We start from the raw sequence: 72,089 nt of genomic DNA, 5'->3' as shown, positions 1-72,089 counted from the left end.
TATTTTGTTAAAAAAATTATATTTTTTTGTGAAAATAAATTCACGCGTTCTTATGGAGCACAACATTCAATCAACAGAACAGCAGGAGCAGAACCAGCACTGCAGATGCTGTCACCATCAGTCATTAAGATGATACCACTTCAATGTCATCTACTAAAGCCGATGCTCCAGGATATAGAGGCTTTCAGTCAGGCCATCTAAAATAAAAAAACAATATTTTACAGAGGTAAAGTAAAAAAAATCTCTAATAAAGGGAAAGTTTAGTAGAGACAAACATAAAATTGCCAACATGCCATTCACCACACATAATGGCAAGGAAAGGCTGAGGCCTTGGCCTGTATTTATAAGTGGTAACTCTGCAACAGTCAGTGAGGCATCTTCTTCTGCCTCTCATGATGATGCAATACCTTTTAATTCTCAGTCTAGAAGAGTTGTAAAGAAAATGAAAACCACTAAGGCAGTAGAACAAACTGTGTGTTCAGAAATAGAAATGTCAGAAATCCCTGAGGAGAGTCTAAGTGTGTCCGCGAGTGCTATGTATAAGCCTGACCTTTCTAAAGTTGTAGATAAGCCTACTTCCCCAATTTCTGCATCCTCTGCCAATGTGGGGATGAGCAGCAGAAGTCATTAAGTTACTCACCTAAACACTACTATGGTAGAAGTGCAACAGGATAATGAGAATATTAGTGTAGCTGATGCAGGTGCTAATGAGTATATTAATTAGAAGGATGTTGATGAGGATATTCTTTACGTAAGTGAGGCCCCAGTGGAATCAGTTGTTGCACATGATTATAAGAAGGCCATTGTCATGCCTTGAAATATTACAAAAAAATCCACATCTTATGTGTGGAATTATTATTACCCAAATCCAGACAACAATTGTCTTGCCATCAGTAGTGTTTGTAAAGCCACAGTAAATAGAAGTAGGGACTTTAACCATCTAGGAACCTCCTCCCTGTTACATCATTTGCAGTGAATGCATGAAAGGTTTTGGCAAAAACAGAAACATTTGCTAAAAATGTAACAATAAGCAGTCCAGTGTTAGCTAACTCCCTTCTCTCTGCTTGATCCAAGTATCTGTAATCTCCACCACCAACACCTTCATCATCAATATCCTCAGTCATGATCAGAAGTAGTCCTGCATCCAGTTTGATAAGGCTAAGTGAGTCCTCCCCAATCCAGGATTTATCAAAAGAATCCTTGAACACTAGGCCTGCTGCTGCTGGGGGAGAATCTTCATTCCAGAAGTGTACCAAGAAGACTACTACTAGTAGTAGTTTAAAAAAACAATTGACTATAAAACAATTGTTTGCTAGAGGAAGCAAATATGACGGCTATCACCTAGTCACACAACAGACCACTGACGCCATGCTAGTATTAAATGGTAAAATAATAGAAAATGAGGATGATAGTGTAACTAAAGAGGATGTTGATGATGAGGATGTTGTTTGTGTAAATCAGCCACAAGTGGCAGCAGTTCTTGCTCATGATAAAAATAAAGTCATTGTCATGCCTGGGGATAAGACCAGAAAAGCCACATCTTGGGTCTGTAATTATTTTAACCCAAATACTTACAACATTAGTGAAGGCATCTGTACCATTTGTGAAGCCAAAGTTAGTAGAGGTAGGGGTGTTAACCTTTTAGGCACCTCCTCGCTGTTAAATTATTTGCAATGATTTAATGCAATTTATTTAACAGAACTATAATCATTTGTAAATTAATAACAAGCAGTCCAGTATCAGCAACCAGCAGTTTTGACCAGCATATGCAATCTCCATTGCCAATACCCTCATCATCATCCTCCTCCTAAATGATTGCAGGCAGTCCTTCCAAAAAATAGTTTTGTGGGGGCCCAAACAAACCAAGGACTTCATCCACAAAAGTGTAAGTCCTTGTCGCTGAAGTGCTTGGTTTATTAAACTGTACATATCTTTTTAATATCCAACAAATCCAAAGGACAATTCCATCTTGCACCTTTTATTTGCATTTTGCACTATTTGAGGCATTGCTGACTGACATTTTTATAGTTGATTAACCTGCAATTCTGTCAGCCACTGTTGTGTGGTAATGTTTCATAGATGTCCTATATTTTTTAAACTGTTGTGCGTTTGTGCTGCTGCACTGTCGCTTACTTTAGCCAGTCAGCTCGCTGCAGCCTTTGGCCTTTATTTGTAAAAAGTAGTGAAAACATTGTGAGCTATGAGGTGGTTACAATTGAACGGAAGTGATTGGAATTTAATGTTATTAAGGGTAATAAAACTGTATGATGAAAAACAGGACCACATTATGTGAGTTTAGCTGTTGTTATCATTTTGTGAACAAAATACAGATGCAAAACCAAAAGCAAAACCAAAACACGTGAGGGTGGTTTTGCAAAACCAAAACATGAAAGATAATCCAGATCCAAAACCAAAACACAGGTATAGGTGCACATCTCTAGTTCGTGTACTTAGTACAATCATAGTACCTCTGAAAGAGTAATATCTCTACCTTTGACTACATTTTTCCAGGTCATGAAAAATGCATGCCTGACCAGGTTCTATTTAGAGATGTGCAGTTTGGTTTCTACTGAAACCAAACACACCCAAATTTAGGGGTTACAAGCTATACCAAGTCGGGTCTCACGTTTTCCCACAATGTTCAGATCTCAAAATGAGGCAAAACATTATCTTCCAGGTTTCGGATTGCATATTTAGGTTCCTCCCTTGTAATCGGGCACCATTTCACACTGGAGACTGGATGGAGAGGGTATAGGGTCTAGGCTGCAGCACTGAATAAACACAAAAAGTGGACAGAAAAGCCTATACAGGGGCACTTACTCCAGCGTATATGGGCACTTATGTGATATATATATATATATATATATAATAACTACAAACACACGGCGGCAATTACCTTGACAAAGGGACACTGTGGTCCAAAAAATGTTGGTGCCTATTATGAATTTTTGAATACACATTTTGTTATGGAAATACATGAGTGCCGCCGTGTGTTTGTAGTTATTTTTAGATTGGATTGATGTGGAAGGCACCGGAGTCATTGGATTTTTACTGTGTGAGTGCCGATCCAGGATATATATAAGAAAAGAAGAAGCCGGCACTCTCCTGCTCCTTGAAACCGTGCACCGGTGCCCTCCTGAATTACCAGCCCTCTGGAGGGATGGAAAACACCAAATATATGTAGCAAATGAGGTGGCACTCTGGCGACTTAAAGAAGTACAATAGACCCCATAAGGTAAGGTCTTACCTTATGGTGGGGTCTATTGTACTTCTTTCTGATGCCAGAGTGCCGCCTCGTTTGCTACATCTATATATATATATATATATATATATTAGGGATGTTCACTGACTCCCGTGTTTTGGTTTTGGATCTGGCTCTCCCCTGGTTTTGGATCTGGATTGGTTTTGCTAAAACCTCACCTCTGTGTAAGTTTTTCGGGTTTTGGTTTTGGATTTGGATTTTTTCTTAAAAAATAAAAAAACAGCTAAAATCACATAAAATGGGCCTTTTTTTGTTCTTACAGTATTAATACCCTCAATAACATTTATTTCCACTCATTTCCAGTCAATTTTGACCACCTCACAGCTCACAATATTGATTTTTTCAACTAGTTAAAGACCAAAAGGTTGCATCCAGTTTGCTGGCTCAAAACTGATTGATATTATTATTAATAGAGTTGAGGACTGTGGAATTGAAAGTTGATAGTTTGTGCAGCCCCTGGCTGTAAAATTGACAACAAATTAATTAAAAAACAATTCATTGGTGCAACCCTTAGCTGTATAATTTATAATAAATAAATTAAAAAACAATTCATTGGTGCAGCCCTGGGCTAAATAATAATAATATAAATAAATTCATTGGTGCAACCCCTGGCTGTAAAATTGATAATAAATTAATTTAAAAGCAAATCATTGGTTCCTAAACCAACTATGACATTAATTTAAAATGTCAGGCAGCAATTCCCCAACCAACACATAATGGAAAGGAAAAAGGTGCAAGATGGAATAATCCTTGGGCCCTCCCATCAACCCTTATGTTGTATACAAAACAGGATATTCACAGTTTAACAAACCAATCATTTCAGCGACAAGGACTGCCAATTGTGGCTGAAATTATTTTTTTGTTTGGACCCCCATAAAACAAGTCGCCAATGTGCATTGGACATGGAAATGAAAAGGATCCCATACACAAACTGGCTTTACATTACAAGTTGTCATCGTCCTTGTCATCCCCATCAGTGTGTACATCCTCTTATTCACACAATATTAATTAGTCCCTGCTGGATTCCACCATAGGCGCCTCTGTAATGTTTTGATGTAATTGTTGGTAGAGGTCTTCCTCATGGAATTTGTAATTCATTTTAATGAACATCATCTCTTCCACTTTTTTAGGAAGTAACCTCCTACGCTGATCACTGACAAAGTTGCCAGCTGCACTGAAAACTCTTTTGGAGTACACACTGAATGGGCAACTTAAGTAATGCAAAGCCAGTTTGTATATGGGACTCCAAATTGCCACTTTTTCCTACCAGTACTGAAAGGGACTGTCTGATGTGCCTATTAGGATTTATTTCTGAAAATAGTCCTCCACCACTCTGTGAATGTAGACCATATCACACATAGTCACAGTAGAAGAGATGTCACTAGTAGGCAGTTCTCTCAGGCCCGACCAGATGATATTTTTTGGTGAACGATCTGCACGACCAGCCAAAATATAGTGATCTGATTTCAAGAGATTGATGACCCTTGGATCCTGGCGAAGCGATTGAAGGGTTTGATCTACAATTTCAACATACTTAGTGGAATCCCTTCATTTCAGCTCCTCCTTTAGTTTCTCCAGCTGCTTTTGCAAAAGTCTGATGAGCGGGATGACTTGACTCATGCTGGCAGTGTCTGAACTAACTTCACATGTGGAAAGTTCAAAGGATTTGAGAACCTTGCACAACACGGAAGAAATTATCCACTGTGCTTGAGTAAGGTGCATTCTCCCTCCACGGCCTATGTTATAGGCCATTGTATAGCCCTGGATGGCCTTTTTATGTTCCTCCATCTGCTGAAGCATATAGAGGGTAGAATTCCACCGAGTTACTACCTCTTGCTTCAGCTGATGGCAGGGCAAATTTAACAGTACCTGCTGGTCATGGAAATCTTCGACAAGTGGTTGCCGAATGTCTAAAATGTCTGGATATTTTGCGGGCGACCGAGAGCATCACTTGCATGCCCCTGTAATTTTTTTAATAATGTTGCACCTCCAAATTAATTGTGTGAGCAAAACATGGGACGTGTTGGATTTCATCCACATGTAATGCTTTCACAATATTGGTGGCATTTTCCGAAATCACAAATCCCGAGGAGAGTCCAAGTGGGGTTAAGCCATTTAGCAATGATTTCCCTGAGTTTTTCTAAGAGGTTCTCAGCAGTATGCCTCTTGGTGAAAACAGTTATACAAAGAGTAGCCTGCCTCTGTATCAGCTGTCTTTTGGTAGATGTTGCTGCTGCTGTTGCTGTTGTAGGCAATACACCTATCCAGTGGGCTGTCACAGTCATGAAATCCTTAGTTTGCCCTGTCCCACTTGTCCACATATCAGTTGTCAAATGGACAGTGGGTACAACAGCATTTCTGAGAACATTAATAAGGTTTGGAATTGCTGTTCTAGTGAAGTGGAATCTAGAAGGGCTCTGGTAGCGAGGACACAGGACCTCAATTAACTGTTGAAAACCCTCTGTGGTAATGGCGAATACTGGATACACATCTAATACCAGCATAACTGTTATGGTGTCAGTATTCCGCTGTGCAACTGGATGATTGCTGTCATACTTGTTTGCCCTTGCAAACAATTGTTTGACAGTTAATTGTTTTTTGGAGGATAAACTACAAATATTCTTCCTCCTGGCCCCCTTCTGGGATGAAGATGCACACACAGCAAAAGCAGCAGCAACAGGCATAGTCATCAAAGATCCTACTAAGGAATCATGGATAGGAGAGGAGCTAATCATGCTTCGAATAACAACATTGGATGCAGCAGGACTTCTCCCGATGACGAATGAGGATGTTGATGATGCAGGTGTTGGTGGTGGAGATCGAAGGCACTTGGATTCCACAGAGAGGGAGCAGGTAGGTGTCACTGGATTTGTTACATTTTGAGTTTTGGATCTTGGTGATATACACTTTGATATTTGATGAATTTGCTCCAAGTGACATAACAAGGAGGAGGTTCCTAGGTGGTTTAGGTTCCTCCCTCTACTCACTCTTGCTTTGCAATGGTTACATATGGCTTGACAACTGTTGTCCGGATTTGGATGGAAATAATTCCACACGTAAGAAGTGGATTTTTTTGTTTTTTGCCCCGGCATGACAACAATGGGCTTTGGCTTTTTCAATCCATGGGCAACAGCTGTTGCCTTACTTACACAAAGGACATCCTCAGCATCAACATCCTCATCACCAACATCTTCATCATCAACATCCTCATCATCAGTGCATTAAACTAACAAAATATCCTCCTCCTCCATGTGCAATTCCACAGAAGCATCCTCACTAACTACATCTGCAAGATGTTGACTGCCCTTACCCACATTTACAGAAGGCACACAAATGTTGGAACTTGGAGGATCCTCCAGTACACTAGTATTTAGGTATGGCTCACACATGGCAATGGCAGAGACACTTGCACTCTCCTCGGGGATTTGTGTTTTCTATTTCTCAGGGAACACAACTGGTTTTTCCGGAGCTGTTTTACTCTTCTTAACAACTTTAATTTTTTTAAAGGTACCACCAAAACTACTACTACAAGCAGAGGGCTATCAGAACCAGCAGTCAACGTAAAGGCCAATGCCTTATCCTTCCCTTGCCACTTCGTTAGTGAGTGGCATATTGCCAATTTTTGTTTATCTAAAGGCAAATTGCCACTCAATTTTTTTTCTTCACTACAGTAAAAGTAGCTTTACCATATCCTTGGCGTGAATTGAGCTCTGCGGCATGAGCCTTCATAGAGGAAAAGGAAGTTGACGGCCTTGCATTATCATAATGACTGCTGGTGGCAGCTACAACATGTGGTTCTTGGACTTGCTCTCCTGTCATGTGACAGCCCTCCCTATATTATGCGCTCTTGAAGCAGTGTCAAAAGAATCAATACTGTAGCCAAGGTGCGGTTACAAAATTCACACATGTGTAGTCGTGCGCACATCGAATAAAAATATACAGAAAACACTAATTGTTTTGTTTTTTTTGGGGTCCACAAGTTGGGCCCAGAGCACAGATTGATGACAAGTTGTGTTTTGCAGTACTAGGTTGCAAATTGCAAATTGTGTTGATGGCTGTTTCTTGTTCTTGTGCAGCTAGCACAAGAACAGCACGCACACAGAAAAATAAATTAGACAAAAAAAAACTACTTGTTTTATTTTTTTTTCGGGTCCAGAACTTGGGCCCAGAGCACAGATTGATGATGACTGGAGTTGAGCAGCACTAGGTTGTACTTGCGTTGCTGGCTGTTTCTTGTTCTTTTGCGGCTAAGAATAACATGCACACACAGAATAAAATGAAATAAAAAAGACACTATTTGTTTTATTTTTTTCCTGGCTCCAGAGCTTGGGCCCAGAGCACAGATTGATGATGACTGGAGTTGGGCAGCACTAGTTTGCATTGCTGTATCTTGTGCAGCTAAGGCTAACATGCACACACACACAGAAAAAAAATAGACAAAATACACAATTTTTGGGGGGGGTCCAGAACTTTGGCCCAGAGAACAGATTGATGACGACTGGAGTCAGGAAGCACTACGTTACAACTTGCATTGCTGACTGTATCTTGTTCTTGTGCGGCTAAGCCTAACACACACACACATAGAAAAAAATGAAACAAAAAAAGAAACTATTTTTTTTTTTTTCAGGTCCAGAACTTGGGCCCAGAGCACAGATTGATGATGACTGGAGTCGGGCAGTGCTAGGTTGCTTTGCTGTATCTTGTGCGGTAAAGCCTAACACGCACACAAACAGAGAAAAAAATAGATTAAAGACACTATTTTTGGTGAGGGAGGTTCAGGTCCAGTACTTGGGCCCAGAGCACAGATTGATGACGACTAGAGTCAGGGAGCACTAGGTTGCTACTTGCATTGCTGCTGTATCTTGTTCTTGTGCAGCTAAGCCCAACATAAACACATACATAGAAAAAAATTAGAAAAAAAATACTCTATTTGTTTTATTTCTTTTTTGGGTGCAGAACTTTGGACCAGAGGACATATTGATGATGACTGGAGTTGGGCAGCACTATGTTGCTACTTGAAATGCTGCTGTATCTTGTTCTTGTGCAGCTAAGCCTAACACAAACAAGTACATAGAAAAAAATTAGACAAAAAATACTCTATTAGTTTTTTTTTCTTTTTCGGGTCCAGAACTTGGGCCCAAAGCACAGATTGATCATGACTAGAATCGGGCAGCACTAGATTGTGTTGCTGTATATTGTGCGGCTAAGCCTAACATTCACGCACACAGAGAAAAAAAAATAGAAAAGACACAATTTCTTTTTTCGAGTCCAAACTTGGGCCCAGAGCACAGATTGATGACAACTGGAATTGGGCAGCACCAGGTTGCAACTTGTGATGCTGGCTGTATCTTTTTTTTGTGTGGCTAAGCCTAAAACACACACACACACACACACACAGAAAAAAAGAGACAAAAGAAAACTATTTGTTTTATTTTTTTTCAGGTCCAGAACTTGGGCCAAGAGCACAGAATGATGATGACTTGAGTCTGGCAGCACTAGGTTGCATTGCTGTGTCTTGTGCGGCTGAGCCTAACAAGCACCCACACACAGAAAATAAAATAGACAAAAGACACTATTTGTTTGGGGGTCCAGGACTTGGACCCAGAGCACAGATGGATGATGACTGGAGTCGGGCAGCATTAGGTTGCAAATTGTATTCCTGGCTGTAACTTGTTCTTGTGCAGTTAAAACTAACACACACACACAGAAAAATAATAGACAAAATACACTTATTTTGGGAGGGTCCAGAACTTGCGCACAGAGAACAGATTGATGGCAACTGGAGTCAGGCAGCACTAGGATGCTTTACTGTATCTTGTTTGGTTAAGCCTAACATGCACACACACACAAGATACTGTAAAGATACAAGATACACTGAAAAAAAATGGACAAAAAAATACTATATTTGTTTTATTTTTTTTTCAGGTGCAGAACTTGGGTCCAGAGCACAGACTGATGACAACTGGAGTTGGGAAGCACTAGGTTGCAACTTGCGATGCTGGCTGTATCTTGTTCTTATGCAACTAAGCCTAACAGGCACACACACACACAGAAAAAAAAAATGACAAAAAAATACACTATTTGTTTTATTTTTGGGGGGGTCCAGAACTTTGGCCCAGAGCACAGATTGATGATGAATGGAGTTGGGCAGCACAAGGTTGCATTGCTGTATCTTGTGCAGCTAAGGCTAGCATGCACACACACAGAGAAAAAAAATAGACATATACACAATTTTAAAAAATTTTCGGGTCCAGAACTTGGGCCCAGAGCACTGATTGATGAATACTGGAGTTGGGCAGCAATAGGTTGCAACTTGTGTTGCTGTCTATATCTTGTTCTTGTGTGGCTAAGCCTAACACACCTACACACAGAGAAAAAAAGAGACAACAAAAACTATTTGTTTTATTTTTTTTCAGGTCCAGAACTTGGGCCCAGAGCACAGAATGATGATTACTGGAGTCAGGCAGCACTAGGTTGTGTTGCTGTATCTTGAGCTGCTAAGGCTAACACGCACCCACACAGAAAAAAAAATAGACAAAAGACAATTTTTGGGGGGTCCAGAACTTGCGCCCAGAGCACAGAATGATGATTACTGGAGTCAGGCAGCACTAGGTTGCTTTGCTGTATCTTGTGCGGTTAAGCCTAACACGCACACAGAGAAAAAAATAGATTAAAGACACTATTTTTGGTGGGGGGGGGTCAGGTCCAGCACTTGGGCCCAGAGCACAGATTGATGATGACTGGAGTCGGGGAGCACTAGGTTGCTACTTGCATTGCTGTGTATCTTGTTCTTGTGCAGCTAAGCCCAACACAAACATATACATAGAAAAAAATTAGACAAAAAATACTCTATTTGTTTTATTTCTTTTTCGGGTGCAGAACTTGGGACCAGAGCACATATTGATGATGACTGGAGTTGGGCAGCACTATGTTGCTACTTGCACTGCTGCTGTATCTTGTTCTTGTGCAGCTAAACCTAACACAAACACATACATAGAAAAAAATTGTCAAAAAATACTCTATTTGTTTTTATTTCTTTTTTGGGTCCAGAACTTGGGCCCAGAGCACAGATTGATCATGACTGGAATCGGGCAGCACTAGGTTGTGTTGCTGTATATTGTGCGGCTAAGCCTAACATAAAATAATAGACAAAAGAAACTATTATTTGGAGGGGTTTCAGTCCAGAACTTGGGCCCAGAGCACATATTGATGATGACTGGAGTCTGGCAGCACTTGTTTGCAATTTGCGTTGCTGGCTGTATCTTTTGCGGCTAAGCCTAACACGCACAAACATACAGAAATAAATGAAACAAAAAACTAAACTATTTGTTTTATTTTTTTTCAGGTCCAGAACTTGTGTACAGAGTACAGATTGATGATGACTGGAGTCGGGCAGCATTAGGTTGCAACTTGTGTTGCTGAATATTTCTTGTGCGGCTAAGCCTACCACGCTCACACACACAGGAAAAAACTAAACAAAAAGAGACACTATTTTTTTGGGGGGTCCAGAACTTGGGCCCAAAGCACAGATTGATGACGACTGGGGTCGGGCAGCACTAGGTTGCAATTTGCGATGCTGCTATATCTTGTCCGGTTAAGCCTAACACGCACACACATAGTTAATTAATAGACAAAAGACACTGTTTTTGGGGGGTAGGTTTCAGATCCAGAACCTGGGCCAAGAGCACAGATTGATGATGACTTGAGTCAGGCAGCACTAGGTTGCAACCTGCGTTGTTGCTTTATCTTGTGCGGCTAAGCATAACACGCACACACAGAAAAAAAATTCACAAAAAAAGACACTATGTGTTTTATTTTATTTTGGGTCCAAAACTTGGGCCCAGACACATATTGATGACAACTGGAGTCAGGCAGCACTCGGTTGCATTGCTGTATATTGTGCGCCTAAACCTAACACACACACACATTCAGAAAAATCTAAACAAAAAGAGACTATTTTTGGGGGGGTCCAGAACTTGGGCCCAAAGCACAGATTGATGATGACTGGAGTTGGGCAGCACTAGGTTGTAATTTGTGTTGCTGCTGTATCTTGTGTGGCTAAGCCTAACATGCACACACATAGATAATTAATAGACAAAAGTCACAATTTTTTGGGGGGGGAGGGGTCGGGTCCAAAACTTGGGCCAAGAGCACAGACTGATGATGACTGGAGTCGGTCAGCACTAAGTTGCAACTTGCGTTGCTGCTTTATCTTGTGCGGCTAAGCCTAACACAGATTGATGGCAACTGGAGTCAGGCAGCACTAGGTTGCTTTACTGTATCTTGTGTGGTTAAGCCTAATACGCACACACACACACACACAGCTGCTCTTATCTATCCTACACCGTTTTACACTTCACCTTTCCTTATTGGAGTGATGCCCTGGGGTGGATCAGCTGGGCTGGTTTGGGGGTGTCCTGCGCTCTGGATTTCAACCCCAGTGTGTTAGGGACCTACCCTCAGAGGTTATCTGAGCACGTTGGCTAGGCCCATAACCATGGCCATGATTATGCTAAAACCTCCTTTATTATTTGCAAAATTCTATTGCAAAGTGTATTATTATATATAATGGGTAGTGTTGGAGTTGCGCATCTGTAAATCTTTTTTATTAAGGGTGTGCAGTCTAGGGCTCCCTTTCCATGTATCTTGTGTGGCTAAGCCTAACGCACTCACACACAGAAAAAAAATTAGACAAAAAAAGACACTATTTGTTTTATTTTTTTTCAGTCCAGAACTTGGCTCCAGAGAAAATATTGATGACAACTGGATTCGGGCAGCAATATGATGTGTTGCTGTATTTTGTGTGGCTAAGCCTAACATGCACACCCACACACACAGAAAAAAATAGACAAAGGACACAATTTTTTTTTTTGAGGGGGGGGGTCCAGAACTTGGGCCCATAGCACAGAATAATGATGACTGGAGTCGGGCAGCACGAGGTTGCAACTTGCATTGCTGGCTGTATCTTGTTCTTGTGCAGCTAAGCCTAACACGCACACACATACAGAAAAAAATTAAACAAAAAAAATACACTATTTGTTTTATTTGTTCTTGGTTCCAAAACTTGGGCCCAGAGCACATATTGATGACGACTTGAGTCGGGCAGCACTAGGTTGCATTTCTGTATCTTGTGAAGCTAAGCCTAACACACACACACACACAGAAAATAGATAAAAGACACTATTTTTTGGGGGGGGGGTTTCGGGTCCAGAACTTGGGCCCAGAGCACAGATTGTTGACAAATGGAGTCGGGCAGCAGTAGGTTGCAACTTGCGATGCTGCTGTATCTTGTGTGGCTAAGCCTAACATGCACACACAGAAAAAAAATTAGACAAACAAAAACTCTATTTGATTTATTTTTTGGGGGGGTCCAGAACTTGGGCCCAGAGCACAGATTGATGACAACTGGAGTTGGGCAGCACTATGTTGCTTTGCTGTATCTTGTGCAGCTAAACCTAACACGCACACACACAGAAAAATAAATAGACAATATACACTATTTTTTTTTCAGGTCCAGGAATTGGGCCCAGAGCACAGATTGATGACCACTGGAGTGGGGCAGCACTAGGTTGCAAATTGTGTTGCTGGCTGTATCTTGTTCTTGTGCGGCTAATTCTAACACGCACTCACACAGAAAAAAATAGACAAATAAAGAAATTGTTTGTTTTATTTTTTTTTCAGGTCCAGAGCTTGGGCCTAGAGCACAGATTGATGATGACTGGAATTGGGCAGCACTAAGTTGCGTTGCTGTATCTTGTGCAACTAAACATAACAATCACACACACAGAAAAAAAATAGACAAAAGACACTATTTTTGGGGGGGTCCAGAACTTGGGCCTAGAGCACAGACTGATGATGACTTTAGTCGGGCAGTACTAGGTTGCAACTTGCGTTGCTGCTGTATCTTGTGTGGCTAAACCTAACATGCACAAACACAAAGAATTTTAATTGACAATAGACACTATTTTATTGGGGGGGTTTCGGGTCCAGAACTTGGGCCCAGAGCACAGCTTGATGGTGACAGGAGTCAGGGAGCAGTAGATTGCAACTTACGTTGCTGCTGTATCTTGTGCAGCTAAGACTAACATGCACACACAGAAAAAAATAAAACAAAAAAAACACTATTTGTTTTTTTTTTGGGGGGTACAGAACGTTGGCCCAGGGCACAGATTGATGATGACTGGAGTTGGGTAGCGCTAGGTTGCGTTGCTGTATCTTGTGTGGCTAACACTAACACGCACACAAAGACAGAAAAAAAAATAGACAAAAGCCACTATTTCTTGTGGGGTTTTTTTTGGGCCCAGAGCACAGATTATTGACGACTGGAGTCGGGCAGCAATAGTTTGCAACTTGCATTGCTGGCTGTATCTTGTGTGGCTAAGCCTAGCACACACTCACACACACAGAATAAAATTAGACAAAAAAAAATACTATTTATTTTATATTTTGGGAGTCCAGAACTTGGGCCCAGAGCACAAACTGATGATGACTTGAGTCGGGTAGCACAAGGTTGCATTGCTATATCTTGTGCGGCTAAGTTTAACACACACAGAAAAAAATAGACAAAATACACTTTGTTTTTTTGGGGGGAGTTCAAAACTTGGGCCCAGAGCACAGATTGATGATGACTGGTGTCGGGCAGCACTAAGTTGCAACTTGCATTGCTGGCTGTATCTTGTGTGGCTAAACCTAACACGCACACACACAGAAAATAAATAGACAAAAGAAACTATTTGGGGGGGGGTTTGGGTCCAGAACTTGGGCCTAGAGTGCAGATTGATGACGACTGGAGTCAGTCAGCACTAGGTTGCAACTTAAGTCCCTGCTGTTTTTTGTGCGGCTAAGCCTAACACGCACACACACAGAAAAAAAATTAGACAAAAAAAGACACTATTTGTTTTATTTTTTTAAGGTCCAGAACTTGGGTCTAGAGCACAGATTGATAACATATGGAGTCAGGCAGCACTAGGATGTATTGCTGTATCTTGTGCGGCTAAGCCTAACACGCACACACACAAAAGAAAAATAGACAAAAGAAACTGTTTTTGGGAGGGGAGTTTCAGGTCCAGAAATTTGGCCCAGAGCACAGATTGACGATGGTCGGGCAGTAATATGTAGCAACTTGTGTTGCTGCTGTATCTTGTGCGGCTAAGCCTAACACGCAGACACACACAGAAAAACAGACAAAAGACACAATTTTTTTTTGTTTTGTTTTTTCGGCTCCAGAACTTGGGCCCAGAGCACAGATTAATGATGACTGTAGTTGGGAAGCACTGGGTTGCATCTTGCAATGCTGGCTGTATCTTGTTATTTTGCAGCTAAGCCTGACACGCACACACACACACACAAAAAATTGAAAAAAAAATACACTATTTGTTATATTTTTTTTCGGGTCCAGAACTTTGGCCCAGAGCACAGAATGATGACAAATGGAGTCGCGCAGCACTAGATTGCAACTTGCATTGCTGGCTGTATCTTGTTCTTGTGCTGCTAAGCCTAATGCGAACATTCACATAAAAAACAAAAATAGACAAAAGACAGTTTTTCTTTTGTTTTTGTTTTTTTTTGTGTACAGAACTTGGGCCCAGAGAACATATTAATGACAACTGGAGTCTGGCAGCACCAGGTTGCAACTTGCACTGCTGGCTGTATCTTGTGCGGCTTAGCCTAACATGCACACACAAAGAAAAAAAATTAGACAATAGACAGTATTTGTTTTAATTGGGGGGGTCCAAAACTTGGGCCCAGAGCACAGATTAATGTAAACTGAAGTCGGGCAGCACAAAGTTGCAACTTGCATTGCTACTGTATCTTGTGCGTCTTAGCCTAACACGCACACACACACAGAAAATAAATAGACAAAATACACTATTTGGGGGGGAGGGGTTCAGGTCCAGAACTTAGGCCCAGTGCATAGATTGATTATGACTGGAGTCGGGTAGCACTAGGCTGCAACTTGCATTGCTGCTGTATCTTGTTCGGCTAAGCCTAATATGCACACATACAGAAAATGAATAGGGGGGGTTCGGGTCCAGAACTTAGGTCCAGAGCACAGATTGATGATAACTGGAGTTGGGCAGCACTAGGTTGCAACTTGCATTGCTGCTGTATCTTGTGCGGCTAAGCCTAACACATAGACACACAATAAATAGACAAAAGACACTGGGCCTCATTCAGACCCGGTCACAAGCACTGAGAGCTCGCAACAGGGTCGATGTTTGCCCACTGGGCATGGGCATGTCAAAGCCAGCTCCAACGTGATCCGGCTAGTGACTGTTGCTCCGTTGCTCCGTGTCTCGCACTAAAGGGGGTGAGCTGTCGATGTTGATTGACAGCTTGCCCCATTTGGAAGGTGGTCCGGGGGGGTGGCCGGCCAAACGAAGGCATTTCCGATGGAACACTTGCCATTTGGGGGCGGCCTAACTGACATCACCAGTGATGTCAGTGGGGAGCTTCCTGCTCGATCAGAGCAGGAAGCTCCTTAGGGCTTGAGAGTGCCGAGACCCAACCTGAGGGTCTCGTCACAAGCCCCGATGGTCGCGATGGTCCTGACCTTTACGACCATCACCCTGGTCAGTCGCTAAGCTGTGGGTGGTAACCCACATCTTAGCTAGCAACCAGGAGGCTGCACTTCAAGATGCAAGCGGCCGCCCTCATTCAGAGCGACACGCGTGCATCTAACGACCGGGTATGAATGAGACCAACTATTTTTGGAGGGCATTTTTCTGGTTCAGAAATTGGGCCCAGAGCACAGATTGATAACAACTGGAGTTGGGCAGCACTAGGTTGCAACTTGCGTTGCTGGCTGTATCTTGTTCTCATGCGGCTAAGGCTAACACACACACACAGAAAAAAAAACTAGACAAAAGAAACACTATTTTTTTTTTTTCGGATCTGGAACTTGGGCCCAGAGCACAGATTGATGATGACTGGAGTCGGGCAGCACTAGCTTGCAGTGCTGTATCTTGTGTGGCTAAGCCTAACACACGCATACACAGAAAATAAATAGACAAAATATATATTTTTTTGGGGGGTCCAGAAAGTGAGCCCAAAGCAAAGATTGATGACGACTGAAGTCGGGAAGCACTAGGATGCAATTTGCATTGCTGACTGTATCTTGTGTGGCTAAGCCTAACACACACACACATGCAGAAAACAATTAAACAAAAAAATACACTATTTGTTTTCGTTTACTTTATTCTGGTTCAGAAATTGGGCCCAGAGCACATATTGATGATGACTGGAGTTGGGCAGCACTAGGTTGCATCTTATGTTGCTGCTGTATCTTGTGTGGCTAAGCCTAACACACACACACACAGAAAAAAATTAGACAAAAAAATACACAATTTGTTTTATTTTTTTTTGGGTCCATAACTTGGGCCCAGAGCACAGATTAATGATGACTGGAGTCGGGCAGCACTAGGTTGCATCTTATGTTGCTGCTGTATCTTGTGTGGCTAAGCCTAACACACACACACATGCAGAAAAAAATGAAACAAAAAAATACACTATTTGTTTTTGTTTACTTGGGTCCAAAACTTGGGCCCAGAGCACAGATTGATGACGACTGGAGTCGGGCAGCACTAGGTTGCAACTTGTGTTGCTGCTGTATCTTGTGCAGCTAAGCCTTTCACGCACAAAAACACAGCAAATAAATAGACAAAAGACACTATTTTTGGGGGGTTTCGGGTCCAGAACTTGGGCCCAGAGCACAGATTCATGATGACTGTAGACGGGCAACACTAGTTTGCTTTGCTGTATATTGTGCAGCTAAGCCTAACATGCACACACACACACACACACACAGAAAAAAAATAGACAAAAGACTCTATTTTTTTTTAAATTATTTTCAGATCCAGAACTTAGGTAGGGAGGGGGTCATTCAGGCCCACTTGCGAGCGCAGGACTCTTGCAAGCAGGTCGATGTTGCCCCACTGCGCATGCGCACGATGCAGGGAGCTCCGTCGTGTGCATGCACGAGACCCGGATAGCGACGGGTTCTCTGTCGCTCCGGGTCTCGCACCAAAGGGGGAGTGCTGTCGATGTTGATTGACAGCACGCCCCCTTTGGTGGGCGTGCTGGGGGCGTGTCTTCCAGACGGAGGCGTTCCCATGGGAACGCCTACCGTCTCAAGCCGGCCCCACTGACATCAGTAATGATGTCAGTGGGAGTGATTTTGGCTCTGATAGAGCCAAAATCACTCCTGGGCTTGCGTCAGCGAGACCCTACCCCAGGGTCTCGTCACAAGCCCGATAGTCGCGATGGTCTTGATCATCGCAACCATCTTTTTGGCCGCTCGAATATGCTGTGGGTTGGCACCCACAGCTATGTGAGCGGCCAGGAGGCCGCTCCATTTTCAGGGAGGAGGGCACTGATTCAGAGCGAGCGCTCTGGTCAGAGCGTTCAGCTCTGAATCAGGCCCAGAGCACAGATTGATGATGACTGGAGTTGGGCAGCACTACGTTGCAACTTGCGTTGCTGCTGTATCTTGTGCGGCTAAGCCTAACAAACAAACACACACAGAAAATAAGTAGACAAAAGACGCTATTTTTGGGGGGGCTTTTTCTGGTCCAGAACTTGGGCCCAGAGTGCAGATTGATGACGACTGGAGTCGGGCAACACTAGGTTGCAACTTTTGTTGCTTCTGTATCTTTTGCAGCTAAGCCTTTCACGCACAAAAACACAGCAAATAAATAGACAAAAGACACTATTTTTGGGGGGGTTTCGGGTCCAGAACTTTGGCTCAGAGCACAGATTGATGACGACTGTAGACGGGCAGAATTAGGTTGCGTTGCTGTATATTGTGCGGCTAAGCCGAATATGCACACACAGAAATAGATTAGACAAAGGACACTATTTTTGTTTTTTTGTTTTTTAGATCCAGAAAGGTACAGAGCACAGATTGATGATGACTGGAGTCGGGCAGCACTAAGTTGCAAATTGCGTTGCTGCTGTATCTTGTGCGGCTAAGCCTAACAAACAGACACACACAGAAAATAAATAGACTAAAGACACTATTTTTTGCGGGGCTTTTTCTAGTCTAGAACTTGGGCCCAGAGCATATATTGATGATGACTAGAGTCGGGCAGCACTAGGTTTCCACTTATGTTGCTGCTGCATCTTGTGTGGCTAAGCCTAACGCACACACACAGACAAAAAAAATAGACAAAAAAAGATACTACTTGTTTCATTTTTTTTTCGGGTCCAGAACTTGGTTCCAGAGCACAGATTGATGGTGACTGTAGTTGGGCAGTACTAGGTTGCTACTTGCATTGCTGGCTGTATCTTGTTCTTTTGCAGCTAAGCCTAACACAAACACACACAGAAAAAAATTAGACAAAAAAAGACACTATGTTTTATTTTTTTTTCTGGTCCAGAATGCGGTCCCAGAGCACAGATTAATGACGAATGGAGTCGGGCAGTACTTGGTTGCAACTTGTGTTGCTGCAGTATCTTGTTTGGCTAAGCCTAATACGCACACACACATAAAATAAATAGACAAATGACACTATTTTTTGTGGGGGTTCGGGTCCAGAACTTGGGCCAAGAGCACAGATTGATGATGACTGGAGTTGGGCAGCACTAGATTACAATTTACGTTGCTGCTGTATCTTGTTCAGCTAAAACTAACAAGCACACACACACACAGAAAAAAATTAAACATAAAAAGACACTACTTGTTTTATTTTTTTGGGGGGTCAAGAACTTGGACCCAGAGCATAGGATGATTATGACTGGAGTCGGGCAGCACTAGGTTGCAACTTGCATTGCTGGCTGTATCTTGTGTGGCTAAGCCTAGCACACACTCACACTATTTGTTTTTTGATTTTTTGGGTCCAGAATTTGGGCGCAAAGCAGAGATTGAAGACTGCTGCTGTATCTTGTGCGGCTAAGCCTAACATTGCACACACACACAGAAAATAAATAGACAAAAATAACTATTTTTTTGTTTTTTTTAGGGGGGGTCCAGAACTTTGGCCCATAGCACAGATGGACGATGACTGGAGTTGAGCAGCACTAGGTTGCAACTTGAGTTGCTGCTGTATCTTTTGTGGCTAAGCCTTTCACGCTCAGAAACAGCAAATAAATAGACAAAATACACTATTTTTGGGAGGGGTTCGAGTCCAGAACTTGGGCCAAGAGCACAGATTGATAATGACTGGAGTTGGGCACACTAGTTTACAACTTAAGTATGCTGTATCTTGTTTGGCCAAACCAAACATGCACACACACATAGAAAAAAAATTAAACATAAAAAGACACTACTTGTTTTATTTTTTGGGGGGTCAAGAACTTGGGCCCAGAGCATAGGATGATGATGACTAGAGTCGGGCAGCAATAGGTTGCATTGTTGCATCTTGTGCAGCTAAGCCTAACATGCACACATACACAGAAAAAAAATAGACAAAAGACAATTTTTTGGGGAGGCTTTTTTCTGGTACAGAACTTGGGCCCAGACCACATATTGATGATGACTGGAGTCGGGCAGCACTAGTTTGCAACTTATGTTTCTGCTGCAACTTGTGCAGCTAAGCCTAACAAACAGAGACACACAGAAAATAAATAGACAAAAGACACTATTTTTTGCAGGGCTTTTTCTAGTCCAGAACTTGGGCCCAGAGCATATATTGATGATGACTAGAGTCGTGCAGCACTAGGTTGGCACTTATGTTGCTGCTGCATCTTGTGCGGCTAAGCCTAACACGCACACACACAGAAAAAAAAATAGACAAAAAAGACACTACTTGTTTCATTTTTTTTTCGGGTCCAGAACTTGGGCCCAGAGCACAGATTGATGATGACTTGAGTCGGGCAGCACTAGGTTACGTTGCTGTATCTTGTGCGGCTAAGCCTAACGCACACACACAGAAAAAAATATACAAAATACACTATTTTTGGGGGGGTTTATTCGAGTCCAGAACTTGGACACAGAGTACAGATTGATGACGTCTGGAGTCGGGCAGCACTACATTGCAACTTGCATTGCTGGCTGTATCTTGTTCTTGTGCAGCTAAGCCTAACACAAAAAAACACAGAAAAAAATTAGACAAAAAAGACACTATTTGTTATATCTTTTTCTTGGGTCCAGAACTTGGGCCCAGAGCAGAGATTGATGATGACTGGAGTCGAGCAGCACTAGGTTGCGTTGCTGTTTCTTGTGTGGCTAAGCCTAACACGCACACACACACACAAAAAACACAGACAAAAGACACTATTTTTGTTGAGGGGGAATTTCAGGTCCAGAACTTGGGCCCAGAACACATATTAATGATGACTGGAGTTGAGCAGCACTAGATTGTAACTTGCGTTGCTGCTTTATCTTGTGAGGCTAAGGCTAACAGCACACACAGAAAATAAATAGAAAAAAGACACTAATTTTTTTTTTTTTGTGCAGAACTTGGGCCCAGAGCACAGATTGATGACGACTGGATTCGGGCAACACTAGGTTGCATTGCTGTATATTGTTCAGCTAAGCATAATACGAACACACACACACACTCACACAGCCTAAAATGCACACACAGAAAAAAATTAGACAAAAAAAGACACTATTTGTTTTATTTTTTTTTCTGGTCCAGAATGCGGTCCCAGAGCACAGATTAATGACGAATGGAGTCGGGCAGTACTTGGTTGCAACTTGTGTTGCTGCAGTATCTTGTTCGGCTAAGCCTAATACGCACACACACATAAAATAAATAGACAAAAGACACTATTTTTTGTGGGGGTTCAGGTCCAGAACTTGGGCCAAGAGCACAGATTGATGATGACTGGAGTTGGGCAGCACTAGATTACAATTTACGTTGCTGCTGTATCTTGTTCAGCTAAAACTAACACACACACACACACAGAAAAAAATTAAACATAAAAAGACACTACTTGTTTTATTTTTTGGGGGGGTCAAGAACTTGGACCCAGAGCATAGGATGATTATGACTGGAGTCGGGCAGCACTAGGTTGCAACTTGCATTGCTGGCTGTATCTTGTGTGGCTAAGCCTAGCAAACACTCACACACACAGAATAAAGTTAGACAAAAAAATACTATTTATTTTATTTTTTGGGAGTCCAGAACTTGGGCCCAGAGCACAAACTGATGATGACTTAAGTCGGGCAGCACAAGGTTGCATTGCTTTATCTTGTGCGGCTAAGTCTAGCATACACAGAAAAAAAAATAGACAAAAGACACTTTGTTTTTTTGGGGGGAGTCCAAAACTTGGGCCCAGAGCACAGATTGATGATGACTGAAATCGTGCAGAACTAGGTTGCAACTTGCATTGCTGCTGTATCTTTTGCGGCTAAGCCTAACATGCACACACACACACACAAAAAAAAAATTGACAAAAGACACTATTTTTTGGAGGGTGGAGTTTAGGTCCAGAGCTTGGGTCCAGAGCACAGATTGATGGTGACTGGAGTTGGGCAGCACTAGGTTGCAACTTGTGTTGCTGGCTGTATCTTGTGCGGCTAAGCCTTACACGCACACATATACAGAAAAAAATTAAACAAATAATACACACTATTTTTTTGGGGGGGGTCCAAAACGACTGGATTCGGGCAGCACTAGGTTGCAACTTGCATTGCTGCTGAACCTTGTGCTTCTATGCCGAACACGTACACACACAGAGAAAATAAATTGACACAAGATACTATTTTTTGGAGGAGGGGGGGATTCTGGTCCAGAACTTGGGCACAGATCACAGATTGATGATGTCTACAGTTTGGCAGCACTAGTTTGCAACTTACGTTGCTGGTTGTATCTTGTTCTTGTGCGGCTAAGCCTAACATGCACACACAAATAGAAAAAATATAGACAAAAGACACTATTTGTTTTTTGATTTTTTGGGTCCAGAACTTGGGCGCAAAGCAGAGATTGAAGACTGCTGCTGTATCTTGTGCAGCTAAGCCTAACATTGCACACACACACACAGAAAATAAATAGACAAAAATAACTATTTTTTTGTTTTTTTTAGGGGGGGTCCAGAACTTTGGCCCATAGCACAGATGGACGATGACTGGAGTTGGGCAGCACTAGGTTGCAACTTGAGTTGCTGCTGTATCTTTTGCGGCTAAGCCTTTCATGCACAAAAACAGCAAATAAATAGACAAAATACACTATTTTTGGGAGGGGTTCGGGTCCAGAACTTGGGCCAAGAGCACAGATTGATAATGACTGGAGTTGGGCACACTAGTTTACAACTTAAGTATGCTGTATCTTGTTCGGCTAAACCTAACATGCACACACACATAGAAAAAAAATTAAACATAAAAAGACACTACTTGTTTTATTTTTTGGGGGGTCAAGAACTTGGGCCCAGAGCATAGGATGATGATGACTAGAGTCGGGCAGCAATAGGTTGCATTGTTGCATCTTGTGCAGCTAAGCCTAACATGCACACATGCACAGAAAAAAAATAGACAAAAGACAATTTTTTGGGGAGGCTTTTTTCTGGTACAGAACTTGGCCCCAGACCACATATTGATGATGACTGGAGTCGGGCAGCACTAGTTTGCAACTTATGTTGCTGCTGCAACTTGTGCGGCTAAGCCTAACAAACAGAGACACACAGAAAATAAATAGACAAAAGACTCTATTTTTTGCAGGGCTTTTTCTAGTCCAGAACTTGGGCCCAGAGCATATATTGATGATGACTAGAGTCGGGCAGCACTAGGTTGGCACTTATGTTGCTGCTGCATCTTGTGCGGCTAAGCCTAACACGCACACACACAGAAAAAAAAATAGACAAAAAAGACACTACTTGTTTCATTTTTTTTTCGGGTCCAGAACTTGGGCCCAGAGCACAGATTGATGATGACTTGAGTCGGGCAGCACTAGGTTACGTTGCTGTATCTTGTGCGGCTAAGCCTAACGCACACACACACAGAAAAAAATATACAAAATACACTATTTTTGGGGGGGTTTATTCGGGTCCAGAACTTGGACACAGAGTACAGATTGATGACGTCTGGAGTCGGGCAGCACTACGTTGCAACTTGCATTGCTGGCTGTATCTTGTTCTTGTGCAGCTAAGCCTAACACAAAAAACCACAGAAAAAAATTAGACAAAAAAAACACTATTTGTTTTATCTTTTTCTTGGGTCCAGAACTTGGGCCCAGAGCAGAGATTGATGATGACTGGAGTCGAGCAGCACTAGGTTGCGTTGCTGTTTCTTGTGTGGCTAAGCCTAACACGCACACACACACACAAAAAACACAGACAAAAGACACTATTTTTGTGGAGGGGGAATTTCAGGTCCAGAACTTGGGCACAGAACACATATTAATGATGACTGGAGTTGGGCAGCACTAGGTTGTAACTTGCGTTGCTGCTGTATCTTGTGAGGCTAAGGCTAACACGCACACACAGAAAATAAATAGAAAAAAGACACTAATTTTTTTTTTGTGTGCAGAACTTGGGCCCAGAGCACAGATTGATGACGACTGGATTCGGGCAACACTAGGTTGCATTGCTGTATATTGTGCAGCTAAGCATAATACGAACACACACACACACTCACACAGCCTAAAATGCACACACAGAAAAAAAATAAAAAGACAATATATATATATATTTTTTTTTTTCAGGTCCAGAACTTGGGCCCAGATGGACATAGCAGACAGCACAGCACCAACCCAGATGGATCAGCCTCAGCACCAGCCCAGAAGGACATTGCAGACAGCACAGCAGTGACAACACCAGAGGGATCAGCAGTGCATCAGCCCAAGACACAGCAGGCAGCACAGCACCAGCACAGGTAACTAGTACTACCTTTCCCATCCCTACTCTACCCACCCTCCCTGTTCAGTCTCCACAGCCAGAGTGAAATGGGCGGCCGCTGCGTGGTCCCTTATATACATAGAGATGAAAGCTCGCGAGCCGCGAGAATTCGTCTCTATGCTTTTGCCTTGGTTTGAAATCTGCGAACCAGTGGGGGAACCGAACGCACTTTCGGTTTTCGCCCCAGATCTCAAAATTTGGCTGTGTTTGGATCTCTGAGCTTCGAACCCGCTCATCTCTAATATCTATATATTAATCCAAAGGGGAGAACCGCACACACTGAATGAGGAGTTATCCTTTATATTACAGATGTGCGCCGACCCCCGTATTTTGGTTTTGGTTTTGGATCTGGATTGGTTTTGCCAAAACCACCCTTGAGTGTTTTGTTTTTGGTTTTGGATCTGTATTTAAAAAAATAATAATAAACACAGCTAAATTCACATAATTTGGACCTGTTTTTGTCCCTACAGTATTATAAACCTCAATAACATTTATTTCCACTTGTTTCCTGTCAATTTTGACCACCACACAGCTCATAATACTGATTTTTCATATAGATAAGGGCCATAAGGTTGCATCCATCTAGCTAGCTGACTAAGCTAAGCAACAGCAGTGGACGGCACTAACATGTGGCAGTTCAGCTTCAAACATGTCATAGAGTGGCATTGCAGTGGTAGACAGGATGGCAGTTTAATAAACTATATGACCCCTAGGAATTTTAAAAACCAAGAATGTTTTCCTTAACTAGGTCAGAGGCCCGACGGAGTTGGAATGTTTATGCACTAAAGACAGGGAAAGGACGGAAGGATTGATTAGTTTTTAATTTATTTAATTTAATATTTTGATTCTTAAAAAAAAATATGATGGAAGATCAATCTAGGATCAAGTTCTTCAGTACCTAAAAGATATCTTTGATCTGGAGGAGATTTTTACGAAACAGACGTTTACTATTTTGTACTCAGGGAGGTTGTAAGGGATAATTGGACCAAGACGTAAGCCAGAAGGATGACATGTAAACATAAGGGACATTAAACCACAAGTGTTTTGAGTGTTGCCAGCTTAATAATTTTTTGGATATTGCCCCTTTAAGTTTAGCTGGTCTTATGCAGCCAATGAAAGTTTCATGGGGAGTGGTCTAAGAGTATATAATGGAGTGATGTATGTAAATCTGCCTCTTTGTTCCAGCTTATTCCAGGGCAGGGAAGTGCATTTTTTCAGTTGTAATTCTCCTTAATAAAACTCTCTTAGTGCTTTCCTTCTCCTTCTACTGCTCCTTCTCTCCTCTTGTTCTTTATTGTTTTTAGTTACTGTTTTCATTTACTTACTTCCTGTCATTGCTTTTACCTTTCCTTTCTGTCCTCAATCACTGTCCTATCACTGGTTTATTGTTCTGCTGGGGTGGGGTGGCTATGTCCTGCCTAGTAATCAGCCTTCCCAGACCCCAGCCCCTGACTCCACAGTGCCCCCATGTTATTAGGGGCTGCAGGGGTGGTTCCCCTATTGATAGTGCTATCCCCCCTTCAGGCTGTTGCAGCAGCTTTGTGGAAGGTGTGCCAGTGCATGGGTGGGGTGTTCCCCCTCAGTTCTTAATGCCCCTGGTAAATGTCATCTTTGTGGCTGCTGTGGCCAGTACCATATGCAAACTCAGGAGAGATTTATGGTTGCCATGTCTTAAACCCCCTCCCCACCCCCACAATGATGACCACAATAGAAATAGCATATAATACTAAAGTTGCATGTTTTTTAGGATCCTCTTAGTGTCACAATGAAATAACTAGCACTACAGTCCCTGTTGATCTTTTAAAATGTGTCAGCCAGTAGTAAAAAATTGAAAATCCATTAATGAATATAGTTGTGCACCAACTAGGAGATCTGGAAAACATGCACTGTTTGGGGTGCACTGATATAGACCATCTTTAGGATCAATTATTAATACTGAATAATACACTATCCAGTACATAAGGGGACCAATCTGTACATCTATGTCCAGGGCAGTGCACGGTTTCTTTTTCTGATTCCCCAACTTGCTGAAATGATTTGTAATGGAGCCCACATATAAAATAAAAGTTTCAGCTCAGACAGGATGGGTTTACTTTTACATATAATTGCTTACTGTGTTTGCTGGTCCTATATGCCAGAATTATTTAATTCAATACATTTGCATGATGTATATTATAGCTGGTTTAAGTACTGATTATGCCCTCTTAATGGTAGAAAACAGTTGCAGCAAACAGTGGCAGTGTTTATGCTGGCCATTGAGGTCCCATTGGGGGAATAGAATGCTTTAGTGATGCGCTATCTGACAGTAAGGGGTAATGGCTTTGACACTGCTTTATTTATGTATAGCACCTAGGATCTAGCTTTTATCTCCTTTGAATCATTGTCAATAGAGGAGAATGTATTATATAGCGCATTCTGAGCATTTAACTTAAAAATTGACATGTGCTACAGTGAATTTCTACAGGGTGCACAGGTTATTATTGCAATCACTGCCCCAAGCAGCTGTCACTGGAGTGGGGACACCCATGGAACGCTCCCTTCTCAGCTATGCTCCTACTTTGCAAAAATAAATTGCACCTATGTTAAAGTGAGTATTACTAACCATGTTCTGTCTACTACCATTATTATTATTCCAGGTCTCCTAATAATTTAATAAAGAAGGAAAATAAAAATATCCGTAAATTTAGAGTATAGTGTAGGGGTGAGCGGGTTCAGATTTCGGATCCGAGGCCGATCCGAGTCAGGCTCGACTTTTCCTGCCTGACTCGGATCTGAAATCGAGGCAAAACGTCATCATCCCGCCTTCCGGGTCTCGCGGGTTTTGGATCCTATATAAGATACCCGCGTCGGCGCCTTTTTCTCACTCGGCTGTGGACAGTGAAGAGGGAGGGTGGGAGTTAGGGCTGGATGGGCTGTGAAGTGTAGTGTAGTGCAGTGTAGTGTTGTGCTGTGCTGGGCTGTGCTGCTGTTGTCCATAGGGGCTGTGTCCACTCCTTCAAAGTCCATAGGGGCTGGCTGGACTGTGTTGTGCAGTCAGTTGTCCATAGGGGCTGTGTCCTCTCCAAAGTCCTGTGCAGTGTCCCAGTCCTAAAGGGGTGCTGTAGTTTTGTCCAGGGGTTGCTCTGTCCATCAAGGGTGCTCCTCCCAAGTGCAAAAAAAATATATTTTTTCTGTGTTTGTGAATTGTGTGCACTGTGGCTGCACGTGCATCAACAAAGGAGCAGCGCCAAGCATGCACCTGTGTCCCATAAGTAAAGGGCCGACTGGCTTGTCCATTTAAGGGTGCTGTAACCCCAAAAGTACACTCCAAACAAAAAAAATATATATTTTCTGTGTTTGTGAATTGTGTGCACTGTGGCTGCACGTGCATCAACAAAGGAGCAGCGCCAAGCGTGCGCCTGTGTCATAAGTAAAGGGCCTGTTGGCTTGACCATTAAAGGGTGCTGTAACCCCCAAAGTACACTCCAAACAAAATAAAAAAATATTTTCTGTGTTTGTGAATTGTGTGCGCAGTAGCTGCACGTGCATCAACAAAGTAGTGCCAAGCGTGCGCCTGTGTCATAAGTAAAGGGCCGGCTGGCTTGACCATTAAAGGCTGCTGTAACCCCCAAAGTACACTCCAAACCAAATAAAAAAATATTTTCTGTGTTTGTGAATTGTGTTCGCAGTAGCCGCACGTGAATCAACAAAGGAGCAGCGCCAAGCGTGCGCCTGTGTCATAAGTAAAGGGCCAGCTGGCTTGACCGTTAAAGGGTGCCTGTAACCCCCAAAGTACACTCCAAACAAAATAAAAAAATATTTTCTGTGTTTGTGAATTGTGTGCGCAGTAGCCGCACGTGCATCAACAAAGTAGTGCCAAGCGTGCGCGTGTTTCATAAGTAAAGGGCCGGCTGGCTTGACCGTTAAAGGATGCCCCCAAAGTACACTCAAAAAAAAATATATATATATTTTCTGTGTTTGTGAATTGTGTGCACTGTGGCTGCACGTGTATCAACAAAGGAGCAGCGCCAAGCGTGCGCCTGTGTCCCATAAGTAAAGAGCTGGCAGGCTCATTTCTTAAAGGGTGGTGTAACCCACAATGTGCACTACTCTCCAGCAAAAATAAAAAAATATTTTCTGTGTTTGTGTGCGCCTTAGCCGCACGTATATATCAAATCGATATAACATAAATGGAGGACCAAACTTTCTCCGATAAAAATAAAATAGGGAAAGATCAAGAACCACTTCCTCCTAGTGCTGAAGCTGCTGCCACTAGTCATGACATAGACGATAACATGCCATCAACGTTGTCTGCCAAGGCCGATGCCCAATGTCATAGTAGAGGGCACATACAATCCCAAATGACAAAGTTCAGGAAAATGACCTTTAAAAAAAACATTTAAATCATCTGAAGAGAAACGTAAACTTTCCAATATGCCATTTATGACATGGAGTGGCAAGGAACGGCTAAGGTCTTTCCCTATGACTAGTATGTTCATGACTAGTGGTTCAGCTTCACATGAAGCCCTCCTCCCACTAAAAAAATCAAACAAGTTAAGCTGGCAAAAGCACAGCGAAGACTGTGCATTCTAAGAAGATATCACAAATCCCCAAGGAGAGTCCAAGTGTGGTGGCGGTTGCGATGCGTGACCTTTCCAGCACTGGATGGGAAGAGGTGGCTCTTTCCACCATATGCACACCCCCTGCAAGTGCTGAAAGGAGCACCCACAGTCCACTTGCTGATATGCAAATTGAAGATGTCACTGTTGAAGTACAACAGGAAGAGGATACTGGTGTAGCTGGCGCTGAGGAGGAAGTTGGCGAGGAGGATTCTGATGGTGATGTGGTTTGTTTAAATCAGGCTCTGGGGGAGACAGTTGTTGTCCGTGGGATGAAAAAGCCCATCACGGTCATGCCTGGGCAGAAGACCAAACATTCCACCTCTTTGGTCTGGCAATATTTCTATCCAAATCCAGACAACAACTGTCTTGCCATATGTACCATATGTAAAGGTGAATTAAGTAGGGGTAGGGACGTTAACCACCTAGGAACATCCTCCCTTATACGGCACCTGCAGCGCGTTCATAAAAAGTTACTGTCAAGTTCAGAAACTTTGGCTAAGACCGTAAGCAGTCCAGAGACACCTAAATCCCATTGTCCTGTTGTATCCAAGCACCTGCAAACCACACCATCAACTCCCTCCTCGTCAATTTCCTCCTTAGTCAGGATCAGAAGCAGTCCTGCAGGCCATGTCACTGGCATGACTGACTCTCCTATCCGGGATTCCTCCGGAGAATCCTGCATTGCTATGCCTCCTGCTGCTGCTGCTGCTGTTGCTGCTGCTGGGAGTCATTCATCATCCCAGAGAGGAAGTAGGAACACCACTACTTTTACTAAACAATTGACCCTCCAACAGTCCTTAACGAGGGGGATGAAGTACGACAGCAGTCATCCTGAAGCAAAATGTATAACTGAGGCCTTGACTGCTATGTTGGTGTTAGACATGCGTCCGGTATCCACCATTAGTGCAGTGGGATTTAGACAATTGATGGAGGTAGTGTGTCCCCAGTTCCAAATCCCGTCTAGGTTCCACTTCACTAGGCAGGCGATACCAAGACTGTACAGACACGTCAGAAAAAGTGTCCTCAGTATCCTGAAAAATTCTGTTGTATACAATGTCCACTTAACCACAGACATGTGGACAAGTGGAACAGGGCAGACTAAGGACTATATGACTGTGACAGGCCACTGGGTAGATGTATCACCTTACGCAGCAACAGCAGCAGCGTCACCAATAGCAGCATCTCAGAAACGCCAGCTCGTAGGCAGGCTACGCTGTGTATCACCGGTTTCAGTAAGAGGCACACCGCCGACAACCTCTTAGACAAACTTAGGGAAATCATCGCCCAGTGGCTTACCCCACTTAGACTCTCCTGGGGATTTGTGATATCAGACAATGCCACCAATATTGTGTGGGCATTACATCTAGGCAAATTTCAGCACGTCCCATGTTTTGCTCACACAATAAACTTGGTTGTGCAGAATTTTCTGAAAAGCGACAGGGGCGTGCAGGAGACGCTTTGGGTGGCCCGAAAAATTTCTGCCCACTTTCGCCATTCAGCGACTGCGTGCCGAAGACTGGAGTGCCAGCAAACACTCTTTAACCTGCCCCGCCATCACCTGAAGCAAGAGGTTGTGACGCGGTGGAACTCAACCCTCTATATGCTTCAGAGGATGGAGGAGCAGCAAAAGGCCATTCAAGCCTATAAATCCACCTATGACATAGGCAAAGGAGGGGGTATGCACCTGACTCAAGCGCAGTGGAGAATGATTTCCGTGTTGTGCAAGTTCTCCAGCCCTTCCAACTTGCCACACGTGAAGTCAGTTCAGACACTGCCAGCTTGAGTCAGGTCATTCCCCTCATCAGGCTTTTGCAGAAGCAGCTGGAGAAAGTGAAGGAGGAGCTAAGACGGAGCGATTCCGCACGGCATGTGGGAGTTGTGGATGAAGCCCTTCATTCGCTTTGCCAGGATTCCAGGGTGGTCAATCTGTTGAAATCAGATCACTATATTTTTGCCACCGTGCTTGATCATAGATCCTGTGGTGTCTCTCTTTCCGGCCGACACAAGCCTGCAGAGGTGCAAAAACCTGCTGGTGAAAACACTGTCAGCTGAAGCGGAACGTGACACGTCAACAGCTCCTTCTTCATTTTCTCCAGCATCCAAGTAGGCATGTCAGACAGTCCATACCTGTACTGGCAGAAAAAAGAGGCAATTTGGAGGACCCTGTACAAACTGGCTCTATTTTAGCTGAGTTGCCCCCCCTCCAGTGTGTACTACGAGAGAGTGTTTAGTGCAGCCGGGAACCTTGTCTGCAAAAGGCGTAGGAGGTTGCTTCCACAGAATGTGGAGAAGATGATGTTCATAAAAATGAATTATCAACTCTTCCAGGGAGACCAGCCTCCAGAACGTACAGAGGGACCTGTGGTGGTGGATTCCAGTGGGGACGGGTTAATACTCTGTGAGGATGAGGATGTACACAACACTGATGTGGGTGAGGAATCGGTGGATGAGGAGGATGAGGACGACATCTTGCCTCCGTAGAGCCAGTTTGTGCAGGGACACATTAATTGCCAGCTTGTTTTGTGGGGGCCCAAACGAACCGATAATTTCAGCCACAGTTGTGTGGCAGACCCTGGCGCTGAAATGATTGCTTTGTTAAAGTGTGCATGTCCTGTTTATACAACATAAGGGTGGGTGGGAGGGCCCAAGGACAATTCCATCTTGCACCTCTTTTTTTTCTTTGCATTATGTACAGTTTGGGGCCTAGTTTTTCAAACTGCCATCCTGTCTGCCACTGCAGTATCACTCCGAGATGGGTCACGTGTTTGTGCCGCCCACTCGTGTCGCTTAGCATAGTCATCCAGCTACCTCGGTGCAACCTTTTGGACATAAAAACACTATTGTGAGGTGTGAGATGTTCAGAATAGACTGGAAATTAGTGGAAATTAAGGTTAATGAGGTTAATAATAGCATAGGAGTAGAAAAACCAACACATTCTGTGATTTTAGCTGTTTTTATGCTTTTTATAAAAAAAGAGATATCCAAAACACAAAACCCAGAACCCAAAACACGAAAGGGTGGTTTTGGCAAAACCAATCCAGATCCAAAACACGAAGAAAGATCCAGATCCAAAACCAAAACACAAAACACGAAAAGTGGCCGTTGCACACCCCTAGTATAGTGTAAACTAACCAAGATAAAAACTAACAGGCGGCCGTCATACTATGTAGTGCCCCATGAATTGTGGAACTCTGGATGGTGCCCTTTCATGCTCCTCTGGAACCACCCTTGCTACTCCCCTTGTTGTTACACCTGCTCTGGGTGCATTGTCTCCCGTGGCTGTGGCGCCCCCTCTGACCAAGCTCCTGGTATTGCTGCCCTCAAGACGCAGTCACTTGGGCCAGCATTTTTTGACCCCATTGCTAGCATCCCATTCTTCCACGTCTGGGTCATCAATTGATCAGTCATCAGCAGTTGCTGCTTCCCCATTGCCTTCTCATGTTCAGACACAGCTGGACCCGTTGGCTGGCCAGCGTCTTGCTGCTCTGGGGAAGGGGGGCACAGATGAGGAGGCCTATTGCTCCTACCATAATTGTCAGGCGGTTTTACTTTATATTTGCAGTGTGCTACCCTGTAACCCACCCTCAGGAATATTTGAATGTCATTGAATACCTACGAAAAAATAAAAAAATAAAATAAAAGGAGGCCTCACCCTGAAAAGGCTTGCCTCCATGCCGAATCTGGTACCACCCCCAGCTGTCCAGCTATATGTGGCGGATATCTGTAAGATGGCATCCCCTGTGTGCCTCGGTCGTATGTGGCACTGGCTATGGCTATATCCCCATAGGGAAGTGGCTGAGTACTCCTGCAGTAACACTCAGCTCCAATTTTACTGATGCTGCTGTCGCAACTGGCTTTTTAAGTTTACCTCAATGGTTCATGGTGCGCTTCAATTTAGCTGTTGATGTGGGTTGCATTTGTGGTTCACTAAGAACATGCTGTTGCTTGAGCTGTTCCCCATTGTGGTTGCTCTAGAACTCTTGGGGGACCACTTGGTAAAGTGAGTATGATTTTATTGTGACAAACTGGTGCTTGACCTCGGAATTCATCCTTTCTTCCATTTGTTCATTTGCTAGCATGAATTGTTCAGTGTTGCCTGCTGCTTAGTGTCCAATTTGTGTCCAGGAATGTGCCTGGTATACAGACTGGGATTGCAAATGCGCTGTTGCCATTCAAGGAATTAGCCCCTGAGGCCGCTCTGGCAGGTGGAAACACAAAATATGATTAGCAGTGATCCTGGGCACCTATGGCTCTTGGATATGGCTGCAGATAAAATGTCAAAAAAGTGCCACCCCAAGACACTCAAAATATATGTAGCAAAAATATTACTGTGAAATTTCAAGTGTGCACGGTGCCAAAATAAGAATTATGGAATACTTCCCAATTATGCTGAATTTGGGGTCCTGTATATGTCAGTCGGTCCCAGTCGGTGGTACTCTCATTTACATGAAAATCCTACATATCATGTAGACATAGTGCATTAAAATAATCAATTTATTGAACAGTAAAAAATGAATGAACAACTGGTGCAACTTCTTTAGTGCACCACATAAACTTATTCATAACCGCAATACACAATACACCAGATATGTTATAATATGTGCATATATGTGTACACAATATAAAATCCAAGGGCCACTGCCTCTTGTTTCCAGTAAAATTGGAGAATTACCTCTCTAGCAGGTGACCCTTGTCCTTATGTTTGGCAGATCATCAGGCCGGCATTTACAAATTAGCTTTGAGGGTCATTGCCACCCTGGACTTTGCGCTGTTATCAGTCGGCTTGGCTGGAATGGAAGTATTTCTTCAGGTTTCGTGGTCTTAGGCATGTAAGAGCTTGCAGAGAGTCATGCTGACATTTATTTGGGACCTGTATTTGCAAGGGCGCTCACTTGCTGTGGTACGGCATATTTTAGCAGGCGTTTCAATTTTCTCTGCATTATATGACAGGCCCAGCCCCTTCAGGTCCTTCATAATTTCAGGGGCCTGCAGGGATTGGTTGAGGTTAACCCCTAAAACGGTGACTGCAGGTGTCCCATTGATATGTCCATGTTGCTTTACTTGGTGGCTGCGGTACCTTCAGTTTGTTTTATATTTTTCAGCTTTAATTGCTTGCTGTTTCAATTAAGTTTTTGCCATGACACTTCATGTAGTGTTTTGGGTTTGCAAATTAGTTGCACCTTTAGGAGGGCTGACCCACCACTCACTATTGCGGATGTAATTTGTATGCCCAGAAGCGTTGCTAGGCCTTATACAGTGCTCCAGTATGTATTGCAGTCCATATCCCATTCCTGCAGTTTGTCCAGTGGTGCTGGCATACGCCTTTGAGCAGATGCATGGCGATGGGATGGGGCTTGCTTGATGCACAAGGATGTATCCCCAGTTACGAAATACCAGTTTTGTCATGTTTTTTGCAGCGTTGTTTAGCTTTTTCAGAGCTTGAGCTGGGCGAGTTTGGTAATTACTCATTTAGAATAGGATCTGCTACATCTGCGGCTTCTGCTGGCTTATCCGACAGGGATATCCAATCCCTTGGTCAATGGCATTCTGCTGCATTCCGACGTTATGTTTGTCCAGGCTTAAGCTATTTTTGCTCCTACGTAGCTCACCGGAGGCCTAACCACTAGCCAACCGACTGCGGGAGTCTATAAGGAATTTTTTATTTTTCCCCCTGGGGTCCCAATTGGCTTCAGAATTATATGATATGGCGTGATGGTTAGTTTACTCCGGGTTTTTTTTAGTTTTTTTGCCTCAAGTCTGGTTAGCTACGTTGTTTCCCTCCCTCTTCCCCCCTCTTTGTTGTGTTTTTTTCCTTTCTGTAATATAAGGTAATGCATCTGTGTGGGAATGAACATATCAACTTATGTTATGCTCTGTGGATGTATATGTACTCCATTCAACGCAGTGCTATAATTATTGTTTGAAATAATACTGACAGAATGGCATTTGGTTTAAATAATTATTTATTGCTATAGATTAAATAAATAATAATATATAGATATCCAGGATATTACCATATATATTAGAAAAATATTAAACAGACCTGTATTGCTACCGAGATACTTTTTTAATTACACTTTTTCTTACCTATATAACACTTTAATTATTTCTTTTAAATTTCACGGACTGTATTATTGATATACATTTATAAAGACTAATAAAAGTTATATTTAATTCTGTGCAACAATTGCAGTCAACTTTTTCCCTCACTACCATCATTGGGAATGATTTAGGTCAGCAAACTGCATTGGATTTGCGCTCGATTGTCATTAGATCCATTTAATAGCAGAAGCTCTGCCTTCCTGCAAGCGTTGTCTTTCATTGACCACAGGAGTGTTTGGTGGTGTGCTGGTTCTGGTGCATGGTTGGATGTGGCTAGGAGGAAGGTAAATACTGCAGTGGTGAGGTACATGTTGGAGAATGGTGGTGGTGTAATGGAGCAGGTGTTTATTCAATTCTGCGATGCACATTTGTTTAGGTGGAGATGGCGTGCATTTCAGTCCTGCAGGATTGGATAATTTTCTGCTGGTTTAGGTGTTTCTTTTTACAGGGTTGAGTTATGGTGGCGGCGCATCGATTTAGGCCTCACTTGGCGGAAAAGAACGACACTTGGAGTTAGTTTATCTTAATAGTTAGGCTTAGTGGGTGCGCTCTCATTAAAGTGGAGTAAGGCGACAGCCAATTGTCCTGGACGGGAAATGGCTATGCCACCTGGACCAGTGGTTGAAGGTAAAGGAGAGTTGCTAACCAATGCTTGGCGTGTGTGTGTGTTTGTTTGAGCTGTTTGGTTGTTATTGTCCTGTGCGTTCTTTTTGTGTCGTCACAATTATTAGTATTAACTTATAGTCTAAAATGTAATGACTTGTCATAAAAATTTTTGTCAAAATATTTAAATGTCAACACTGTTGTCTGTGTCTTTATTCTTAGAAGTTAAGTTACATTGTATTTAAGACGGTTGTTATATGGTAACACTATAATACACATTAGTGAGTTTATTGCTGTTTACATCAGAGAAAAGCAGCTTGTAGTTCTCTGGCTGAATTAGAACTCCCAGTATCTGTGATGTTTGCTGGGCCTACTGGAAGTTATTTGTCAACAACAGGTGGCGTGCTTCAGGTTACCTCAGCCTGATTTGCGCACTGTATGTACCATGTAAATTAGGGATGAGCGGGTTCGGTTCCCTGAGAACCGAACCCACCCGAACTTCGGGGATCCGGGGCGATCCGAGCCCAAGCTCGGATCTCCCTGTCTGCCCCGGATCCCTCTCCCGAGGCAAAACCTCGAGATCTGCTGTCGGATCTCGAGGTTTTGCCTCGAGCGGCCATTTAAAAAAAAATGCCTTTGCCTTTAATGGGCAAAGTGCTGATTGGCTGACAGAGCCGTCTGTCACGGCTCTCAGCCAATCAGCATTATGGTGCTCATTTGCATGTAGCACGGACTCGTGAGATCCGTGCTACATGCATCTGTGTGATTGACAGTGACACAGAGCACAGATGGGTCAGTGAGACCCGTCTGTGCTGCTGTGTATTTCAATGACACAGATGCACGCACGGACCAGGAGATCCGTGCTACTTGCATCTGTGTCATTGACACAGAGCACTAACGGGTCCGTGAGACCCGTCTGTGCTGCTGTGGTAAATAAAAAAAAAAAAACCTGTGTAAAAAGAGAAAAAAATGGCGTCCTCCCCCCCAAAAAAAGAGCAACCAGCCCCGGGCATTAGTGACCCAGTGCTGGGTGTGCTTAAATACAGGGGACAAACGACATAGGGGTCCCCTGTACTTAAACACAACCAGCACCGGGCTAGTCAGAACCAGAGCTGGTTGCCAAAATACGGGGGACAAACGACGTAGGGGTCCCCCGTATTCTGCGCAACCAGCTCTGGGCTCTGATCCGGTCCTGGTTCTGGAAATACAGGGGAAAAAAATGAGTAGGGTTCCCCTGTATGTTCCAGAACCAGCACTGGACTTTTTCTAGCGGGGGGCTGATGCCACAGCCAGGGGAGCCCTTTCACCGGGCCCCCCAGCCGCAGCATCAGCCCTGACCGCTAGTCAGCCCAGGCCGGGGATCCCTGGAGAGCTGGGGACCCCCCCAATAAAGGGGTCACCCTCTCCAGGGCACCCCAGGCCCAGGCTGATAGCCCGGGGCTATCCCCGCCACCCCTGGTGGCGGTGGGTGGCGGGTTGATTGTGTGGTGTGGTGTAAATAAAGAATATCAAACATTGTCTTTACAAGTAGAACTGCAAGTCCCAGCAAGCCTGCCCCGCATGCTGGTACTTGGAGAACCACAAGTACCAGCATGCAGGGCATTAAGGGCCCACTAGTACCTGTAGTTCACCTGTAAAAAAATGTTTAAAAAAAACACAGGACACACACACCGTGACAGTATAAGTTTATTAAACATACATACACACACACACACACACACACATGTACACATACTCACCTATGTAACCCTGTAGCATCGGTCCACTTGTCCGGTAAAGTATCCATAGGGGACCTGTGAAAAAAAACATACTCACCATCTCCTATGCGAGGTTCTGTCCTCTTCGTTCCAAAGTAGGCATCCCCGGACTTGGCAAAAAAAAAAAAACGAAAACGCGATCCACGAACTTAGTACCGTTCTATAGAACGGTACTTCCCGAATGAGAGCTTAGCGGCGGGGTATCACCATGGAAACCCCGCTGCTAAGCGTTCATTGGCTGAGAGAGGCCATCTCCCGTCTCTCTCAGCCAATGAACGGCTCCCTCCATTGTAGTCAATGCTGGGAGCCGCAAGGTTATTAAAGTTTACCCTGCGGTTCCCACCATTGACTACAATGGAGGGAGCCGTTCATTGGCTGAGAGACGGGAGATGACCTCTCTCAGCCAATGAACACTTAGCAGCGGGGTTTCCATGGTGATACCCCGCCGCTAAGCTCTCATTCGGGAAGTACCGTTCTATAGAACGGTACTAAGTTCGTGGATCGCGTTTTCGTTTTTTTTTTTTGCCAAGTCCGGGGATGCCTACTTTGGAACGAAGAGGACAGAACCTCGCATAGGAGATGGTGAGTATGTTTTTTTTCACAGGTCCCCTAGGGATACTTTACCGGACAAGTGGACCGATGCTACAGGTTACATAGGTGAGTATGTGTACATGTGTGTGTGTGTATGTATGTTTAATAAACTTATACTGTCACGGTGTGTGTGTCCTGTGTTTTTTTAAACATTTTTTTTACAGGTGAACTACAGGTACTAGTGGGCCCTTAATGCCCTGCATGCTGGTACTTGTGGTTCTCCAAGTACCAGCATGCGGGGCAGGCTAGCTGGGACTTGCAGTTCTACTTGTAAAGACAATGTTTGATATTCTTTATTTACACCACACCACACAATCAACCCGCCACCCACCGCCACCAGGGGTGGCGGGGATAGCCCCGGGCTATCAGCCTGGGCCTGGGGTGCCCTGGAGAGGGTGACCCCTTTATTGGGGGGGTCCCCAGCTCTCCAGGGATCCCCGGCCTGGGCTGACTAGCGGTCAGGGTTGATGCTGCGGCTGGGGGGCCCGGTGAAAGGGCTCCCCTGGCTGTGGCATCAGCCCCCCGCTAGAAAAAGTCCAGTGCTGGTTCTGGAACATACAGGGGAACCCTACTCATTTTTTGTCCCCTATATTTCCAGAACCAGGACCGGATCAGAGCCCAGAGCTGGTTGCGCAGAATACAGGGGACCCCTACGTCGTTTGTCCCCCGTATTTTGGCAACCAGCGCTGGTTCTGACTAGCCCGGTGCTGGTTGTGCTTAAGTACAGGGGACCCCTACGTCGTTTGTCCCCTGTATTTAAGCACACCCAGCACTGGGTTACTAATGCCCGGGGCTGGTTGCTCTTTTTTGGGGGGGTGCACGCCATTTTTTTCTTTTTTTACACAGGTTTTTTTTTTTTTTTTTACCACAGCAGCACAGACGGGTCTCACGGACCTGTCATTGCTCTGTGCCAATCACACAGATGCATGTAGCACGGATCTCCCGGGTTCGTGCTACATGCAAATGGGCACCATAACGCTGATTGGCTTCCTGTCTGCCACTGCAGTGCCACTCCTAGATGGGCCACGTGTTTGTGCCGCCCCCTTGTGTCGCTTAGCATAGTCATCCAGCTTCCTCGGTACAACCTTTTGGCCTAAAAACAATATTGTGAGGTGTGAGGTGTTCAGAATAGAGTGGAAATGAGTGGAAATTAATGTTATTGGGGTTATTAATAGCGTAGGAACAAAAAAAGGCCCATTTATGTGATTTTAGCGGGTTTGTTTTATTTTTTAAGAAAAAATCCAGATCCAAAACACAAAACCCAGAACCCAAAACACGGAAGGGTGGTTTTGGCAAAACCAATCCAGATCCAAAACACGAAGAAAGATCCAGATCCAAAACCAAAACACAAAACACGAAAAGTGTCCGGTGCACACCCCTAATGTAAATATATTTGTATGTGACCAGTAAACATATTTGCACTTTATTGCACACATCCTGGCAGGAAGAAGCTCTGTGCTGCTGCTGCTCATATTTGCCCACCCCATCAATTTGGTGGTTCCGAATTTTCTTTAAAAAACTTAAAGGGGCATGCAGGAGATGCTGTCTGTGGCCATTTCTGGACATTCATAAACCATAAAATTAAAAATATCAGGCAGCAATGTCCCAAACAGCACATAATGCAAAGAAAAGAGGTGCAAGATGGAATTGTCCATGGGCCCTGCAACCCACCCTTATGTTGTATATATGAAACAGGACATTCACAGTTTAACAAACCAATCAACTATAATGTGTCTGCACTTAACATCTTAAATAGGGGTTACCACTCATGCTATGTCAGTGAACCAATCGCTCTACAGATGTGGCATGTAAGTCTCACACAGGTAGTGGAAGAAAATAATGTGTATTTATTATCTTTAAAACAATGGGGTCACAATGCTCCTAGGTAAGTGAAATTGATCAGTGTTATGCTACTGATATATATCAAGAAAAACCAGGTAGCGTGGTACCACGAGATGAGGTGCAGTATCAGGTGATGTGATACAGCACCTGAGGTGAAGTATAGGGAGAAAGAAGGGAAAGGGGTTTCTCTGCACAGAATATGCACATAAATGTTCATACAGGATATAATTAACCAAAATTGTAAAGAATGGTATAGGATATAATATCTCACCCATAATAACTCATATTGGTGGTGCTCCCAGAGCCAGAATATACTTTAGATAAAAGAAAACAGAGAAAAGAAGGCTCTTTTATGGGGCACTCTTATGTTTAAACAAAATGATAAAATATAACTTTTATTTCTTCACTTAAAAATAAAGTTCCTCAAAGGTAACTGAAAAGGTAAGTTATAGTATAGGTAGAACTACTGACAATTAACGGACATGTGACAATAACCTACAACCAGGCTCGGACTGGGCCGCCAAGGATTCGGGTAAATCCCAGGTGGACCCTCCTGCTTTGAAGCTCTGCCCACTTTAACCTGGGGGCGGGGCCATGCATGAGGGGGTTACAGGCAGCATTATATAATGTACATTGCACAAAATTACATGAAGTCCCCATCTTCAGTTCCAGCAGGCCCTCTCCCCCATCTAAGCACCAGCAACAGTGGGCTCCCCAACCCCTCCTGAACAGCAGCGGGCCCCCTCCTGCGCACCGGAGGCAGCTGGCACCACCTCACCTCCTGAGTGCTGACAGCAGCGGGCCCCACTTCCCTACTGAGAGCTGGCAGCAGTGGGCCCACCTTACCCTCTGAGTGCTGGCAGCAGTGGACCCCTCTCCCCTCCTGAGTGCTGGCTGCTGAGCGCCGGCAGCAGTCAGCACTCGTTATCTGCTGCGGGATGCCTAAAATATATTTGGCCCCTGTCTAAGCACCAGCAATAACGCCCCCCTTTCTAAGCAGTGGACCGTGCACATCCCCTAAACATCGAGAGCAGCAATCTCCATCCTGATGACTGGCAGCGGGTCACCACCCATTCTGAGCACCGGAAGCAGCGGGCTCCCCCCCATCCTGAGCACTGGCAGCAGCGGCGCCCCCACCTGTCCTGAGCGCCGGCAGCAGCAGGCCCGCCCTCCCCTTCTGAGCACCGGCAGCAGCGGGCCTCTTCCCCTCCTGGCAGCAGCCAGCACCCGACAGGTGGCACTCCATAGTGCTATTTTGGCCAGGGGAGCTGCTCCTGCGCTTCTCTATGCTGCAGGATGCCTCCAATATACTGGTTCTTGATTACTGATTGGTGGGACAGCAACTGGGACTGGTAAGTGAATATTATTATTATACTGTACATGCAGACTGACTGACTAATGTAGCTTTTATTATGGACATGTGCTTATCCCACCACCCAACATAGAGATTATGCTGTGCCCATATTAAACTTGGGCTTTCAATTCAATGTGGCCATCATATAATGTGTACCTATCAACACATAGCCTGGTGTTGCAGTCAAACTGTGGACCCAGTATCCAGGAATCAATTGAAGCTCTGATCTCTACACCCCATTATTCCCTGCACATGTCTATTACCCACACTCTACCCACCTTCCCCAGTTGTCCGTCTGCCCACCTTCCCCAGCTGTCCCTCTACCCACCTTCCACGACTGTCCCTCTGCCCGCCTACCTCAGCAGCCTTCTTACAGCCTACTCCGGCTGTCCCTCTGCCAACTCCCTCAGCTGTTCCTCTGCCCGCCTTCCTTGGCTGTCCCTCTGCCCTCCTTCCTCGTCTGTCCCTCTGCACGGCTTCTACGGCTGTCCCTCTGCCACTTTTCCACCTGCCTCTCTGACACCTTCCCCACCTGTCCTTATCAGGGCCGGATTTCCCGCTAGGCATCCTAGGCGCTCGCCTAGGGCCCGACGGGACCCAAGGAGCCCGTGGACGGGCCCCTTTGCACTTAGAAATGACAGGATCACAGCACTCCCAGAGGAGCACTGCACAAGTACCGCGTGACATCATGCGGTCCCGCCTCCTCTCCCGTGCAGCTATCTGAGAGAGACTGAATGCAGCGCGGCCGCCAGCCTGCACATGAAGGAAGAGGCCAGACCCAGAGACAAAGTGACTGACCGGGTCCACGCCCCGCCCTGTATATATATATATATATATATATATATGTTTTAATATTATTGTTTATCTTTTTCTCATCTGTTGACATTGTAAAAACTGCATATATCCAGTAGTTGTCACTAGGTCAAGACTTGACCTGGTGACACCTGCTAGATTTATGCACAGTTTTTACAATGTCACTAGATTATATTATATATATATAATGTGCTGAGTTACTACCTATTGTGTAGGTGTTTTTATCTTATTTTCTGTTCCCTCACCTTTTCCCGTCTTCCTCTGTTCTTCCTCCTTTCCTCCCGTCTCCCTCTGTTCTTCCCCCTTTCCTCCCGTCGCCCTCTGTTCCTCCCCCTTTCCTCCCGTCTCCCTCTGTTCTTCCCCCTTTCCTCCCGTCTCCCTCTGTTCTTCCCCCTTTCCTCCCGTCTCCATATTTTCTTCCCCCTTTCCTCCCATCTCCCTCTGTTCTTCCCCCTTTCCTCCCATCTCCCTCTGTTCCTCCCCCTTTCCTCCCCCTTTACTCCCGTCTCCCACTGTTCTTCCCCCCTTTCCTCCTGTCTCCCTTTGTTCCTCCCCCCTTTCCTCCCATCTCCCACTGTTCTTCCCCCCTTTCCTCCCGTCTCCCTCTGTTCATCCCCCTTTCCTCCCGTCTCCCTCTGTTCTTTCCCCTTTCCTCCCGTCTCCCACTGTTTTTCCCCCTTTCCTCTCGTCTCCCTCTGTTCTTCCCCCTTTCCTTCCGTCTCCCTCTGTTCTTCCCCCTTTCCTCCTGTCTCCCTCTGTTCTTCCTCCTTTCCTCCCGTCTCCCTCTGTTATTCCCCCATTCCTCCTGTCTCCCTCTGTTCTTCCCCCTTTCCTCCCGTCTCCCTCTGTTCCTCCCCCTTTCCTCCCATCCCCCTCTGATCCTCCCCCTTTCCTCCCGTCTCCCTCTGTTCTTCCCCCTTTCCTCCCGTCTACCTCTGTTCTTCTCCCTTTCCTCCCATCTCTCTCTGTTCCTCCCCCTTTAGTCCAGTCTCCCTCTGTTCTCCCCCCTTTCCTCCTGTCTCCCACTGTTCTACCCATTCTTCCCATCTCCCTCTGTTCCTCCCCCTTTCCTCCCGTCTCCCTCTGTTCTTCCCTTTCCTCCCATCTCCCTCTGTTCTTCCCCCTTTCCTACAGTCTCTCACTATTTTTCCTCCTGTCTTCCTCTGTTCATTTGACCCCCTTTCATCCCATCTCACCTATCACACTGTGTGTATGTATGTATATATGTATACAATACATGCACACTTATTTCATGTATATATTTGTTACAGGATGATTATATATATATATATATATATATATATATATAATGTGATCTAGGAAGACTGTAGTAACTGTGCATATAGTACAGTAGGTGTCACTGGAGCAAGATAAGGAAAACCTGGCCCTCCCCGTATGGAAAAGAATAGGTGGCATTCTTATGTCTCCAAAAAAACATGTATTGATCACCAATGGATTAAATATATAGTCAACGTTTCAAGGTCATAAAACCTTTTCGTTAGGATTCAAGAGTGCCGCCTGTTCCTTTCCACAGATCGCACAGGTTTCTTTTGGAGAAATAAAACTGTGTATATATATATATATATATATATATATTATGATGCATGTATATAATATGATGTGTGTGTCTTGCTCCAGTGACACCTACTGTAATATATGCACAGGATTGTTTGAGGGAGGGGGCCCCTAATCAATATCTTGCCTAGGGTCCCGTGAGATATAAATCCGGCTCTGGTCCCTATGCCACTTTACACATTAATATCATTAACCTAAAGGTGGCACAGATTATTATTTTTATTATTATTGTTATTATTATTCTAATAATGCAACTGATTATTATTATTATTATTAGACTAAAGAGGGCACAGATAACATGTGTTAGACTAAATGCATAATATTATGCTGTTTTCTTTGAGGGAGGGTCGTGCCCCTCCCATTAATGACCTCAACTACCCTATGGTTGGTCACACCCCTTCGGCGGGCCCCTTCCTCTTCATTTACCTGGTGGGCCTTTAATGACCCAGTCCGACACTGCCTACAACACAGATATACATAAATGTGAAGAGACATATATGACAGAAATCTTTACCAGTATTAATTTAGAACAGGAGGTTCTCATGAAAGATAAATCTCCTTATTCTAAAAAGGAGTTATATTACTCTTGCCTGTGACTTTGAATTTCAAGATGTATGTAGTAAATCACACAAAAATGTAAATAAACATCAGAAGTGAAATATTGCATTCATCACATGCTATATATCTATGTCGGTCATAGGATATTATACTAGTCTCAAAACAAACATAGATACAAATATCAAATATCAAACATATACACCTGGTTGGTATATATTATTATAATCATGACATACATAAAACACAAATATAGTCAGAAAGAGAATTGGCGAAAATCTTTTACAAGATAATTTGAGAACAGAGGTTCTCATGCAGGGTATACCTCCTGTTATGAGTGAGCTTGATATATATGGTCTGATATATACAAGTATATTGGCACCCCAATATATATTCCTAAGATACAGTAGTGATGGATATATTGTATCTATTATATGGAAATATCAAAAATATATGCATAGGCCACTTCCTGCAGTGGTGATTGACGGAGAGCCAATGGCGGGTGCACACGCTGATCTCCACTTCCTCCTTACTTATTCATCAATGGTAATATGTATCTACCCCGTTTGGGACTTCATATGTATTTATAAGCTGACATTACCTGAGTGAGCAATGATTCTGAGACTAGGAGCATCCTATTGATCTGTTTCTAAGTGAACAGTACTTTATATATGTATTAGTTGCTATGCTTTGTTGGGTATCAACCACATTAATGTGAGGTCACTGGCTATGTATATTTTTCACCCTGCATATCACTGCACTACCAGACAAGGGTACATTTTGTCATTAGGATTATTGCAATATATGACAGAAATGTACCTTTAGGATGTACAGAGATTATAGTGCATGATATTCACCTATATTTCTATGGCCATATATGTACACATGTGTGACTTATGATCTATGTAATACTTTATCATTGTCTATGCATATATTTTTGATATTTCCATATAATAGATACAATATATCCATCACTACTGTATCTTAGGAATATATATTGGGGTGCCAATATACTTGTATATATCAGACCATATATATCAAGCTCACTCATAACAGGAGGTATACCCTGCATGAGAACCTCTGTTCTCAAATTATCTTGTAAAAGATTTTCGCCAATTCTCTTTAATATATTTGTGTTTTACGTATGTCATGATTATAATAATATATACCAACCAGGTGTATATGTTTAATATTTGATATTTGTATCTATGTTTGTTTTGAGACTAGTATAATATCCTATGACCGACATAGATATATAGCATGTGATGAATGCAATATTTCACGTCTGATGTTTATTTACATTTTTGTGTGATTTACCACATACATCTTGAAATTCTAACATTGTGGACATAGTACCTAGACCATGGTTATGCTAAGTGAAAAGCATGAACAAAGTCACAGGCAAGAGTAATATAACTCCTTTTTAGAATACGGAGATTTATCTTTCATGAGAACCTCCTGTTCTAAATTAATACTGGTAAAGATTTCTGTCATATATGTCTCTTCACATTTATGTATATCTGTGTTGTAGGTTATTGTCACATGTCCGTTAGTTGTCAGTAGTTCTACCTATACTATAACTTACCTTTTCGGTTACCTTTGAGGAACTTTATTTTTAAGTGAAGAAATAATAGTTATATTTTATCATTTTGTTTAAACATAAGAGTGCCCCATAAAAGAGCCTTCTTTTCTCTGTTTTCTTTTATGTGAAGTATAGGGAACAATGAATATTATGCAGGGTATGGATATGAATGGTCCAACGCGTAGCAGCCTCTGCGGCCTTCCCCAGGGACATGATGTGCAAATGTTTATCCTTTAAAAGGAAGATCCTTTAATCATTTGCACATCATGTCTATGAGGAAGGCCGCAGAGGCTGCTACACATGACCATTCATATCCATACCCTGCATAATATTCATTGTTCCCTATTCTTCACCTCAGGTGCTGTATCACATCACCTGATACCACGCCTAATCTCGTGGTACCACGCTACCTGGAAGTGACTGGTGTCACTCACAGCATACCGCACAGCAGACCGAGTGTGTAACCAGGCACACACTCAGCCCTCTATCACTGGCAGCCCTACCGCACACATACCATACACGGGCAGACCAGAGTGACCAGTGGCGGCGGCAGACAGCCGGGGACCACGTGATTAGATGAGAGAAAATGGGACCCAGAAGTCTTGCAGCCACTGGGGATTAAAACCAAGGCCAACACAGGAATGTGTAACGAGTGACACACACTACCTGGCAGAAAGAGGAGCAACCTGCTGGCTAAAACCCACCGAGTCACACAGACTACAGCACCAGTGCCTTAGGACTGAATAGGGTAAGTAAATGGACTGGAGGGCTTGGGACCCCACCCCTCCAGAGCGTTTCACCCCCTTCATTTGACATTGGACTAATTCATATGAGACCTTCCCTATTGGATTTCCTTTCTCATTGACTGCAATTTATTATTAATGTTCCTTTTTCATACATTTTTTTAATTATTTTTTTATAAGAGACATTTTTTGTTGATAAATATCAGTAGCATAACACTGATCAATTTCACTTACCTAGGAGCATTGTTTTAAAGATAATAAATACACATCATTTTCTTCCACTACCTGTGTGAGACTATTACATGCCACATCTGTAGAGTGATTGGTTCACTGACATAACATCTTCAATAGGGGTTACCACTCATGCTAACCGCAGACACATTATAATCAATTTCTAAGCACTACAAGAGATTTGGGTCATCTCTAGTGTCAGCAGCTAGCAAGCACATATCCAAGAGAAAGCGCAAGTTCTTATTCTAGCTTTTAATAAACCAATCACTTCAGCGGCAGGGACTGCATCTTATGGCTGAAATGATTGGTTTGTTTGGACCCCCCACAAAACAAGCTGCCAATGCGCAGTGGACATTGGTGGTAATGATCCCATACACAAACTGGCTTTACAACATAGGTAAGATCATATATTGTCATCGTCATCCCCATCAGTGTGTACATCCTCTTCTAAACACAATATTAAATTGTCCCTGCTGGAATCCACCATTACAGGCACTTCTGTATTTTTTTCACTTAGTTGCCGATAAAGGTCTTCCTCATGGAATTTGTAATTCATTTTGATGAACATCATCTTTTCCACATTTTGGGGAAGTAACCAGCTATGCCAATCACTGACAAGGTTCCTGGCTGTGTTGAAACTCTTTCAGAGTGCAGTACACACTGGAGGGTGGGCGACTTAAATAAAGCAAAGCCATTTTGTGTAAGGTACTCCAAAATGTCTCTTTTTACTGCTAGTAGTGAAATGAACTGTCTGACTTGCCTATTTGGATGCTATCCCTAAAATAATAATCCACCATTCTCTGAATGGTGACCGTATCAGACAAAGTCATGGTAGACATGTTACTCATTGTTGGCAGTTCTTCTAGACCCAACCAGTTGTCAATGGATTTTGCTGACTGATCTGCATCACCACCAGCAGTGGGTCTCTTAGGAAAATTTAGTTTTTTCCTGGCAGCCGCAGAAACTGAAGGAGAAGACGCTGCCATGTCATGTGCCACTTGAGCTGACAATTTTTTCACCACCTGCTCTTTGCATCTTTTCAGATTTATGTCCATCATAAAGAAAGACACAAGGTATGACTTAAACCTAGGATCAATATGGTCGCCAAAATATAGTGATCTGATTTCAAGAGATTGATGACCCTTGGATCCTGGCGAAGCGATTGAAGGGTTTGATCTACAATTTCAACATACTTAGTGGAATCCCTTCATTTCAGCTCCTCCTTTAGTTTCTCCAGCTGCTTTTGCAAAAGTCTGATTAGGGGAATGACTTGACTCAAGCTGGCAGTGTCTGAACTAACTTCACATGTGGCAAGTTCAAAGGGTTTGAGAACCTTGCATAACACATAAATTATTCTCCATTGCACTTGACTAATGTGCATTCCAGCTCCTTGTCATGTCATCAGCCATACTGTAGCCTTGTATGGCCTTTTGCTGCTCCTCCATCCGCTGAAGCATATAGAGGTTAGAATTCCACCTACTGTAGTTCCTACCTCTTGCTTCAGCTGATGGCAGTACAAATTCAACAGTACTTGCTGGTGCTGCAATATTCAACATGCAGTTGATGAATGTTGAAAATGTCCAGAAATCTTTTGGGCCACCAAGAGCATCTCCTGCACACACCTGTCATTTTTTTCAAAAATGATGCACCACCAATTTAATTGTGTGAGCAAAACATGGGATGTGTTCGAATTTGCCCACATGTAATGCTCACACAATATTACTGGCATTGTCAGAAATCACAAATCCTGAGGAGAGTCCAAGTGGGGTAAGCCATTTGCAATGATTTCCCTGAGTTTTGCTAAGAGGTTCTCAGTGCTATGCCTCTTAGTGAAACCAGTGATACACAGAGTAGCCTGCCTCTGAATGAGCTGGCATTTGTTAGATGCTGCTGCTGTTTGCACTTTTAGAGGCAATAAACCTACCCAGTGGGCTGTCACAGTCATGTAACCTTTAGTATGCCCTGTCCCACTTGTCCACATATCTGTGGTTAAGTGGACAGAGGGCACAATAACATTTTGGAAGACATTAATAAGGTTTTTTTTAATGTCCTTGTACAGATTGGGAATTGCTATTCTTGAGAAGTGGAATCTAGAAGGGACATGATAGCGGAGAAACAGGAACTCAATTAACTGTCTAAAATCCACTGCATTAATGGTAGATACTGGATGCACATCTAATACCAGCATAGCTGTTATGGCATCAGTAATCCACTATGCAACTGGGTGTCTGCTGTCATACTTGTTCCCCATAGCAAAGGATTGTTTGACAGTCTAAAAGTAGTCATCTTGCTGGTCCCCTTCTGGGATAAAGATCCACTCGCAGCAACAGCAGCAACAGGCATAGCACTCAAAGATCCTTCTAAGGAACCACGGATAGGAGAGGAGTCAGTCATTCTTATGAAATTGGATGCAGGACTACTTCCGATCACGAATGAGGATGTTGATGATGATGCAGGTATTGGTAGTGGAGGTTGCAGGAGCTTGGATCCACAGAGATGGGAGCAGTTAGGTGACACTGGACTGACTGTTGTTAAATTTTTTTAGCCAAAGTTTCTGAATTTGAAAAACCCTTTTCAATTTGATGAATGTGCTGCAAGTGACATAACAGGGAGGAGGTTCCTAGATAGTTAAGGTCCTCATCTCTACTCGCTGATACTTGGCAATGGTTACAGATGGCTTGACAACTATTGTCCGGATTTGGGTGGAAATAATTCCACATATGAGAATTGTTTTTTTTTTGTCCTTTGCCTAGGCATGACAACAATGGGCTTTTTCCCACCATGGGCAACAACTGTTGCTTGACTTACAGTTTTTACACAAACATCTTCGGCATCAACATCCTCATCATCATCAACATCCTTGTTAGCGTCAACTACAGAAATATCATCCTCCTGGTTCAATTTCACAGAAGTATCCTTGATTTCTATGTCAGCATGTTGATTTGTGCAGCACTACCACTTACAGTGTCACAAACAATACATGTATGAATATTACACTGACAGGCAGCATCACAGTAAAAAATATATATACATATAGTACACTGGGGTACAGCACAAAACAAATATATAATATATTAATTTCTTATTAATTATATTATTTATTGGCTTTTATTTTTTTTACACTGGGCACACTTGGATGGACAGAGCACCCCTGGTTGGACACAACAGCCCCTGCCCCTGGAGAGACACAGAAACCTTTAAATGGACACAGCAGCCCCTGCCTTAGATGGACACAACAACCATTGAATGGACACAGCAGCCTGGATGGACACAGCAGACCCTGGATAGACACAAAAGCCCCTGCCCTTGATGGACACAGCAACCCCTGGATGGACACAGCAGACCCACAGCAGCCCCTGAATGGACACAGCAGCCCTGGCCTGGATAGACACAGCAGCCCCTCTAGGATGAAGCACAGCCCTGACAGCCCAGGACTCAGCAAGTAAATGGCGCCAATTCAAAACCCGCGAGAATCTGACACAGTAGGATGATGACATTTTGCCTCGCTTTGAGATTTGAGTCAGGTGGGAAAACCCGAGCCGGACTTGGATCTCACCTCGAATCTGCAAGTTTGGGTGGGTTCAGTTCTCAGGGAACCGGACCCGCTCATTTTTAATTTTTATGAAACTTGTGTCTCTATGGGATTGTTTTGAGTGCTTGATTCCTCATGAGTGCTATCCTTGAGGGCTGCTTAAAATCTTGACAATAATTTAATCTTTGTGCTTTACGATTTATTATTATTTTTGTTTATCATATATGGAGTTATTTTTATTTATTTTTATTTTCTTTTTATTTGTTTGCAAGAGTTTGCATATATAATTTTTTTTATTTATCTGGTGGCTGTTTCATGATGTTCTACTGCACATAACTGTGTTTTGTTTTTGTTTTTTGTAGCAGTGAGACTTGGTGCCTTTTCAGATATATGAGATTTTGCCCATATTATCTTAATTAGGCATATACTACAGCAGCTACGTTCACTACACATGCGTGAACAATTGACTGATGATGTAGTTTGTTTATATTATACACGTGTTTGCATGTACAGGTTCCCTATTGGTTGTCGTGACCGCATCACGCCCCGCTAGCAAAACTGGATGTCCAGTGCGGCTCTTTGTTTCCATGGTGAGTAGCAGGGGACATAGCACTGCATGGCCGGCTGGGCATCCATCAGCACCTTGGTGCTGCTGCTGGGATTTGATGGCCATGCCCTGACAGGTGAGGTTTGTCTCTTTGTGTGATTAGGCACCTTCTCTCACTATTTAATAGCCTGCTTTGTTCTTATCTTTGTGCTCATGATTAAGGTGGTTGTCCACTGAAATGGCCATTGGGCTTGCTCTTTGAATGGTCACCAGGCATATGATAAGTATTTCCAGCAATGATGGCTTCTGTTACGTGACTTACAGGTGCACATTATACCTGTTGAGCATGGCTATTTTTTTAATTATTTTGATATACCTTTTTGCATAAGTTAGTTTCTTTTTTGGCCCTAATCAGGGTTTAAGTGTAACATATATATATATATATATATATATATATAACTCTCCAAGATCCGGCACTCACAGGTATATTGTATAACTGAACCGGGTGCCCTCCTCACTGTGACCTCCAAACGGGGATACACTGACACATACTCCAACCAATGGCGGCACTCCGGATAACAAACAATGCGGACACTTAGCTGGTTTCAGCGACGTTTCAGCGCCTTTAATCAGCGCTTTTATCTAGCATATACCATACCGGTATATGCTAGATAAAAGCGCTGATTAAAGGCGCTGAAACGTCGCTGAAACCAGCTAAGTGTCCGCATTGTTTGTTATCCGGAGTGCCGCCATTGGTTGGAGTATATATATATATATATATATATATATATATTATAATATAATATAATATAATATAGGGGTGAACTCACCAGAGTTCAGCCAATTCATTGGATTAATAGCTTTATTCCATAATAAAAGATCCGACGTTTTGGTCCTCTTTGGACCTTTGTCAACCTTGAGTCTATACTATATTATATTTTTTGTCTAGGTATTTTTTCTGAGACTGAACATTCATGTTGCACCCCAGCAATTACACTATACTGAAGTGTGTGCGGATTATTTTGGAAAGTATATATATAGGGTAAGTGCAACACAGCCGGCGCTCACCCTCATGAAAATCTGTCCCACGTGCAACAACCTAAAAATATCAATAATCCAACCAAAGGGAAGGCACTCTGAGACTTGTGGTACAAAACACAGATCAGCACATACTTGCAACGATTCGGTTTTAAACACAAATCGCATACCTGATAACAGTTTGTGATTAAAACTGAAAATTGCAAGTATGTGCTGATCTGTGTTTTGCACTACTAGTACCAGAGTACCTTCCCTGCGGTTGGATTATATATATATTAGAGGTGTGCACCGGCCACTTTTCGTGTTTTGTGTTTTGGTTTTGGATCTTTCTTCGTGTTTTGGATCTGAATTGGTTTTGCCAAAACCACCCTTCTGTGTTTTGGGTTCTGGGTTTTGTGTTTTGGATCTGTATTTTTTTTTTAAAAAGCATAAACACAGCTATAATCACAGAATTTGTGGGTTTTTCAGCTCCTATGCTATTATTAACCTCAATAACCTTAATTTCCACTCTTTTCCAGTCTATTCTGAACACCTCACACCTCACAATAGTGTTTTTATATCCAAAAGGTTGCACCGAGGTAGCTGGATGACTATGCTAAGAGATACGAGTGGGCGGCACAAACACGTGGTCCATCTAGGAGTGACACTGCAGTGGCAGACAGGATGGCAGTTTGAAAAACTAGGCCCCAAACAGTACATAATTCAAAGAAAAAAAAGAGGTGCAAGATGGAATTGTCCTTGGGCCCTCCCACCCACCCTTATGTTGTATAAACAGGACATGCACACTTTAACAAAGCAATCATTTCAGCGCCAGGGTCTGCCACACGACTGTGGCTGAAATGATTGGTTCGTTTGGGCCCCCACAAAACAAGCTGGCAATTAATCTGTCCCTGCACAAACTGGCTCTACGGAGGCAAGATGTCGTCCTCATCCTCCTCATCCACCGATTCCTCACCCTCTTCAGTGTTGTGTACATCCTCATCCTCACAGAGTATTAATTCGTCCCCGCTGGAATCCACAACCACAGGTCCCTCTGTACGTTCTGGAGGCTGGTCTCCCTGGAAGAGTTGATAATTAATTTTATGAACATCATCTTCTCCACATTTTGTGGAAGCAACCTCCTACGCCTTTCGCTGACAAGGTTCCCGGCTGCACTAAACACTCTTTCGGAGTACACACTGGAGGGGGGGCAACTCAGCTAAAATAGAGCCAGTTTGTACAGGGACCTCCAAATTGCTTCTTTTTCCTGCCAGTACAGGTACGGACTGTCTGACATGCCTACTTGGATGCTGTCACCGATGTAATCCTTTAACAGACAGACGCACGCTTGTCGCTGCTGCTTTAAGGATGCAGGTGCGGCTACAGCCCACACATTTCACAAAGACAGAAAAAAAAGAAGAATATTTTTATTGTTTGTGGAGCACACTTTGAGGGTTACACCACCCTTTAACAGACAGATGCACGCTTGTCGCTGCTGCTTTAAGGATGCAGGTTCGGCTACAGCCCACACATTTCACAAAGACAGAAAAAAAAGAAGTATATTTTTATTGTTTGTGGAGCACACTTTGAGGGTGTCACCACCCTTTAACAGACAGACGCACGCTTGTCGCTGCTGCTTTGAGGATGCAGGTGGAATCTAGACGGGATTTGGAACTGGGGACAAACTACCTCCATCAATTGTCTAAATCACACTGCACTAATGGCGGATACTGGACGCACGTCTAACACCAACATAGCAGTCAAGGCCTCAGTTATACGTTTTGCTTCTGGATGACTGCTGTCGTACTTCATCCTCATCGCTAGGGACTGTTGGAGGGTCAATTGTTTAGTAAAAGTAGTGGTGTTCCTACTTCCTCTCTGGGATGATGAACAACTCCCAGCAGCAGCAACAGCACTAGGAGGAAGTGGTTCTTGATCTTTCCCTATTTTATTTTTATCAGAGAAAGTTTGGTCCTCCATTTATGTTATAATGATATATACGTGCGGCTAAGGTGCACACAAACACAGAAAATATTTTTTTTATTTTTGCTGGAGAGTAGTGCTCTTTGTGGGTTACACCACCCTTTAAGAAATGAGCCAGCCAGCTCTTTACTTATGAGATACAGGCGCACGCTTGGCGCTGCTCCTTTGTTGATGCACGTGCAGCCACAGTGCACACAATTCACAAACACAGAAAATATTTTTTTATTTGGTTTGGACTGGAAAGTACTTTGGGGGTTACAGCACCCTTGAACTGTCAAGCCAGCCAGCCCTTTACTTATGACACAGGCGCACGCTTGGCACTACATTGTTGATGCACGTGTGGCTACTGCGCACACAATTCACAAACACAGAAAATATTTTTTTATTTGGTTTGGACTGGAGTGTACTTTGGGGGTTACAGCACCCTTTAACGGTCAAGCCAGCCGGCCCTTTACTTATGACACAGGCGCACGCTTGGCACTACTTTGTTGATGCACGTGCGGCTACTGCGCACACAATTGACAAACGCAGAAAAAATATGGGTTTTTTTTAGCACTTGGGGGGAGCACCCTTGATGGACAGAGCACCCCCTGGACAACACTACAGCACCCCTTTAGGACTGGGACACTGCACAGGACTTTGGAGTGGACACAGCCCCTATGGAGAACTGACTGCACAACACAGTCCAGCCAGCCCCTATGGACTTTGAAGTAGTGGACACAGCCCCTATTAACAACAGCAGCACAGCACAACACAGCCAGCTACTATGGACTTTGAAGTAGTGGACACAGCTCCTATGGACAACAGCCGCACAGCGCAGCACAGCACAACACAACACTACTCTGCACTACACTACACTACACTACACTGCCCAGCCAGCCCTAACTCCCACCCTCCCTCTTCACTGTCCACAGCAGAGTGAGAAAATGGCGCCGACGTGGGTACCTTATATAGGATCCAAAACCCGCGAGACCCGGAAGGCGGGATGATGACGTTATGCCTCGATTTCAGATCCGAGTCAGGCGGGAAAAGTCGAGCCTGACTTGGATCGGCCTCGGATCGGGGGGGCTCGGGGGGGTTCGGATTTCAGAAATCTGAACCCGCTCACCCCTAATATATATATATATATATATATATATATAAATAGATGGATATAGATGTGCCCAGCTACATCCTTGCCACTGCCACAGCAAATCTCGCCATGCTTGGTGCAAGGTGTGCACCTGTGAGTGGATACACACACTGCATTTGCACCCTTGCCTCCATACAAATGCATGGCGTGATCACCGTGCACACCATCCTGTACCGTAGCATATGCAGACATGAGGAATCACATGGCGATGCATGCACATATTTGTGGCATGATCAGCAATAATGTAACTAGGCGCATCTGTATAATACATATATATATATATTTAAAGCTGACCTACTGTGCTACAAGGACCAGATAGATGCACGGCACTCCAGGGATAAAGAAAAGATGATATTTATACTGTAGGTTCATCATGTGCATTAAAAATACATCGTAATCCTTGTATAAATGTGTCAACATTTCTGGGCTGCTTCGGGCCCTATCATCAGGATGGAGGAGATGTATAGGGAAAACCCACACATGAAAAAATTAAAGAACAAGACTCACCATGGTGTGCTTACCTTTAAACACCTAGGAGAAATTGAAGTGACCAGTGCCGGGAGACACAGAGAGCTGCCCCGTCAATGGCCATCGCAGGCCTGATGATGCTAACCTGATGACGTCACTGATTGCCACGGCGACCGTGAATGCTGCCTCTGGCTCTGGCAGTAATGGAAAGCAGAAAAAAGAGAACAAGTAAAGCAAGCTGTGTTCACCAGACTATAACTGAAAAGTAGCAGATATAGGGTGACAAAGTAAATACAAAAACAGACAAAAAGCAATGATAGAAATGTTCAAAACATAAAGACACAGGAATTAAAAGGTGTGACACTAACGTAACTTCATGCAACATATAAAAAAGAAAAAGGGGAACAGGAAAAAATTAAAATGAAAGAGATATACACTAAGATATGAATAAGCAAAGGGCAAAAAAGCAAATGATGCAGTAAATATAAAGACTAATACAGTATGTGTGTAAGAGAGAAGGAATATGGGCAAGGAATTAAACTATTAAGAAAAAAAGAAGAAAAAATAGCCATAAATAGAAAGAATAATGGTAACTGGAAATCAGTGACAACTCGATAGCAAATACATGAGTATATTAACACTGAGAGCTGAAAAAGGAAACAGACTGATTTATGATTCAAAAGGCATTCCAATTATTTTTCTCATTGAGCCCTTGCAGTTGCAGCATGCCCAGTTTGTAAATCCATCTTGATTCTAATTTTTACAGAGCCGTATGTTTATCTCCTCCTCTCGGCATGGGGTGCACTTGATCAATTTTCTGGTAGTGTAATGAGGATAATGGATGTTGAAGTTGTCGAAAATGTCTGGCTACCAGTTGATCCACTTCATTGCCCACCAGAGCTTTGGAAATGGTGGACCAGTGTAGAGCCATCCATTCTTTGAACATTCTACTAGTCATGCCCACATAGTAGATATCGCAAGGACAAGTAATGTAATATATAACAAATTTGGACGTACAACTAAGTACTTGTTGTATTTTATAGTTTGCTTCTCTGTGAGGATGCTTGAATGTAGGTCCAGTAAGCAGATATTTGCAGGTTGTGCAAGAAGGGCAGCGATAGCAGCCCGGTTTCTTGATTTGACCAAATGGACCAACTTGCGGTTTATATTTTGTAATGTCAGCTTTAACCAAATGATCACAAAGATTTTTGCCCCTTTTGTAACAAGTCATGGTGTTTACTTTGCTGAGACTAGGTAGACTTGGATCCGTGGTGATGATAGGCCATAGAGCTTTGCTGGCTCTGGGAATGTGTATTGAAGCATCTCATTGATTTATCGTTCCCATGTGGTTTATTGTGAGGGAAGTGCCACACCTTCAGCTCTCTCTCTCTCTCTCTCTCTCTCTCTCTCTGCTCCTCAATGTTTCAATTCTATTTGAAGAAATTTCATCAGGACATGAAAAACAATAATCACATATATATATACTAATATACCCTACACCACTTACCCCCAAGTGACAATGAGCCTCCCGCTGACACCCGTCAGCACTGTCCCGGTGCTCCGTCATGGCTGACTGACTTCATCGCTGGAAAGAACTCGTTACCCAATGTGCAAACAAGCCTCTGGCTGACTGACACTACCGCTGTCCCGGAGCCCCGTCACGGCTCTCTGACATCAGCATGTGTGGCTACTTGCTAAGCAACTGTAAACAAAAGTGAAAAACAGTGAAAAAAGAAGCAATAAAGTACAGCTAATAATCACCGCAGCAGCACATAAACAAAATTTAATCATTACTTAAACATATCATCAGGTCAGCAATGGAAAATATTATAAAGAAGAATACTGCAGATACCAAAAAGGAACTATCAGCACTCACATCTATACGTATTAAAGCATATAATCCAAAAATTATTTCAATAAGAACATCAAATGGGCACTCAAAGCAATTTAAGATACATTGTTCATTTAAACCCTTAGGGCTTAAAGTTTCCAAATCATAGATCCACCTTGCCTCTTTCTGTAAAAGAATTATAGACCTGTCTCCTCCACGCTGGCTTTCTGGTACACAATCTATCATCTTGTACCTTAGGGATGACAAGCTATGATGTGCATCCCTAAAATGTTTAGCCTTCCAGAGCAAGTCGTATGGCACTCCTATGTAGCTCCATCCGCTCCTTAAATTGATGCATGTTTTTCATGTCCTGACAAAAATTCTTCAAATAGAATTGAACTGTTGACGAGCAGAGGCTCAGTGTTTTATTCTTGATGTTCTGTCCGAGTGCCACCTGAATTTATTCTGATTTGACTGCATGCTTTGAGGAAGGCACTGTACTATTACAGTATTCAAGAGGTGGTAGTGCAGAGTGCAATCAATTTGTATGTCTGTACCTTTATTTGGTACATAAAACTAAGGCACAAACCCTATTATTAAGAATATATCTGTCATTTGTACCCCTTGGTGTGATATTGTTTCAAACCTTTTTCAATTTTTTGGTGAGGCGATGTCACAGAGTAATGTGCATGCAACTTCTTTAGGTCTGCAGAAAATTGACTTACCTTTGAGAGACATACATATTTTTTCTGATAAGGAAGCTAATCGTATCTTGTTTGCTGATAATTTGGAATCCACAGCAGGAGAAGAATCTGCACAACAACATTTTTCCTCCTTACTGAAGTTAAAAAAAATGTGAAGTTGACTTTTATTTGCATGGAGTAACATATCAGAATGTTTCAGGGATAAGAAAATCCCACGTCGCTTCAGAATCCGGAATACCCCTACAATTGGGAGGAATAACTGAGTTTTGTCACAAATGGGCCGCAATTTTAAATAAAGCATCATTTGAGTTAATATTGCTTGTAATTGAGGAGTCTGCATGGGAGTTGAAGATAATTTAAAGATAAAATTCAAAGCTTTGAGGAGCTCCATTTACCTACTCTAGTCGAAGACAGCACGGGGCACTGGTTGGAAAAATTACAGCTACAGGTCAATAAATAGAAAAAAGACCTTATCCAGTTTAAGAAAAACAAGTTAGTAGCTGTTAATAGGGATTACGAGGAGAAACGGGTCTACAGCTGGGCAACAGCAAATCCAAGTAGACCACGACAATACGGTAAATTTAGGAGACAGAGACGCTTTCCATTGGAATCTGGCAACTCTGGAGAATCTCCGTCTTCTAACAGTGAGGAAGAATGTGCTGGAGCAAGTGGGATTACGGTGAAATCTCATCCCCCTTTAGGGGTTATTACCAGGGCTACAAGAGACCCCATAAGAGATCTTCTTCTCGCAGGGGTGGACAATGTGCGTTCCAAAGGAAAGCAGAATTCAAGGAGAAGATAATTTACAACTTGTCTTCATGTAATTTATCTATGGATGAGCAGAAATTTTTGAGACGTGGACTAAGCTTTGTACCAACGAATCATCATGACGTCTTTTAGAGCAAGATAGATCTTTGTAAATTTAATAGACAACTTCATCTAAAGGAATACTTTGGAAACAGTAATAAAGTAAATACACCCGCTCCCAAAGTAGACAAAAGTCCACTGAAAACTAAATCTTTGTTTGATCTCCCGTCTAATAACCTGAATATCAAAGCTTATACCAAAGCTATATCAAAAAACGATTCAGAACATTGGTGTATCATCATTTCATAGGTGCACATAAGTTACCTCAACAAGAATGGATTGCTCTTAAAAATCTGGCTAGATATAATGATATCGTGATATACCCCGCCGATAAGAGTGGGGCATCGTAGTGTGGGGGATTAATGATTATAAGAATGAAGCATATCATCGGCAGCTGAATGATATTGAGGTGTATAAATGATTGGATACCGATCCTACTGTAATGTTGTTCATGGAATTAAAAACTCTGTTGGAGGAAGCTGTGAGTAGTAATATTATTACTAAAAATGTGGCAACATCTCTTCTTAAAGAGTCACCTAAGGTGACAATTTTCTATCTACTGCCCAAATTGCACAAAAATAGTATAAAGCCTCCAGGGAGACCAATTATCTGCGCAAGGGACTCCTTGTATCATGATGTTTCAAAATTTATAGATGCTTTTCTTCAGCCAGTGATAGAAAATGAAGCAACATATTTAAAAGATACCACTATGTTTCTGAATGTATTAACAGAAATGCTTGATTTACCATCTCTCTTCTTTATGGCTACAATAGATATTGTTAGCCTTTATACCGACATCCCTCATGAAAGAGGTATTGATGCCATGAGAAGACTTCTCATTAACAACTTGAAATATTCAGGACCAGATGTGGACTTTTTTCTAGACCTTTTAAGCTTAGTTTTGACTAGGAACTTCTTCATCTTTAATGGTGAATTCTTCATCCAGCTCCAAGGATGTGCAATGGGGTCTCGTGTGGCCCCTGCATATTCTAATGCCTTTATGTTCTCTCTGGAAAGAGATCTGTTCTCTAATGATCCTCTGATTGCTTAAAAGATCTTACTGTATAAACGCTATATTGACAACGTGTTTGTCATATGGGATGAGATGGAAGATGAGATTAAAGAATTGATGTCACATATCAATCAATCTGACAGAAATATTAAATTCACATTTGATGTAAGTGATAGCAGTGTCCACTTTTTGGATGTAGTTGTCAAAAAGCAAGAAGGAAAACTATCTACAATGGTATTTAACAAACCCACCGACTGTAATTCACTTTGAGCTTCAGCAAGACATCATCCTGCAGCCTTGAAATGTGGACTTCCTTTCTCCCAGCTTATAAGAGTTCATCATATTTGTGATAAGGATGACAATGTTAAGAAACTGATGGACATTATGTATAACCAATTCTTACAGAGAGGTTACTCTAATGCCCAGTTATCAGATGCCAGAACTAGGGCGCTGGCAATATCTAGGGAGACTTTATTACAAAAATCCATGGTGAGAGAAAAAAGAACCCTTTGATTTGGGTAAACCAATATTCCACAGCAAGTTCTAGCATCACTAAAGTGGTGAAGAAGAACTGGCCGTTAATTAACAATGAGATTGATTTACCATTACTTAAGGATGCGACCTTAATTCCTTGCTTCAAGGAGGAAAAAAATTGGGTTATGAGAACTGACATCTCAAATTGGGATAAGAAAAGCAACATTTTCTAACAAAAAAAGGGGCAACTATCAATGCTTGGGATGTACAACCTGCAGTTTTTTTGGAACAAGGAGACTCTTTTTCACATCCTCAATCAGGGAAGAAGATTAAAATCAGACATGTGCTTACCTGCTCCTCAAGATTTGTGATATACTTTGTCCACTGTCCATGCAGTTTACTGTACATTGGTAAAACAATGCATCAATTTAAGGAGTGGATGGCGCTACATAGGAGTACTATACAACTTGCTCTGGAAGGGAATCCCACTGATCAGCCAGTGGCTAAACATTTTAGGGATGCACATCATAGCTTGTCATCCCTAAGGTACAAGATGATAGATTGTGTACCAGAGAACCAGCGTGGAAGAGATAGATCTATAATTCTTTTACAGAAAGAGGCAAGGTGGATCTACTTTATGATTTGGAAACTTTAAGCCCTAAGGGTTTAAATGAACAATGTAACTTGAATTGCTTTATTTGAGTGCCCATTTGATGTTCTTCTTATTGAAATTATTTTTCGATTATATGCTTTAATACATATAGATGTGAGTGCTGATAGTGCCTTTTTGGGATCTGCAGTATTCTTCTTTATAATATTTTCCATTTCTGATCTGATTATATGTTTAAGTAATGATTAAATTTTGTTTATGTGCTGCTGCGGTGATTATTAGCTGTACTTCATTGTTCCTTTTTTCACTGTTTTTCACTTTTGTTTAAAGTTTCTTAGCAACTAGCCACACATGCTGATGTCAGAGAGCCACGACGGGGCTTCGGGACGGTGCTGGTGTCAGTCAGCCAGAGGCTTGTTTGCACATTGTGTAAAAAGCTCTTTCCAGCGATGACGTCAGCCAGCGGCGACGGAGCACCAGGCCGGTGCTGACGGGTGTCAGCGGGATGCTCATTGTCACTTGGGGGTAAGTGGTGTAGGGTATATTAGTATGTATATTTGTTATTGTTTATGTCCTGACAAAAATTCTTCAAATAGTATTGAAACGATGATGAGCGGAGGCTCAGTGTTTTTTGTTCTTGATGCTATGTCCTGTATGATTGCCACCTGAATTTAATCTGATTTGACTATATATACACACAGTATATGTATATATATATATATATATATATATATATAAAACTAGAGTATAAGGGCCGGCACACCTCTAACTCGGATACATATGCCCACGTGCCCTGTGCAAAGATGGTGTTTAAACGTAACAAAGGACAGCAGCATTTGGGGATTTGTGGCATATTGAATACACGTTTTGACTTTCACAAGACCCGGAGTGCCACTGTCTTTTTTTACATATATATATATATATATCTATATATCTATATACCGTATATACTCTAGTATAAGTCGACCCGAATATAAGCCGAGGTACCTACTTTTACCCAAAAAAACTGGGAAAACTTACTGACTCGAGTATAAGCCTAGTGTGGGAAATGGCAACAGCTGGTAGAGCCCCCAGTAGTAAATTCCCCCTGGTTGTGCCCCCAGTGGTAATCCCCCCTTTCAGTGCCTCCAGTAGTAATCCCCCCCTGGTAGTACCCCCAGTAGTAATCCCACCTTTTAGTGCCCCCTGTAGTAATCCCCCCTGGTAGTGCCCCCTGTAGTAATCCCCCCTGGTAGTGCCCCCTGTAGTAATCCCCCCCTGGTAGTGCCCCCTGTAGTAATCCCCCCCTGGTAGTTCCCCCAGTGGTATTCTCCCCTTTTAGTGCCCCCTGTAGTAATCGCCCCCTGATAATGCCCCCTGGTAGTGCCCCCTGTATTCATCGCCCCCTGGTAGTGCCCCCTGTAGTCATGGCCCCCTGGTAGTGCCCCCTGCAGTCATTGCCCCCTGGTAGTGCCCCCTGTAGTCCCCCCCCTAGTAGAGAGAGACGTGATAACAATAAAAAAAAAAATAAACACTTACCTGAAACTCCCGCTCATGGTCCCGCCGCTGTCCGCTCCTGGTCCCACCGCTGTCCACTCCTCCGGCCGCTTTGCATGGGAGAGACGTCGTCATGACGATGTGTCTCCCATCACCCACTGCGTGAGCCGGAAGATGGCTCCCGCAGTGGGAGCAGCAGCAGCCGCTGAGAGTCTGACAGCGCCAGGGTCTGCCACATGACTGTGGCTGAAATGATTGCTTCGTTTGGGCCCCCACAAAACAAGCTGGCAATTAATGTGTCCCTGCACAAACTGGCTCTACGGAGGCTGCAGGTGCCGTATAAGGGAGGATGTTCCTAGGTGGTTAACGTCCCTACCCCTACTTATTTCACCTTTAAATATGGTACATATGGCAAGACAGTTGATGTCCGGATTTGGATAGAAATATTGCCAGACCAAAGAGGTGGAATGTTTGGTCTTCTGCCCAGGCATGACCGTGATTGGCTTTTTCATCCCACGGACAATAACTGTCTCCCCGGGAGCCTGATTTAAACAAACCACATCACCATCAGAATCCTCCTCGCGAACTTCCTCCTCAGTGCCAGCTACACCAGTATACTCATCCGGTTGTACTTCAACAGTGACATCTTCAATTTGCATATCAGCAAGTGGACTGTGGATGCTTCTTTCAGCACTTGCAGGGGGCATGCAACTGTTGGAAAGAGCCACCTCTTCCCGTCCAGTGCTGGGAAGGACAGGCATCGCAACCGCCACCACACTTGGACTCTCCTTGGGGACTTGTGATATCTTCTTAGAACGCACAGTTCTTCACTGTGCTTTTGCCAGCTTAACTCATTTGATTTTTTTAGCGGGAGGAGGGCTTCCATCGTCATGTGAAGCTGAACCACTAGTCATGAACATAGGGAAAGACCTTAGCCATTCCTTGCCACTCCGTGTCATAAATGGCATATTGGCAAGTTTACGTTTCTCTTCAGATGATTTAAATGTTTTTTTCAAGGTCATTTTCCTAAACTTTGTCATTTGGGATTGTATGTGCCCTCTACTATGACATTGGGCATCGGCCTTGGCAGACGACGTTGATGGCATGTTATCGTCTATGTCATGACTAGTGGCAGCAGCTTCAGCACTAGGAGGAAGTGGTTCTTGATCTTTCCCTATTTTATTTTTATCGGAGAAAGTTTGGTCCTCCATTTATGTTATATTGATATATACATGCGGTTAAGGCGCACACAAACACATAAAATAATTTTTAATTTTTGTTGGAGACTAGTGCACTTTGTGGGATACACCACCCTTTAAGAAATGAGCCAGCCGGCCCTTTACTTATGGGACACAGGCGCACCCTTGGCGCTGCTCCTTTGTTGATGCACGTGCAGCTACAGCCCACAAAATTCACAAACACAGAAAATATTTTTTTATTTTGTTTGGAGTGCCCTTTTGGGGTCACAGCACCCTTTAACGGACAAGCCAGCCTGCCTTTTACTTATGGGACACAGGCGCACGCTTGGCACTGCTCCTTTGTTGATACACGTGCAGCCACAGTGCACACAATTCACAAACACTGAAATTATTTTTTTATTTTGTTTGGAGTACCCTTTGGGGGTTACAGCACCCTTTAGCGGTCAATCCAGCTGGCCCTTTATTTATGGGACACATGCGCACGCTTGGCACTACATTGTTGATGCACATGCGGCTACTGCGCACACAATTCACAAAAAAAAAAAGATATTTTTTTATTTTGTTTGGAGTGCCCTTTGGGGGTTATATCACCCTTTAACGGACAAGCCAGCTGGCCATTTACTTATGGGACACAGGCGCACGCTTGGCACTGCTTCTTTGTTGATGCACGTGCAGCCACAGTGCACACAATTCACAAACACAGAAAAAATCTATATTTTTTGCACTTGGGGGGAGCTCCCCTGATGGACAGAGCACCTCCTGGACAACACTACAGAACCCCTTTAGGACTGGGACACTGCACAGGACTTTGGAATGGACACAGCCCCTATGGACAACAGCAGCACAGAGCAGCACAGCACAGCACAACACTACACTGCACTACACTACACAGCCCAGCCAGCCCTAACTCCCACCCTCCCTCTTCACTGTCAACAGCCGAGCGAGAAAATGGCGCCGATGCGGGTACTTTATATAGGATCCAAAACCCGCGAGACCCGGAAGGCGGGATGATGACGTTTTGCCTCGATTTCAGATCCGAGTCAGGCGGGAAAAGTCGAGCCTGTCTCGGATCGGCCTCGGATCGGGGGGGCTCGGGGGGTTCAGATTTCAGAAATCATATCATGCCCTTATAGTAAGGCTGAATCTACATAAAACTGAATTCTCCCAACAATGTAACTGGGAGCATCTGTATATGGACTATACATATATACAGTATATATATTAGGGATGAGCAGGTTCGGATTTCTGATATATGAACCCCCCGAGCCACCCCGATCCGAGTCGTATCCGAGTCAGGCTCGACTTTTCCCGCCTGACTCGGATCTGAAATCGAGGCAAAACATCATCATCCTGCCTTCCAGATCTCGTGGGTTGTGGATACTCTAAAAGGTCCCCACGTCGGCGCCATTTCTCACTCTGGCTGTGGACAGTGAAGAGGGAGAGTGGGAGCTAGGGCTGGCTGGGCTGTGTTGTGCTGCAGTCATAGGGGCTGCCTGGGCTGTGTTGTGCAGTCAGTTGTCCATAGGGGCTGTGTCCACTCCAAAGCCTATATGGGCTGGCTGGACTGTGTTGTGCAGTGTCCCATAACGGCTGTAGTCCTAGAGGGGTGCTGTAGTATTGTCCAGGGCATGATCTGTGCATCAGGGGTGCTCCCCCAAAGTGCACTCCAAAAAATTTTTATTTTTTTTCTGTGTTTGTGAATTGCGTGCACAGTAGCCGCACGTGCATCAACACAGTAGCGTCAAGCGTGCGCCTGTGTCATAAGTAAAGGGCCAGCTGGCTTGACCATTAAAGGGTGCTGTAACCCCCAAAGTGTACTCCAAACAAAATAAAAAAATATTTTCTGTGTTTGTGAATAGTGTGCACTGTGGCCGCACGTGCATTAACAAAGTAGCATCAAGCGTGCACCTGTGTCATAAGTAAAGGGCTGGCTGGCTTGAACGTTAAAGGGTGCTGTAACCCCCAAAGTGCACTCCAACAAAAATAAAAAAATATTTTCTGTGGTTGTGAATTGCGTGTGCTGTAGTCGCACATCCATCAACAAAGGAACAGTGCCAAGCATGCACCTGTGTCATAAGTAAAGGGCCTATTGGCTCATCTGTTAAAGGGTGCTGTAACCCACAAAGTGCACTCCAAAAAATTTTTTTTTTCTGTGTTTGTGAATTGTGTGCACTTTACGTGCATCCTCAAAGCAGCAGCGCCAAGCGTGCGTCTGTCTGTTAAAGGGTGGTGTAACCCCCAAAGTGCACTCCAACAAAAATAAAACATTTTCTTCTGTGTTTGTGAATTGTCTGCACTGTACGTGCATTCTCAAAGCAGCAGCGCCAAGCATGCATCCAGATCCAAAACACTTGAGGGTGGTTTTGCAAAACTAATTACAGATCCATAACCTTGAAGGAGATACAGGGCCTGATTCAGACCCGGATGGTATCTGCAGTCCGTTCGCAATTGCCGATGGTTGCTAATCTGCACATGCATATGCATCGCAGTGTGCATGCGCGAACTACACTGTGCGATCACAGATCCCTTGCTAGCCCAGCAACACCAGCCCAGCAGAGTGAGTGACAGGAGAGGCCATTTGTGGGTGGTGACAGGGGCAGTCCTGTAAAGACAAGTGGTTGGAGATGCGAATGCAGGCATGCCTGAGTGTTTCAACGCCATTTTAGAGGTGTGCATAATTAATAGGCAGTGTCATAGTACACATCATCAGCCATTTTTTCCTCTGTTTTCCTCGCAATGCTTGCAGTACAAAAAAGCTAACACAAGCACTGCGTTCCCATCCAAAAGTGGTCGATGTACCAATGTTTTCATAAACTTCCAGGAGATGACGTGGGGCAGTGGGCATCTCTGCATATGCTAAGCGGAGTCTGCATACACAAAGTGAATGCTCGTACGATGGGCGTGATTATGCCTTGGCGAGCGATTGCTCCCCAAAGCGTCACTTTCAAATATTTGCATACGCATCATACAAGCGTACGCTCATAGCGACTGGGTCTGAATCAGGCCCACAGATCCAAAACCAAAACACGGGGGTTGGTGCACATCCCTACTTATATTAAGGTTAAATCTAAAAAAACAAAATTCTCCCATAGAGAACTCCTGATGGGGGTCATGGTTTTTAAGGGGCTACACCTCAAAATCTGTTTGAGGTACCAAGCTGAAATTTGGCACTGGCGGGAAAAACTGTTTTTTGGTGCTGCATGCCAAATTTCAGGACAAAAACATCAAAAATGACGATTTGGGAGTAATCTAAACTTCCTACTGTCAGTTTTTACTGATACTCTCAATTTTGGGGAGGTTAACTCAGGGTAGGGAGTAAATTTAAACATTGTTTTTTTTTTATTAGGTAGCTATTGTTACAGGGTAGATGCTTTTTGGGTTTAGGTAATTTAGAAAGAAACAGTTTTAAACTATTACCTCACAAATGTGCCATTATAGAGATAGGAATTTTCAACTTGTTGCACAGACTCAGTAGGAGCCTCCAGCAGGTGTACTCACTGTGGCTTCACTTGAGTGCACCAAGATGGCTGTCCTCTGTGGGAACTATCAGGGGTCGGGCCCAGGGAGGAGGTAGCGGGCCGTAGTGGTGGCTGAGACCCAGGGGAGAATGCAGGTGGTGATGCGACCATTAGTGGCCTAGGATGGGTAGCAGTAGGTCCTAGGGAATGTAGCCAGTGTCAGTGGCAGATGAAGGTTCATGAAGCCTGCAACTGTGTGTAAAAAGAACAAAAAATAAACGGTGTGTCCCCCCCAAAAGAGCAACCAGCACCAGGCTTTTAGTGACCCAGTGCTGGTTGTGCCAAATAGAGAGGACAAAAGAAGTAGGGTTCCCCATCTTAAGCACAACCAGCACCAGGCTAATTAGAACCAGTCCTGGTTACCAAAATATGGGGGACAAATGACATAGGTGTCTCCTGTATTCAGCACAACCAGCACTAAGCTCTGATCTGGTCCTGGTTCTGGAAACACAGGGGGAAAAATGAGAAGGGTTCCCCTGTATTTTCCAGAACCAGCATCTGACTTTATCTAGTGGGGGCTGATGCCACAGCCAGGGGAGCCCTTTCACTGGGGCTCCCTAGCCAAAACATCTACCCTGACTGCTAGTCAGCCCAGGCTGGGGATCCCTGGGGAGATAGAGACCCCCCCAATAAAGGGTCCCCCTCTCCAGGGCACCCAAGGCCTAGACTAATAGCCCGGGGCTATCCCCAACAACCCTGGGGAGGTGGGTGCTGGACTGATAGGGTAATGTGGTGTAAAAAATTTAAGTTAAATATTGTCTTTTGTTATGGAAATACAGTTCCCAGGAAGCCTCCCCTCCCCCGCATGCTGGTACTAGGAGAACCACAATTACCAGCATGCAGGGCATTACAGGCCCGCTGGTACCTGTAGTTCTAAAGCAAAATAAATATTTAAATGAACACAGGACACACACCATACAAAGTAAAAGTTTATTAAACATACATGCACTCACACATGTATACACACATGTACACATACTCACCTATGTATCCCTGTAGCCATCGGTCCCCTTCTCCAGTGGATTATCCATAGGGTACTAGAAAAAAAACATACTCACCTTCTCCTATATGTGGATCAGTCCTCTTGGTTCCAAAGTAAGCAATCTCTTTGCAAAACAAAAAAACAAGATATGGGACCCACTACCCAAATGAGAGCTTAGCAGCAGGATTTCACTATGGAAACCCCACTGCTGAGTGCTCATTGGCTGAGAGAGGTGAGCCTTTCACCTTTCAACCAATGAGCAGTTCTCACCATTGACTTCAATGGTGTGAGCCATGATGACTCAGCACCATTTTTGAAATTTAAAGATGGCCGTCGTGAGCCAATCATGGCTCGCAACGTAATCACCCCGCCCCTCAGCTGGCATATATAAAGGTGCCATCAGGCCATCTGCAGGCTGTCAGGCCAGTCTGTAGGCAGGGATGCAGCAGTGAAAAACTGCCAAAGAAATAAGATGCAGAGGAAGTCCTGGATGGGCGATGTCCTCCAGTTGAAGTTGCCGTGGAAGTCCTGGGGCAGGCAGCAGCCATGAGAAAGAGCTTAAAGGCAGCCGCCCCCCCAGGTGAAGGTGCAGCACAATAAAATAATGAAACAAATGGTGTCCATTTTTTTTATATATCTTTTACAGGGGTACTATAGGTACCAGCAGGCCATTAATACCCTGCTTGCTGATACTTGTGGTTCTCCAAGTACCAGCATGCAGGGGAGGCTTGCTGAGGCCTGTAGTTCTACTGCAAAAGGCAATATTATACTTCTATTTTTTACAACATATTACACTATCAACCTGGCAGCCACTGGGCTATCAGCCTAGGCCTGGGGTGCTCTGGAGAAGGAGACCTATTTATTGGAGGGGTCCACAGTGGTCAGAGTAAATGCCTCAACTGGGGGGCACCGGTGAAAGGGCTCCCCTGGCTGTGGCATTTGCCCCCTGCTAGAAAAATACCACTGCTGGTTCTGGAAAAAGCAGGGGAACCCTACTCCATTTTTCCCCCGTATTTCCAGAATCAGGACCGGCTTTGAGCCCAGTGCTGGTTGCGCTAAACACAGGAGACCCCTACATCATTTGTCCACCATATCTTGGCAACCAGAACTGGTTCTGATTTGCCAGGTGCTGGTTGTGCTTGTGACGGTGGAAACCTACATTGTTTGTCCTTATTTTCACAACCAGGAATGGCGGTGAAAAGCCCGGGGCTGGTTGTGTTGGGGGGGCATTTCCCTTTTTTTAATTTTTATTTTACACAAATTCAATTTTTAACACAGATGCATAGATAGATCTCACTGATTCATCCATGCATCTGTGTCTTGTTTTCTCAGATGCAAGCCCAATGCCAGTGAGCACCTCTGTCACCCACTGATGGCCCTGTGCACTGCTCCGCACCCCACTGCTGCCACTGCCCTGCACTCCTGCAGCCCACCCCCATAGCTGTCTCCCCCTGTGCATTACCAAAACACCTCCTGTGTGCCAGCCCTCCTCCACCAGCGCTAATGTACCATTTTGTTGCCCTTCTCCCCTACATGTGGCCCAGCTGGCTCCTCCAAACCTCTGATAGTTAATACATTTTAAAAATGCAATGAAATTCCATAGACAAAAAAACCTTACGGTTTCACATGTCCCATTATAACTTCTTAGACATGATCTGAAATATCACAAAACCTATTGAATTTCTGCTAATCATACTTCAAAAAGCAATGAAACTATGATTATTAAGGCTGATGCCTTAATGGACGTGTTCCTTGCATAATACAGATGTGGTATGCCATGACACCATGTGCCTTACTGCAGATTCAACACTATCACAGAGTGAGATTGCTGTCACTCAAAAAGTGGTCGAGCTGCTAATTCACAGAATTGTGTGCTCATTGGAATTCACACATGCAGTCTATGCAACTCAGGTCTGAGCAGTTATGTGGCACACACATCTCATTCAGTGCCCACAATCTTCCCATTCAGTCACCACAATAATCCCACTGGGTTTCTACATCCTTCTCACTCAATACATCCATCTCATTAATTGTGCACATTCAGCCCCCTAATTTCTAAAACTATCATACTCTGTTTAAACATGTATACTATATTTGCCTCCATACTGCTATAACTTCCCCTATAACCTAGCAACATTGCTGATGTCACTTCCCTGCAACATCCACAGTGTTTGGAGGACAGGCAGCGGCGCGCAACAAGCATGGTAAGAAAGCATATACAGTAGGTAATTGTTTTGTAATGTATTGTTTATGATGCTGTTTCCTGATGAAGGCACAATAAAGCACTGAAACATTGTAAGTAATAGTAATTAGTAATAGTAAGTAGTAATAGTAAAAGTAATATCAACGCTCTATTTATTTATTTATTGACCGACCGGATTGCTATTGACCAAACAATACATACTGTTTCAGCTACTGAGCTGTTTATACAGAGGGTGCCCGGGGAAGCAATATATGGGAACAATTAGAGTACTGGAACCTGTGTTATATATATATATATATATATATATATATATATATTAGGGGTGAGCGTGTTCGGATTTCTGAAATCCGAACCCCCCCGAGCCCCCCCAATCCGAGGCTGATCCGAGTCAGGCTCGACTTTTCCTGCCTGACTCGGATCTGAAATTGAGGCAAAACATCATCATCCCGCCTTCCGGGTCTCGTGGGTTTTGGATCCAAAATAAGGTACCCGCGTCGGCGCCATTTTCTCACTCAGCTGTGGACAGTGAAGAGGGAGTGTGGGAGTTGGGGCTGGCTGGGCTGTGTAGTGTAGTGTAGTGTAGTGCAGTGTAGCATTGTGCTGTGCTGTGCTGCTGTTGTCCATAGGGGCTGTGTCCACTACTTCAAAGTCCATAGGGGTTGGCTGGCCTGTGTTGAGCAGTCAGTTGTCCATAGGGGCTGTGTTCACTCCAAAGTCCTGTGCAGTGTCCCAGTCCTAAAGGGGTGCTGTAGTGTTGTCCAGTGGGTGCTCAGTCCATCAGGGGTGCTCCCCCCAAGTGCAAAAAATATATATTTTTTCTGTGTTTGTGAGTTGTGTGCACTGTGGCTGCACGTGCATCAACAAAGGAGCAGCGCCAAGCGTGCGCCTGTGTCCCATAAGAAAAAGGCCAGCTGGCTTGTCCATTAAAGGGTGCTGTAACCCCCAAAGGGCACTCCAAACAAAATAAAAAAAAAAATTTGTGTGTGTTTGTGAATTGTGTGCGCAGTAGCCGCACGTGCATCAACAAAGTATTGCCAAGCATGCGCCTGTGTCCCATAAATAAAGGGCCAGCTGGATTGACCGCTAAAGGGTGCTGTAACCCCCAAAGGGCACTCCAAGCAAAATAAAAAATAAAAAATTTCTGTGTTTGTGAATTGTGTGCGCAGTAGCCGCACGTGCATCAACAAAGTATTGCCAAGCATGCGCCTGTGTCCCATAAATAAAGGGCCAGCTGGATTGACCGCTAAAGGGTGCTGTAACCCCCAAAGGGCACTCCAAATAAAATAAAAAAAAAATGTTTGTGTGTGTTTGTGAATTGTGTGCGCAGTAGCCGCACGTGCATCAACAAAGTATTGCCAAGCGTCCGCCTGTGTCCCATAAATAAAGGCCAGTTGGATTGACCGCTAAAGGGTGCTGTAACCCCCAAAGGGCACTCCAAACAAAATAAAAAAAAATTCTGTGTTTGTGAATTGTGTGCACTGTAGCTGCACGTGAATCAACAAAGGAGCAGCGCCAAGCGTGCGCCTGTGTCCCATAAGTAAAGGGCCGGCTGGCTCATTTCTTAAAGGTGGTGTAACCCACTAAGTGCATTAGTCTCCAACAAAAATAAAAAATTATTTTCTGTGTTTGTGTGCGCCTTAGCCGCACGTATATATCAATATTACATAAATGGAGGACCAAACTTTCTCTGATAAAAATAAAATAGGGAAAGATCAAGAACCACTTCCTCAAAGTGCTGAAGCTGCTGCCACTAGTCATGACATAGACGATAACATGCCATCAACGTCGTCTGCCAAGGCCGATGCCCAATGTCTTAGTAGAGGGCACATACAATCCCAAATGACAACGTTTAGGAAAATGACCTTGAAAAAAACATTTAAATCATCTGAAGAGAAACGTAAAATTGCCAATATGCCATTTACGACACGGAGTGGCAAGGAATGGCGAAGGTCTTTCCCTATGTTCATGACTAGTGGTTCAGCTTCACATGACGATGGAAGCCCTCCTCCCACTAAAAAAATCAAAATAGTTAAGCTGGCAAAAGCACAGCCAAGAACTGTGAGTTCTAAGAAGATATCACAAATCCCCAAGGAGAGTCCAAGTGTGGTGGTGGTTGCGATGCCTGACCTTCCCAGCACTGGACGGGAA

The sequence above is a fragment of the Taudactylus pleione genome, unplaced genomic scaffold (genome assembly GCF_031769625.1).
Source record: "Taudactylus pleione unplaced genomic scaffold, aTauple2 ptg000760l, whole genome shotgun sequence".
Lineage (NCBI taxonomy): Eukaryota > Metazoa > Chordata > Amphibia > Anura > Myobatrachidae > Taudactylus > Taudactylus pleione.
Note: the sequence above shows the minus strand (reverse complement) of the source record.